At 28.2% G+C, this 72,089-nt stretch overlaps 1 protein-coding gene, 1 long non-coding RNA gene, 1 other non-coding gene and 1 pseudogene across 3 annotated transcripts; 2 read left to right on the forward strand and 2 right to left on the reverse strand.

Moving 5' to 3' along the window:
- Window positions 1-21,047: 21,047 nt before the first annotated feature.
- LOC129317950 (serpin-Z1-like) lies at window positions 21,048-21,698 on the reverse strand. Its single transcript, XM_054962430.1, has 2 exons — window positions 21,419-21,698; window positions 21,048-21,319 (listed from the first exon to the last, which is right to left on the reverse strand). Exons 1-2 carry the CDS (start codon window positions 21,696-21,698, stop codon window positions 21,048-21,050), a joined length of 552 nt encoding a protein of 183 aa, XP_054818405.1.
- Window positions 21,699-30,700: 9,002 nt separating this feature from the next.
- Window positions 30,701-34,028, forward strand: LOC129293253 (uncharacterized). Its single transcript, XR_008589126.1, has 4 exons — window positions 30,701-30,920; window positions 31,121-31,329; window positions 33,294-33,455; window positions 33,602-34,028. It is a non-coding gene; the product is annotated as an uncharacterized LOC129293253 (long non-coding RNA).
- A 33,003-nt stretch (window positions 34,029-67,031) lies between these two features.
- On the forward strand, window positions 67,032-67,738 carry LOC129318016 (uncharacterized; annotated as a pseudogene).
- Window positions 67,739-68,628: 890 nt separating this feature from the next.
- LOC129296455 (U1 spliceosomal RNA) lies at window positions 68,629-68,788 on the reverse strand. Its single transcript, XR_008589799.1, has one exon. It is a non-coding gene; the product is annotated as a U1 spliceosomal RNA (small nuclear RNA).
- Window positions 68,789-72,089: the final 3,301 nt, after the last annotated feature.

The following is a 72,089-nucleotide window of genomic DNA, read 5'->3' on the forward strand; positions in this document are numbered from 1 at the left end:
AATTAGAAACCAAAGAGAAATGATGACTAAGAAAAATTTTTAGAACACTTACCTAGTCTTAGAATACTTAAAATCTCATATGAAATATCCTAATATGGAGCTTAACCTTCTAAATCAGCTATGTCGCAGGTGTCGCGCTCGCCGTCTCTGTTTTCGCTCTCTGTGTTGCGCAAGAAAGAATGAAGAAGAGAGGAGAGAAATGAAAAACGTAGGTTGGTTTTAAAATAAAGAGTGGATCCCACAATTTTTTTTTTTAAATTTTCCTCTTTCCTCTCTCCTTTTTTTTTATTATTATATGTATAGGTAATCATTTCCCGCCGAAAGCTTCTCTTCCTCTTCTTTCTTTTGTTTGTTTGTTTTCTTTATACCTTTTTCCTTTTTTAATAATAATAATAATAATAATTTAATAGTTTTTTTAATTAATTAATTAATTTTAATTTTTTTAAATTTTAATTTAGAATTATATCTTAAGTTAGATTTAATAATCATCTCCTACTAATTTGTTTACCTCTAAATATTTTTTTAAAATTTCTATTAATCATCTTTATGCCATGAACAAAAATCAACAAGCATTAATAAAAAATTCTTTGAATTTACATCATGAACTAATTTGGTTGAGTGTTGTACTAGTATCATGTTACAAAAGTATAAGGAAATATGAATAGTATAATAGAAGCAAGAGAGAAATGTAAAGAAAGGAAATGAGGAGCATTCACATTCATGTAGATTTTAATGCGCTTACAATGTTTTATACTAAGCCCTTATTTATAGACCTCCAACTGTCTACCCAAGAGTTACAATTTCATATATAGAAGTATTCTACATTATGCAATGACATGAAATCATTAGGGATTATAGGAATAAATATTAAAAAAATCATCTATTTAAGAGCTATATGATATGATGACATGAACCAAGAGATGGAATTTTAAAAAGCTATGGAATTATGGACATCCACTTATCATGTTATTTCTTACACTATGCTCATTAATATTTTTTCAAGCTGTTTGCTTACCCTTTTTCTTGCTGACACTCGAGTATTAATATATAAAGTAAAATTTTTAAAAAATATCACACTATCCCTTAAGTTATAAACATAATATTTCCTCAATCTCAAATTATAAGACATTTTAGGAGAGATTTGGTATTTCAAAATATAAGATACTTTAATAAAAATAAGATTTCATTAATGATACTTTTTAATCTTACCTTTTTAATATATTCTCTCTCTTTATTATTTTTTCATAAATAAAATATTAAATGAAAGGTATTTTTAAAAGTTTCTATTTTTATTTTGAGAAAATAATATTATAAAGTATATTTAATAAGATTTATTTATATATGTGATTTTGTTTAAAAGTGTATTATAAATTTGAATGAAGGGAATATATGTATATACATATCTATCTTCACTATAGATCCTAATTTAAACACATGACTATCTAGTCCTTAGCTATTAAAAAAAAATTAAAATTCATTATATCTTTTAAAAATGGGAAAATGGTAAAAAAAATCTCTTGAAATGTATAAATGACATTAAGGTCATATAACATGTCATAATTCCTCTTAAGTCTTTATAAACCTTTTTGACATTAATAATTTTTGGTGAAATGACTATAGTAATCCCAATTTTAAATAAAAAGTAACAGCTTTAGCCTTAAAAAAAATTTATATCAATGACTACTTTAATTTACTTTAAGTAATAACTATTTCCTTTTAGAAATGACTATAACTGAACAAACAATTACAACTTCTTCAATGCAAAATGTTTAAATGTTGTAAATATCCATAACTAGTTTAATATAAATAATACTACTTTTTTTAATAATGATTAAAATAAAATAAGCAATTAATACTTTAATTTAAATTAGAAAAATTTTAGTTATTTCACTAAAAATTATTATTGTCAAAAAAGTCTTTAAAAATATGAAAAAAATTATAATATTTTAAGAAATCTCAATCTCATTGGGTATATTTCAGGATAAATTTTCTATCATTTTCCCTTTAAAAATCAAACCACAAAAATCCGAATGATGGGTCCTATTGAGCTTGCTCCCCGACCTACATAAAGTGAAAGCTCCAACTTTTAGGTGGACCATATATATCAAATAAAAGGGATAAAATAATTCATATATCTACATGGAGGACTTTAATTTGATTGAGTGTTCTTTCTAAATAAATAACGCCCCATGTTTTTTTTAATGTACAATATTTACTATTTATAGAAAAATAATTATACAAATGGATTGTTCCACTTTGTCTAACAAACAATATTTTTTAGTATATATTTAATTTTTTTATGAATACTTTTTTGCTAATAATATATTGTAATTAAATTAAAATATTTTTATGGCTGAAAATATCAATTAACAAATAAGTAAAGCACACCATATGTTTTCCTTTTTGAAAGAAAACACTTTAGATATAATTGAGATCCGATCCGACAAAACGACAGCCCTTTTGTACCTCTCAAGTCTTCCATTTCGACAAGCAACTATCCACTATTCCAAGTCCAACCCAATCAAACATGTTTCTCTCCGAATCTTGCTGCCTGGATTCCTAGGCCCCTCGCCTACCAAAATATTTCGTTTATTTTCAATTGTATCGTCGCTTTGTATATTAAAAAAAAATGCTAAACCTTAATTTTCACATTGGCCTAAAATAATTATTATCTAATGTATCATCATCTATATTTTTTATTCATTCTTAAATATTTTTTATATATTATGATTATAAATATGAATATTAAAATGAATAATACAATAATCTCAAGAAGTACAAAAAAATTAAAATAAATATTATGATTCAAAATTTTAATAAATTGAAAAAGTACTTTGAAGTATTTAATGATAGTAATAATATTTTATAATATTTAATATCTAAGATATATGTGTGTAATTGAATTACATATATAACAAATGTTGTCTATTTATGTGAGTGTGTGTTTGTTTAGCTTAATAATATATATATATATATAATTATGTAATAATAGACTGTAAGTTTATTCCATCTCAATGACAATATGATGGGACACAAATAAAAGAAGTCATGGCTTTGAACCATGGAGGAGCAAATTTATGAAATAGAAATATAATGTGACATGATAACATATGGCAAATTCATTGTATTACTCTTTGGCAACGGCAAATGCCATCGCTAATGTTCAACTTTTGAGGATGACAAAATAATCACTACTAATTGATAGTTTTTTTGGCAACATTTACTACCGTTAATTCTTAATTTTTAATAATGAATATTTTTTGGTGATGAAAATTATTCCTTTCTGCTTTGGCATTTGTTACTACCATTGTATAATTATATATAGTAGTGACTTAGCTTTTATATAAAATCAATGATAGCAACTTTTGTGGTGATCATGACTTTTCAACTTTTAGTGAAAATAAAAGTCATTATTGAAAGTAAATTTTTTTAGTGGATATGAGAGTCGCATTCTATCAAGCAAAAATTTCTCTTAACATGCACACCAAAATAATGTCCATAGACAAATAAAAAAGAGAAAAAAAAAGCAATTTCTTTTTTTTAATATTTGAAAATAAGTGAATTTCTATTTAAACCTGTGCACTGTACGGAACATTTTTTACTTAATAGTAAAGCCTAACGCTAACATTCTATAGCTTTGACCAAAAACAAAAACAAAAGAAAAGTTTGGCTATGCAATAATAAGTACGCTGAGCTTCCATCTTAAAAAGCAGCAACATCAACTTAGTGATTAACAATAGGTATTAACAATACAGTTGCTCATAACTTTTGTTTATTTATACAATAACGATTGTGTCCATCATCAAGTATGGTGGAGGACCCATCCAAATGTAATAATCTCCATCCACTTATCTCTGACTCTGACCAATCACACTTGTTCAACACACAGGCCAAGAAAAGAGAAAATATGTGTGTGTGGATTCGATTGAAGAATCTTTGAAATGATATAGCATGGGAAGCCCCCACATGGGAAGCCCGAAGAACAACGTCCTCCCCTGAGACAAAGAAACATGAGGAGACGATGAAGACGTCTACCGACAAAAATTTAAAATGATGATGAAGTCTCTGCAAGTTAGTCGAAGGAGGATGAGGAGGTTCATGCCAAGCACCACCACCATCTCTTTAACTAAACATATTACATACACGCGTGTGCATGCATATATGTGTGTGTTTATGTATTTCTTCTGTTAAAAAATATAAAGCAATTTTTGAGAATTTGGATGTTAAAAAATGTAAGGTATTTTTAATCTTTTGATGTGTAATCATTATCCTTTTTTTAAAAAGTATCTATATTAATAATGACTTTATATTTGTTATAAGGTATTTAATAAAAGTAAATATAGAAAGATAAGGTTAGTTTAAAAATAGGTAAATACTTTATGGGAGGGTGAGATTCAGTTAAAAATATCTTATATTTTTGAATGGAGGGAGTATGTATGTAAGAGCACATAAATGAGGCATCACCATTGTCTATGTGCTTTTTATGATTTGCCTTGTGTATTTCTAAGTTGTGTTTCTTTTGCGGTTTTATGATTTGCCTTGTGAATTTTGTGTTGTGTTTCGTTTGTGGTTTCAGCAAATAATAACTTCTGAGTGATGAGTTTGGAGACTTTTCTTTTTAGGTGTTGTTTCTCATATCTCTTGTGCACTATTGGGTTCAATTAATTATAAAAGCTAAAAAATATATTGTTAAAGCATATATACTTAATAAGGGCAAAGTTGAAAAATTATTAAATTTTTAAATAAAATGAATAAGTTGTAAGGTTTTTCTTAGAGTTGATGAAATATATTAAAAGTTTCTTATAAAGAGGATAAGATGAGTAATTTTTTTAACAACAAAGTGTTTGATGTATCATTTTTAAATATTAAAAGAAAAAATTATATTATATAAAAATTTAAAATATTAGATATTTTAGAGTGAATAGATGAAGGGCAAAATGTGCTTTAATCCACTTATATAATTATATTGATCATCTTTAATTATTACAGGGAACTGACCGACGACTAACATCCATGCGAGGAATTCTTTTTCAGGCAGTTTGCATGTCCTTTTTCCTGTTGACACTTGAGCATTAATATATAAAACAAAATCTTTAAAAAAAATATCATACTATCCCTTAACTTATACACATAAATACATAATACTCCCTTCATTTTAAATTATAAGACATGTTTAGAGAGAAAGATTTAGTTTTTCAAAATATAAAACATTTTGACAAAATAAAGTTTTATCAATGATCAATTTTCAATGTTGTCTTTTTTATATATTCTCTCTTTAATATTTTTTTCACAAATTAAGTATTAAATTAAGGACATTTTTAAAAGTTTATAATTTTTTTAAAAAATTATGTTGTAAAGTGTATTTAGTAAATTTTATTTATATGTATAATTTCATCTAAAAATTTCTTATAAATTAAGACAAAATGAGTATATATATATATATATAATATACTCACTTTAAATATTAATTATAAACACACCGTTGTTTAGTTGAGAGTTATTAATAAAAAAACTTGAAATTCATCATTTCTTTTAAAAATCAAAACACAAAAATCCAAATGATGGGTTCAAATTTTGCCCATAATTAAATTATTCGTAAAGGAACAACGTGCACCTTAAACTAATTAAATTCAAGCACTATTGCCCGCAGTTCAAAAATCATAAACATCTGTTAACTAGAGAGAGATAAGGAAAAGTTTTTTTTTTTTTTTGTTAATGCCATTCCATTCACATCCTTTTTAACATTCAATATTCATGTGAAAAGCATTTATCTGTGTCATGATATTCTCTGTCAACATTCCGAGTCATGAACTATATATTGAGAATAAGCTCAATTTTTGCACTAATTTTATTTAGTGACAAATATGACAATAGTTGAAGTATAAATTCACACTAACAACACTATAAGAGAAGCTTTTGATCCAACAAAAAGCATAAAAACAACATTTTCAAGTGAAAAAGGTCGCTTCTAATTGTCTTGAGTGGATTAATCTACAAAATTGACTATCATAAATAAATATATTCTCTCATATGCATTATAAACAAAAAAAGGCCTATATATAGACTATCATAAAGTGGTTACTCAAAAATCAATTCAACAACTAGAATACCATAGTCTAGTTGAAATGATGATCTGATTCAATGTTAGCTAGAAAGATATATAAAAAGTGGGTCATACTAGATACAGTCAACAAATATTTATAACTTTTAAATAGTGATGGAAACACTGCTCATCTAAAAATAGTTGACGGACAAAATTATATTTTAACCCTATATAAAATAATTCGTGTGTGTGCGTGTGCGTGTGCGTGTGTTGGGGGGGACTTTGATTTAGTGTTTTTTTCCTAAATAAATAATACATCATGCTTTTTTAAGAGGGAATGGCACTAAGGGCTTTAAAAATAGATTTTATTACAATTTAGGCCTAAATGAATTTGATATTGCTCTGCAAGCCTTGAGGCCTTTATTGCCAATTTTCTTGAGACCAAAAGTACAATTTTATCCTTTATTTGATTTAAATTCAAAAAACCTGCGTGAAAAACTTAAAGTAATGGATTCTATCTCTTCTTTCTCATTTCTTCAATTATCGATCTACCATTGTTGACCATCGTCAGCATAGACGAGTGTAAAAGTCTTGGCTATTAATACTTCAACCACAAATCATGATTTTTCATCTCTTTCCTTGCATTGAGTTGCTGTTGATTGCTGTTGATCACTATGACCCCTAGAACTCAGCCCCTTGCTACCATTGGAGGAGGACTGTGCTAGTCGAGATCTTCCTCTCCATTCATTCTTCTTCCTTGTTCCTCCCCTATTGTGCATTCTCGTCAGTTCTCTCCCTCATTTTTCCTCACTTCGTATATCACCAGAAAAGAATGCTAACATTTAATTTTCCCTCTTTCAACTTATGCTTTGTGCTAATAGACAATAAATCTTTGCTTTGTATTAGCTTGTAGTAGTTTGTATCATTCTAGTTTTTGGAAGTTGACATGCTTTATCGATGAGATTGTATTCTTTACTTTTAGTCAAACAGCATATTCAGATGTGTTTTATCTATGCACAATGAACATGAAACCACACAACTCAGCATGCTTTAATTCAGAGGTAGTTTTGGCAAAGGAAAGATATTTTGGATGCTCTTGTTTAAAAATCTTGCAAGCCTTGTTTATTATCCATATCATTTTTTTCATGCCTGCTGCACCAATTTAGCTAAACATAATATTATTGTAGGTTTTGTGCATTTGTCATGAAAAAAATAGGACTATTTAGCACCTAATCATGAAGCTATAATGTACTCCTTATTTTGAACTTGAAACCCAAAACCTGTGATAGTTCAAAACAATATGACTTTCAATTAAGAATATATGAACCTTTTGTTGTACATAGTGGATATTGTGTTGTATATTATTCGTTTAAGTTGAGCTTTTTGTTAAAGCCTAGCCTAATGATAAACTGAAATCACATGGATTTTCAGTTGAGAATATATAAACCTTATGTTCTGTATAGTAGATATTGTATTGTATATTGTTTGGCTAAATTGAGCATTTTGTTAAACCTAGCCTACTGATAAACTAAAATCGCATGGACTTTCAGCTGAGAGTATATAAACCTTGTGTTGTACACAGTAAATTTTGTGTTGTACATTGTTTGCCTAACTTGAGCACTTTGTTAATTCTAGCCTACTGATAAACTAGAATCTTATAAGATTATAGTTGAGAATATATGAACCTTGTGTTGTGCATAGTAGATATTGTATTATAGATTGTTTGCCTACTTGTGCATTTTGTTCAGCCTAACCTACTACTGATAAAGTAGAACTATATGAACTTTAGTTAAGAATATATAAACCTTATGCTGTGCATTGTTTGTTTACTTGTGCATTTTGTTAAGCCTAACTTACTGATAAAGTAAAATCATATAGACTTTTAGTTGAGAATATATGAACCTTATGTTGTGCATAGTGAATATTGTGTTGTGCATTGTTTGCTTACTTGTGCATTTTGTTAAGCCTAGCCTACTGATAAAGTAGAATCATATAGACTTTTAGTTGAAAATAAATGAATCTTATATTGTGCATATTGGATATTGTTATGCATTATTTGCCTATTTGTACATTTTGTTAAGCCTAGCCTACTAATAAAATAGAATTGTATGGACTTTTAATTGAGAATATATGAACCTTATGTTGTGTATAGTAAATATTGTGTTGTGCATTATTTGCTTAATTGTGCATTTTTTTAAGCTTAGCCTACTGATAAAGTAAAATCGTATGGATTTTTAATTGAAAATAAATGAACTTTATATTGTGCATAGTGAATATTATGCTATGCATTATTTTCCTAATTTTATTATTTTATTAAGCCTAGCATAATGATAAATTGAAATTATATGGACTTTCAGGTGAGAATATATCACAAATTTTCTTTTCTTGTGACCATCTTCAACTAACTGTCCTCCTAAAAAGCTATGAACAAGGAGGATAGAGTCTTTCAAGATAAGAAGATTTATCATTATTCAAAATGTAGAGAGGCTGGATATAGTTGCAAGACATACAAGAATCCTAACCTAGCATGAAAAGTAGTTACAGTGTGCTTCTTTAGTGTACATATGCAACTATAATTATGTATATGAAAGCATTTTCAAGTAATATTTTTTGGATAATTGAGAATTATAGATATTTTTTATTTGTATATAGAGAAGCAACTGTTAGATACTTTAAATATAGTAGCTAACTTTTTGTAAATATCATACTTGAAATATTATGTTAAATTTCATATGAGTACTTGTTTTAGTACCCAGGCTAATACCAACATGAAATTATTCATATCTGATATAATTATCCTTCTTAATATTGGAAATACATGGACTTTCTATTAAGCATGCGTGGACATTGTCTTGTGCATAGTGGATGTTGTGTTGTGCATGGTCTGCCTAACGTCATTTTGTTACAGCGTAGGCTAGTGAAATACTAGAAATGCATAGATTTTTTGTTGAGCACGCATGGACATCATCTTGTGTATAGTAGATGTTGTGTCGTACATGGTCTACCTAGTCATTTTTGTTAAAGGCAAGGCTAGTAAAATACTTGAAATGCATGAACTTTTTGTTGAGCATGCGTGGACATAGTCTAGTATATAGTGGATGTTGTGTCGTGCATGGTCTATTTTGTTGTTTCGAGGGTTCACGCAAGTTCACCCAAGGCCTGCAGAGCAATATCAGATTCATTTAGGCCTAAATTGCAATAAAATCTGTTTTTAAGACCCTTAATGCCATTCTCCTTTTTTTTAATTTATAATATTTACTATTTATAGAAAAATAATTATACAAATGGATTATTCCACTTTTTCTAAAAAAAACTATTTTTTAGTATATATTTAAATTTTTAAACTGATATAAATTTTTTATTATGAATACTTTTTTGCCAATAATTTATTGTAATTAAAGTAAAAAAATTAAGGCTGAAAATATTAATTTCTTTATTCCATCATTATGTATCTTAAAAAACTTAAAATATTATCACCTCTCACTGAAATTAATATGAATCTCTATTGTGTGAAATTATTATTTTTAACAACAGCCTCACGGCTACTTTAGAGATATCATTAATATATTTACTGCTTATTTCATAATTTAAACTCAAAATTTTAAAATAAACTGATTTAGTTTTTTTGATCGATTAAACCAAACACTGAAGTGGAAAATGTCAATTCACAAACAGGTAAAGCAAGCCATATATTTTCCTTTTTGAAAGAAACCACTTGGATATAAATAATTGAGACCCGACTAGATGACAACTGTTCTGTACCTCACAAACCATCCCATTTCCACATGCAACTATCCCCTTCGAATCTTGCAGCCTCGATTCCTAGACCTTACCATTTCCATAGGAGATACCTATAAATAATAAAAAAAGTAACTTTAATTGAAATAATTTGTCAAAAGTAATACCTTTTAAAGATGGCCCTAGCAATAGCATGACAAAAGCGGTCTCTCTCTCTCTCTCTCTCTCTCATTTATCTTTTGGGTCAAAAATAATGGTCAAAGCTCAATGTGTGAAGTGATGTGGGATACACGAGCTGTAAGCCCAACTTTCCAATAGCCATGGGCCCATTACTAGCCATTTAGCTCAATTCACTACAAATTTTGGCAGACTTGACTTTCACCTAAAATGTGAAAGTAATGTCACAAGTAATGGTTAATTTAATTGATAAAAATTTAATTTATAAATTATAAAACAATGAGATCAAATTCCATTACTTATGTAAAAATTTTATTAGTAAATAATCTATGAATACATTTATAAATATTATTTAAATTTAAGAACTTACATAGCTCCTAATGTGCTCTCAAAACCCAACTCACTTAAACTTTTTTAATTAAAAGAAAATATGATGGTGATATTAAGGATTTTTAAAGAAGTTTATGGGAGCCACATTAGGGCAATCATGACTTAATTTCATTTCCAAGTTTTTTTTATTTCTTTTCCTATAATAAAAAAAGTTGATTTTTTTTTTATTTTGAGGCAAGAAAATGTTTAAATTTAGATATATGTGTTATGAAAATAAGAAGAATATACAAGATTGAGATAAAGGAGATGAAGAACATAATTAAAAAAATGGTGAATAAAGGAAGAGTGATTCCTATTCATTTTAGGTTATCGAAATTGTGTGTACATCACCTTCATTAACAGAATTCCAATATTGAAAGCTAACCCCAAGCGTTACACGTGCATGAAAAAGAGAATTAAACAATATAAGTGTACAATTGAAGGTTATATCAAATTAGGAATCGAAGCCCAAAACAAATAAATATCAGAAACCTTTCAATTAGAAGGTTATGAGGAATAATGTCATTCAATATGGATGGAATGTGAAATGTTGGATGTTATGGATATCCATACTAATTATAACATTCATAACAATATTGATGTGCACATCACGCATCTTATGCGTTTCATTTCAACTTTGTAAGATAACACTTCTTACATATCTTGAAAACAAATGCTCTGTTCTCAAATACAAATGAAATGGATAGACATCCTTTAATTAAATGGTTACATATACAAGGGTAAGAGTTTAGATGTCTAACCACTTTCTTAAGTGATGAAAGCCTTTATTATTTACACTAGCTTTAGTTGGTATTCTAAAGTCTAAATTTCATCCAAAAACAAAACTATATATTAAGCCAATTAAAGAAAAAAAAATATGACCAATGGGGGTAGAGTTTAGTGAAAGGCAATAGTCTCTTAAAAAAAAAAAATGAATCAATGCTTAAATCTCACTAGAAGATATGCCTACATTTACTGACCGTACCTTACTTTCTCCTACAATACTAGTGGATAAAAAAGAAAACAAATATGAGCTTATGTAAGTATCTCAAGTTTGAGCCCATTTTTGGACTTGCATGAACTAAGCCTAAAAACACTTTTATATTAAAAATCCATAATTTTTAAAACCAAAATCCAAAAAAGGGTTTAAGCAGGTAATCTGATGATCTTGGTCCATATTCCCGATTTTAAATCAATTAATTGTATAAAAGTATAAGTTTCCATGAGATTTGTTTTATATACCAAATAAAAGGATAAAAGAATTCATATATATGCACGGAGGACTTTAATTTGATTAAGTGTTCTTTCTAAATAAATAATACTTTATATTTTTCTTAATTTACAATATTTTACTATTTATAGAAAAGTAACTGTATAAATGCATTGTTCCACTTTGTCTAACAAACAATATTTTTTAGTGTACATTTAAATTTTTATACAGATATAAATATTTTATTATGAATGCTTTTTGGCTAATAATATAATGTAATTAAATTAAAATATTTTATTCCAAAAACATCAATTAACAAATAAGTAAAGCACATCATATGTTTTCCTTTTGAAAGAAAGTACTTGAGATATAATTGAGATCCGACTAAACAACTTTAATAATCCTTCCGTACCTCTCAAGCCTTCCATTTCCACAAGCAACTATATCTAAAATAATTTTAATTGAAATAATTTGTAAAAAGTAATGTTTTTTAAAGATGATCTCACCAACAAAAGTTGGTTTAATTTGTAAGGATATAGCCATCTCCTATAAAGTCAGGGAATCAAATTTTATTGTTAATATGATCACTTTATTGATAGATAATCTTAAAATATCTCTATAAGTGCTATAAGTTTAGAAGCATTTTCTAACCTTGGTGAATTTTTGAGTTCTAACTCACCTAAAATTTTGATTTTAAAAATACAAAAGATGATCTCGCATGACAATATGCTTCCCCCCCCTTCTTATCTTTTGGGTCAAAAATAACAGTCAAAGCTAAACAAATGAAACGATGTGGGCTGTACAAGGCAGGTCTAGCTGTAAACTCAACTATGATTCAGGGATTGGGCCCCTTACAAACCATAAAGCTCAATTCACTGCAAAGTTGGTAAAATTGGCTTTCAACCAAAATATGACAGTGATATTATGAATAAATGTTGGTCCATTGGTAAAAATTTATCTCATAATTTATAATGTAGTGAGATCAAATTTCATGATCTATGTGATGACTTTATTGGTCGATAATTTATAAGTACTTCTATAAACATTCTTTCCATTTAAAAGCATACTTTAATTCTAACGAACTTCTAAAATTCAACTCACTTAAACTTGTTTTTTACACATACAAAAAAGTGATTGTGATATTGTAGATACATCCAAAGGAGTTTATGGGTGTCATGTTGGGCCAATCCCATGACTTAATTTCATTTACGAGTTTTCACTCATTTATTTTCTTTTCCTATAATGAAAAAAGATTATTATCATTTTTTTTTTTGTGATTCAGAGGCAGGAAATAATTAAATTTAGATATTGATGTGCATATATTATACTTCTCATTTCAATGTTATAAGATAACATTTCTTAGATATCTCAAACACAAATGCTTTGTTGTCATATACAAATGCAATGGGTAGATATCTCCTAAATAAATTACAACACAAATGCTTTGTTCTCATATACAAATGCAATGGGTAGATATCTCCTAAATAAATTACTACATGTAAATGGGCCAAGGTTTGAATACGTAATAACTACTTCTTTAAACAATGAAAGCTTTTTATTACTCACGCTAGCTTCAATTGGTATTCCAAAGTCTAAATTTAACCTAAAGATATATATATATATATATATATGTATATATATATATATATATTAAAGAAAACAAAAACGAGCCTAAGTAGCTCTAGTCTGAGCCCTTTTTAGGGGTTATAAAAACATTTTTTTAATTAAAATCATATATTTTTATTTAAAAAATAATTTTAGAGTCTCAGGCGATTACGTACCTATAGTTTAGCGCCTTGTAGAAATATATTTTCCTAGTTTTGCTTATGATAAAGTTATAGAAAATTTTGTTTTTAATGGGTTAATTTTCTTAGAAATATGGTAAGGATGAAACTTTTATGGCTCTAATTTTTCCATATCTCATTTTGTCAAGCTTTTCAAATCTCAAAGTTTCTTCCTTGTCTCCCCCTCAAAAAAAAAAAAAAAAAAACTTCCAAGTTTAATTTTGTTTTCTTCGAAGTTTCTTGGAGCCTCATGTTGATTTGTTTTCTTCGAAGTTTCTTTGAATGTTTAAAAAAATCTGCTGTCTTGTGCTTCTATCATTTTAAAAACTTCATAGTTTGTAAATTCTTCAAAATTTTTAGCTGTAATATTTTTTTTAGTCTCCCTTCAAATCTTCGAAGTTCTCTAAAACTTCTAAGTTTTTCTTTCTCATTTTGATTTTCTAGTCTTCAATGTTAGATATTTGAAGTTTCTCAAAACTTCAAAGTTTTGGTGTTCAATTCTTTCCAAGATTTTAAATCTCTTTGAAGTTTTTCCCTGTGCTTTCTTGCTTCATTTCTAGTCCTCAATATCTTTGCAGTTCTTCGAAACTTCAAAATTCTTGCTCTATATTTGTGGCATAAACTTCAAATCTTTGAAGCATTTTTTAGATCTTTTAAAACTTTATTTATCTTTAAGACTCCTTGATCATGTAGGATATATTTAATTAATGAATTCAATACTTCTTTCCTCCTCTTAGCTTTGGATTTAGTCATTAGTCCTCCAATGTCTTGTAATAGATCAAAAATACTAAATGTTAGATTCTGACTCGTCCTTTGATTCCCGTCAGCATTCTTTTATCCAATTAAAACAAGGCAAGTGAATTTTAAATTTTTATTATGAATTTTTTCACTAATAATATAATGTAATTAAATTAAAATATTTTTAAGAGGCTGAAAATATCAATTAACAAATAAGTAAAGCATGCCATATGTTTTCCTTTTAAAAGAAAGCAGCCATTATGGACAAATTACCTTGTCAAATAAATTGGCTTATTTATTTATTTATATGAAAACTCATCAAGTATGGTGGCGGACCCATCCAAATACAATAATCTCCATCCACTTATCTCTGGCTGTGACCAGTCACGCTTGTCCAAGACACAGGCCAATTATAAATAGACCTCCCAATCTATCGTCCATATACACATATAGACATATACACACAAGTTTCTTCATCTTCAATGTCCAAGGCTTTTATTCAAGTAGGCCTAAATGGGCTAAATAGGTTCAAAAACATTGTACACCAGAAGCAGTATGTCCGAAGCTGGTGCTAATTATGCTCTCGTATATATGCTTCATTTTAATTTCTTAATTTTTGTTTCTTCTAATTATTCCCCACCAGTCTTTTGATCTTGTTTTATATTAGGATATGGTTCACCATGTGTGTTTCCTATTCAAAGTAATTGTTGTTTCCTTTTAAAATTTAACTAGTTTGTGAGTCAAAACTACATCATTGTTTTGTGAATTGGATTGTTGGACTAGTTGAATTATCCATTGGAGTTGTTAATGGCTCAATTTGAATAAAAAAAATTCATTTTTATGGTTATTTCAAGTTGGATTTGGGTTGAGCTGCCATAAAGTCAAAAACAGAAATGGTTTTCAAAAAATTAAAAGGGTCTAAGATTAAAAAAAATAAAAATAAAAAAATTCAAAAATTAGTACCTATGGACAAATTGTGTGTTTGGAATTCAAATTAATTCTTTTTTCTTGTTTAATTTAATTAAATTGTGCATCCCATATTTTATATGGAATCTAAAGTTGCTATATAATTTATAATTTAATTATAATAAATAGCATCACCCTTTATTGACTATCTATATATATTGATTCTGCTTTCTTTCCTCTTATTCTGTTTCTTTGGATCTTGTCACTGGGATGTGGTTGATCCCTTGCATTTTGACTTTGAATCAATTTATTTACTAATTAATTCTATGTGATTTAATTTAATTTGGTTTCTTTTCCCTACTGTTTGATCTGTTTGCTGAATCTTGTTTAATATTAGGAAGTGTTTATGATCGTTGGTGCGTGTTGACTTGATGGAAGAAATTTATTATTATTTACTTTTAGTTTAGGGTTAAATATCAATTCGGATCCTGAATTATAAGTTCAAGGGCAATTTAAACCTTACATTTTAAAATGATATATTCTGAACTCTAAATAATTAAAGTTGAAACAATTTGACCCATTAAATTTCAACAAATGTCTACCAAATTCATTTTAAAAAATTACATTTTAGGCCCCAACTTGGTAGAAGTTTGTTGAAAGTTAACGGTAGGGGTCAAATTGCCCCAACTTTAATTATTTACGGTTCAGAATATACTTTTTTAAAAGTTTAAGATTTAAATTACCTTTGGACCTATAGTTCAAGGTTCAAAATTGTATATTAACCTTTTTGTATTTTAAAAAATATACTTTGATCAATAATAATTCAACAGTAACTAAAAAAAGTGTATTTTGCATACTATATTAATTTTTAAAAAGATTTTAAAGGAACGTATAAGTTTATTGGTTTGAATTCATCAATGAAGGTAAAAATTTATAAAACAAAACTAAATGCCTTTATGATAAATAAAGAGATAGAGAAAAAACTGTATGAAAAGAAATTTATTTTATGAAAAAAAACTAAATTCCTAGCGAAGAATGATAATATTTTTTTTACCAATATTATTATGCGATTTCATTACGTTAAAGAACAAATAGAAAAAAATATGAAAATGTGCGTGCTTATAGTGAAAGATTATGTTACGCTCTTATTATTGTTATTAATTGCTTATCAAAACCCCACCTAACAAGAATAAAAATAATCAACTCGACACTGTCTCATTCATACACACCATAATCTCCACCAAAAATTTATTTACTCATTATTACAATTTACAACCTTCTCTTATATAGTTTCATCATCATCATTTACTTTGTTTTAATTCTTTCTTCTCATATCTTGAGAAATTTGTAACATTACCAAGAATTAATATTCAATTTAGACCTTAAAGTATAGGTTTAAAGACGATTTGAATCTAAACTTTTAAAAATGTATATTTTGAATCTTAAACGTCTGTCAAATTGGAGTCTAAAGTGTAATTTTTTTAAAATAAATTTGACAGATGTTTATTGAAAGTTAACAGTAGAGGTCAAATTGTTCCAATTCTAATTGTTTAAGGTTCAGAATGCACTTTTTTAAAATTTAAGTTTTAAATTGCTCATGAACCTATAGTTTAGGGTCTAAATTAATATTTAACCCTTTAGTTTATAAATAGCATAATTCATTATAAATTTTATGTCATATATGTGTGGATTGATGGAAGAATGTTTGGGATAATACACATAGGATAAGAAGAAGGCAGAGGAGACCCCAACAAAATTACGCGGGCATGTGAAACCAGTGGAGGTATAATAAATTTAATTATTATTTACATTTAGTTCATAGCCAGTATAATTCATTATAAATTTTATGTTATATATGTTTGGAATTTTATGTTATCTTGTTCAATATCAGGAAGTGTTTATTTACGTTACTGTATATAGTTGATCGTTTGTTTGTGTTGAGACCAATTCTTTCTCTCTGTTTTTTTTTTTTTAAATGTCAGAGATTACTTCACTTGTAGTGTGTTATAAAGGTTGATCGCCTTGTGTTGACTAAAAATTTATTCTTTTTGTGAAGGCTAAAGTATATTTTTCATTTATTAATTTTATATAAAATTTTAGTTTAGTCTTTTAATTTTATAAAATATCTTTTTAATCCTTTAACATTATCATTATTAGTTTCAAATGATTATTTTTTGTATTAATAGTTATTATTTTGAAAAAATTAAACTTAATATGTTAATATTTGATAATATTTTGTTAATATTTGAAAGTTTAATGTAAAAATTTGTTAGGATAAAACTAACAATGTTAGGGTTAAAGGATTAAAAAGATATTTTATAAAGTTAAGGAATTAAAATAAAATATTATGTAAAGTTAAAAGATTAATGTATATTTTAGCCTTTTGTGAATTAAGAGTAATTTAGATTTGAATTCGATGAATGGTTTAAATCCACTTACAATTATGTCCAAAAAAGTTATACGGGAAAAAGGAAAGAAGAGGAGGTATAATAAATTTAATAATTATTTATAGTTAGTTTATAGCTAGTATAATTCATTATAAATTTTATGTTATATATGTTTGTAATTTTATGAAGTGTTTATTTATGTTATTATACATAGTTGATCGTTTGTTTGTGTTGAGATCAATTCATTTTTTTTTATATCAGAGATCAATAAAGGTTGATCGCCCTGTGTTGACTTAAAATTTATTCTTTTTGTAAATTAAGAATAATTTGGATATGAATCCAATGAATATCTTAAATCCACTCATTGAATGAATGTTTTAATTATAACTATCATTGAATTTTATTCACATTTAAAAATTATTAAAATACATTTTCTTTCAAAAATAATACTTCCCACATATACTGCCTCATCCAAAAAATTTTCATTTGTAATTGTCTGAATATCATATAATAAAATCTCTTACAATTATTTAATTAATTAATTAATTATTATCATATCATGATTGAATGAGTATATTTATGCCATGGTTCCAAATCCAATCTCAGCTATTTGTTTTACTATCACTTTTCATGTTCACTTTCCTTCCCCCGGGGCTTATTCTACTTCAAACATCCACAGTAATTAAATATGAAGATATCAATAAAAACTAAAGTATACTTTTTATTATTTAAATTTTTATAAGATTTTGTTTTAGTCTCTTACTTTTATAAAATATATTTTTAATCATTTAATCCTAACACTATTAGTTTTAAATAATTATTTTTTATGTCAATCATTTTTATTTTAAAAAAATTAAACTTAATATATCAACAATTGAAAATGTTTTGTGATTAATATTTAAAAATTTAATGTAAAAATTTTTTTTGATAAAACTAACAATATTAGTTTGGAGAATTGAAAAAGATACTTTATAAAATTAAAAAATTAAAATAAAATATTATGTAAAGTTAAATGATTAAATATATATCTCGCCCTATCAATAAATTGTTGACTGTCAATACCGTACATCAAGCTTTTTTTTAGTTGATGGGTCAAAATATCAAATTAATTTTCAAATAAGAAACAAAATTTATATGATTTTCTCCGGATCAATCTTCTATGGGCACAACAAATTCAAGACAATTAGGTGGGTTTCTGGAGAAATAATAAATTTCATTATTATTTACATTTAGTTTATAGAAAGTATAATTCATTATAAATTTTGTGTTTTATATGCGCATTGATATTGATGGACTGAATGTTTGAAATAGTATGGTACAAGAAGCCCAAGACAGATGAAAAAAAAAAAAAGCATGAACAATCTCCTTCCAATAAGACAAAGAAAAATGATGAGACGAAGGCGTCCGCAAATAATAATAATAATCATAATCATAATAAAAGGAGATGAGACGTCTCCTGAAAACTATTCCCATTTTTAATTAAAATTTATCCCAAATAAAATGGTGAATTATTTTTAAACTAACATTATTTTTTTACTTACTCTTATTTAATATAATATTTTATTTTAAAATAAACATAAATTAATTTATTTATTTTAAATATTTTTAAAAAATATATTAATTATAATTTTAAAAATATTTATATTTTTTAATATTAAATCTCTTAAAAAAATAATTATATTTTCACACAAAAAAGTTAAAGAAAAGCCAAGTAAGCCGATAAGGAGGCTCATGGCCCACCATCTCTTTGGCTAAACATATTACATGCGCGCACCATGGATTTAGTTTTGGTGCTCATCTTAAAATGAGCTGTGTAATGCTCAGTATCAAAATACTATTGTTTGGCAGTGTTAATTTTTTTTTTCTTTTGTCAAACCACAAACTTATTATAATAATAAAAAATAAATATTATAAAATTATTATTTTAATATTTAATAAGCAAATAAATACTAAGATGTTAAAATTAAACCCGGGTAGTTCAAATAAAAATTTTAGTTTGAATAGTTTAGAACTGTACTAAAAAATAAAAAAAATGATCTAAAGAGTTTAAAATGAAAATTGAGTCTAACAAAATGAGCTAGTTTCTTACACTGTAACAAATTAATATTTAAATTTCTCTTGAGAGAAGTATTTATATTTAATTTCCAACTATACTTTTAATGATATATTTCTCATAGATAGACAACTATGCAAAATCAATACATAAATATTTTTTATTACAATTCTAATTTTTTCAGTATAATTTTAAACTGTTTATATCAAATTTTATATATGAACTATTCAAGTTAAATTTTAATGAATCAAACTATTCAAGTTCAATCTCAGTTAATATTTATTTGTTTATTAAATATTTAAATAATAATTTTATAATATTTATTTATTATTATTATTATGATGAATTTGTGATTTAAAAAAAGTAAAACAATAACAACAACAACAACACTGCCAAACGGCAATGTTTTGGTGCTGACCACGACGGTGCTGAAATCGAGTCCACCATGGAGGCCGCGCACCATTGTCTATCTGCTTTTTATGATTTACCTGGTGCATATTTGTGTCGTGTTTCTTTTGTGGTTTCCGTGAATAATAATTTCTGAGTGAGTTTGGACATCGGTTATTTTTAATTTCTCTCCAGGTGATGTTTCACATATCTCTTATGCTACCAGGTTTAATTATATCTATGATAATGATAATGTTATTGTAAATTAATTTTAGCCTCAGACGGGCCCACATAAGCCAAACCCGCCCGAATAACAAAATCCCAATGAGAAAAAGAAACCTGACGAGAACAAGTAAGGCTCCTCGAAATTGGTCGAAGGAGGATGAGGAGGTTCATGGCAAGAAGCTTCACCATCTCTTTGCCTAAATATGTTACATAACGCATGTGCATGCATATATGTGTGTGCATTTATGTATGTATGTAAAAGCACATCACTGAGGCATCACTAAGTGCTTTTTATGATTTGCCTTGTGTATTTATGTGTTTTGTTTTGATTTTCCTTATGTATTCTGTGTTGTGTTTTGTTTGTGGTTTCAGCAAATAATAACTTCTGAGTGAGTTTAGAGAATGTTTTATCTCAAGGTGTTGTTTCACATATCTCTTGTGCGCTACTAGTTTTATATATATATATATATATATATATATTATAATGATGATAATATTGTAAACTATTTTAGATGACTTTATTTAAAGGTTAAAGGATATTTTTGCATTTTATCTATTCGTTCAGGAGTATTTACTATCTTAAATTTTTATATGGTACAATTTTACCCTTCAGCATTTGAAATGGTGCACTGGGCATCTTGTCGTTAAAAAAATTAACTTTAACAGCTCATAGTTAGCCAAAAAAATTACAAAAAATGGCTAGAAACCTTACAAAAAAAGGACCCATAAAATTGTAAATAGATATCCTATAAAAATATTAATTTTGATTAAGTCTTTAAAATAATAGTTGGCCAAAATTGTATTTTGACCTTTTATGTAGGTAAGAAATAATATTTGTATCCTATTATTTATATATAATTTAAGATACCTAATTGATATTAATTTTCATATAGGATATTTATATGTAATTTTATGAGTGCTTTTATGTAACTTTATAAATTTTTGTATACCCAAAAAATAAAGAGCTTGCAAAATAGCATGGATGCAAAGAGTAAGAACCTAAGGAATATAGCTCATTAAACTAATGTTATTAGTCTGCAAGAGGATTGAGCACGTGGCCAACAAACAACAAGGCTCTAGTTCTTTGTTCCCTGACTAGAAAGAGAAAAGGGTGATCAGCCACAAAGTGTAATTTAGGAGGAGGCTTGAAATTTGCTGCACAACTCGCACACGCCATGGCAGTGGCTGCTCCAGCTTTTGTTGCGCCTTCATTTACTTCAATGAATGCCTTTTGAAACATGCTTGAAACATATAGATTTTCACCATCAATAATAGAATCTGCCACTTCTGTTGCTTCTCTTCCTGTCAATGTTAACCCTAGCTAGTTCCCCCAATAGTTCAGAAGCTGTCACCTCACAAGAAATCTTAAAATTTTGGGATCTTGAGCTCACCTACTTCAACTAGGGTTTGAGGAAGTTGGTTCCAAGAAGCCAGATTGTGAACCAATCTTCTCATCCAATGAAAGCAGGTCATCAATGTACATAATCTGGAAGAAACACATACATGGTGAACCTACGCTTATAATTTCACTTCTCCTATAAGAGAGACCTAGGACTTTGAAACCATCACAAACTTTTATATCCTGATCCTTCTTGCTCGTCATGAAAGGAGCTTTCACTATGTTCCCACATCCAAGATGGAAATCATAGTCTTTGAATTTTTGATGAATTAAATTTGTCATTCCATGTCCCTTTGAAGTATAGTGCATTTACAAAGACAAGCCTGTCGTCTAAGCTGCTAAGAGAGACCAGCCCCTCCTCTGTTGCTGCCTCTCAATATCTCTTTCTTTCTCTATTTCCAGCAAGAGAGCACGTTGTTGATATTCAAAATTTTTGACCATCTATATTGGTGTATGGCGCCTCCATCGCGACGGATGGCATAGAAAAACTCAGTAGTTCTATACATTTTAGCCCACTAATTTGAGTTTAGGTAGCCCAAAATACTTCTGGACCTAATCCAAAGGTTGTAAATAAATTTAATAGGTCTATTAGCTATTCCTAACAATACTCACATAAATCAAAGCTCAATTTTTATTTAATTAACCTTGATTAGTCCCCTTAATCCAAAGACTAAAAATTTAGGATATTACAGCTCCTTTATGTGGTGACATTTATCATTGCTGATTGTATACTTTTAGCACGGCTTTTATTGTCATTGCAAATAAAATTAATGATAGCAATTTTCATGACAACCACGGGTCTTTAACTTTTAAATCTTTTTTAGTGGATATGAGAGTCACATTTTATTAAGCCAAAATTTCGCATAAAGATGCACACCAAAATAATGTCCATAGACAAGCAAAAAAGTGGGAAAAAAAATGAAATAGACAAATTTTTTTTTTTTTAATTGAAAGACCACCACCAGAGAATACCTCCTCACATGACAGTTATTTTTTGCTACACTAAATAGTTAATAATCATCAAGTAAAAGGACTTCATGTAAAGGCCCATTACTTGATGGTTAATAATGATTGCCTTACTTGATGGTTTTTAGGTAATACCCCTCAACTATTGAGAAGCTTAAAAATTTTAATTCTAAAAATTCTAAATTTTTGACAATATAAGAGCATAAAAATGTATATTTCCTGGGTTTTATGTCCTCACTTCATTCTAAATTTTAATCTTAAAAATTCTATTCTACTCAACACAACAATAAACAACCAATTTTCAACAATACTCAGCAATAACAACATAAATTTAATCTATTTAACAGTAAAAAACACCAAGAAAGTAATGGAATGAATGAAAAAATAATGGAGATATCCAATTTAACTTTCAAATTAATAGTAAGATTAACTAACTAAAAAAAAATTTCAGAGCACTCAAAATCACCTCACAATCAACACTAACAACACCTAGTAACAAGAATAGACCCACGGAGTCAAAAAATTCAGGTTTGAAATCAAAATCCATAATTAACATTCTCAAACAATGATTCAAGGTGGAGAAAGTAAGAACCAATCTCAATGTGCAAAGAAAACATCAAGAGGGGGGGGGGGGAGACAAGAACCCACGGATGAAGACCCACAAAGATGAAAACAAATGCCCAAGCTTGATTATTTGTGAACCGACCAAAACCCACCAAATCTTTGTTGTTTTGGGTGCGAAATGATGATTCAAAGGTAGAAATGGGTTTTTGAAGACTATTACAGAGAGAAAACCGAGAAGGAATTGTCCTAAATCGTGCAAAAATGACTATTTAATTAGCAGATTTAAATTATAATACTTGATAGTTATTTTAAAATAATCTTCAAATATTATATATTTTTTTATGCTTGTTTTGTGGTAAATGTCGATATATAAAGCCTACGTTTGATGGTTATATCAAAACAATTGTCAAATATTAATATTTTTTAAATAATTTTATTATTATTGATTATTTGATGCTTGTTTCATGATAACCGTCAAATATAGACTTTATATGTTTGACAGTTTTTCCTATACAAGCGTCAAATATATATATATATATATATATTCAACAAAAATTAAGATAAAATATATATTGGATGGTTCCTTCCTAATGACCATCAAGTATATTTTTAAATACTTAATGGTTGTTTCGTAACAACTATCACGTATTCTCTATCTTTTTTATTCGTAATTTTTCTCTAACAACCGTCAAATGTAGGGTGTCTTATTTGACCTTTTCTATGGTAGTGTAGGTTAATTTTTATTTCTAGTTAGTATATAAAAAAAAATCTTTAGCAAAATACCCCACTATCCCATAAAATAGGTAAATATCAAAAAAGTATCACAGAATGTGATAATTATTTTGAAATTTTCAAGAACTTATCTAACATAAATTTTTTATTAAATTACATTTATGGCCCTCTACAAAATAATAGAAAATATAGTTGTTAAAACTTAAATTAAAGTTGTTAACAAAGAAAGTAACATTGTTAATATAGGATATTGTATAAATAAACTAAAGTTATGAACACCTATATTGTTAATACCTATTGTTAATTATTGAGTTAAAGTTATTACTTTTTTAAGATGTGTACTTACTATTGCATAGATAAACTGACAACAACGATGTATATATTAATAATTTTATCTTTGTTATTAATAACTTCAGTTTATATATTAACATTAACTATGCTTTCTATTTTTTACTAAAAGTTAGATATGTAATTTAAAAAAAAGTATGTCAAATTAGTCCTTAAAGATTTATTTGTCATTCTTCATTATATATATATACACACACACACCCATATATGTGTATATGTGTGTGTGTGTATATATATATATAGATCTCATCACTTTACTTTAGATCTCATTAACATACATTGCTGTCTTTTGGGAGTTATTAAAGAAAAAAAGTGAAATGCATCATATCTTTTAAATATCCAACCATATAAATCCAAATAATAGGTCCTATGGCTTGCTCCCAAAGGTATAAAGTAAAAGCTCCAACTTCTAGATAGAATTGATAATTTGTATCAAGCCTAACAACCATTCCAAAAAAATTTAGAGTCAGGCATAATAAAATGACATATTTTCAATGTTTGGCCTATTCAAGTTGGCTAGTAGGCCCCAAAAAATTGGGTCAAGACCGGTCCGTTGGGCTTGCCTTATTACCCAAACAAAACTTTGATTTTTTTAAATATAGAAAAATTATATTTTATATTTTTATAGTAATAAAAATAATTAATTCTAAATTACATTTTTTTAAATGAAAAATAATTTGATAATTCAAGTATACAGGTCAGCCCAAAACTAGAGAGTGTTAGGATTAGGCTTAACTATATACTTAGCATACTAGGAAAAGACTTGGGTACTAATTAGATTTATATACTTGGCATATTTTTTGTAAGATCAGACAATAACACCCAAAAAAAGAGTGTAATTATGTGTTTGGGAGTTTTTCAATTAGATCAAACTTTTTGCAAAGTTATGTAAAGTTCAAATTGCAAGTAGAAGTTTTAGCAAGATAAATCAGTGAAACACTAAAATACTTTTGCTGCAAACATTATCAAAACACTTCAATAGAGATGTAAAAAAAGATTTCAAGTACAAATGTAAATTTGAATCAAATCAAAGAATTTATCAAAATTGTTTTGAACAAATAATTAGTATAAATAAGTTTACAAAATACTTTTCAAAATAGAGAACAAACCAGTTCAGGTGTAAAAATAAGTACTTGGAGGATTTAAATACTTTAGTACACAAATACCAAGAGAGAGTGTATAAAGTAAATGAGCTAAATGTAAAAGTGTAAGGATAGAAATATTGCATATAGATTTATCCTGATTCAGCCTAATCACTTGGTTTGCATCCAGTTCCCAGCTCTCACTTGAGATTTTCTACTATATTTACAAGCTTCAATAGGTGCTTGCCACCATATTACAAACCACAAGCTTTTAAGGGTACTTATGAGCTGTTTATAAGGTATCTTAATGCACCAGTAAGTCTCTTAATTTTTCATTTCAAGATAGTGAACACTCTTTAAATCTTACAAAGAAAATTCTCTTTGCAACCAAGGGAAAGACCACCCTTGAATCTCTTTTACAATAGAGATTGATTTCTTCCTGATGTATTCTTTATCACAGAGATGATGGGAAACAATTTAGGAACTCAATAAAACTCTCTTTAAGAGTAGATATTACTATTTTCACCTAAGAACATGCTAATAGCTCTTTTTCACATGAACACAGAATAATAGGTAAGAATTGAATGCATGACTCTTAAATCTCTCTTAATATGTACCAACTCACTAAAGTGAGATCCTGTATATGGATAAATGATTTTTAAACTGTTAGAACCCTTTCAAGGCATATTATAGCCATTGGAGACATGCTGAAGTGATCTATGACATAGAAAATACTTTTTTCCATGAAGTGCATTAAATGTTGTCAGAACACTCATTCAAGTGTGGACAAGCATGATTCACGTGTGGATGAGCTTTCTTCTCTTTTACTCACTAATCATTTCAATGATTCAAGCATGGGTAAGCGTGAATGATGTGTTATGAAGCAACAAGCTTCTATGTGAGTTCAATCATGTATGGGTAATTTGAGTACTAAGTGTCGATGAGTGTACGAAGGCACTTTGCCTCTCTGTGATGAAAATCACGCTTAGGCAATCTTTGAACCAAGCTTGGATAGCTTTTTTAGTTCTAAGGTTCATTCTAAGTTAGGCTTGAAGGTTATAAGGGAATCATCCATTTAAGCATGGATTTTGCAAAATTCAAGCGTGGATTGCTTCTTAGGCATAACTTAAGTTAACACTTAGGATCAATCAAACATAGGGAAAATAACATTCAAGCTTGAATTAGATCACAAAAGCTTAATCAAGACATTTTTCCACACTTCCTTGCTATTCAAGCGTGGACACAGAGATATTCAAGCATAAATCAGTACACAGTGCTATATCTTCACTTCTAACTCTTTAATTCAAGTAATGTCCATTTATGGTCTAAGCTTGAATGCGATCCTTTAAGTCCTACATGTACAAAAGATGATCAATCACTCGTGGGACACACTTACAATCAAAGTGTGAATGAAATAATGTGAATCAAAGTGCATGCCAACAACCATCAAACAAGCTTGGGCCACTTCTTATCCAAGTTTGGATGAGACAGTTAAGCTTAAAGGACTTATGAGTATGTAACTTTCTAGATCATGCATTCATATCATATTCAAACCTATATTTTTAGCTCGCAATAGTTGTTACAAAGATATCTAAGAGAAGAATAAATAAAGTAAACCTATTATACCAAATCTTATCTTGATCTTCATTCTTGAGTGTAGCATGCATATGATGACTCTCATAATAGCTTCTTCATGCTCACTTTTCATTCTTGAGGTTTTGTTCACTTGATTCATGATATTGTATTTCTGCACAAGTAACCAACTCATTCCTCTTAATTTTGTTATCATCAAAACAAATGGTTCAACACTTTTATCTAATTAAAACAAGACAAGTGGATTTTAAATTTTTTATCATGAACTTTTTGGCTAGTAATATAGTGTAGTTAAATTAAAATATTTTAAGAGGCTGAAAATATCAATTAACGAATAATTAAAGCATGCCATATGTTTTCCTTTTGAAAAAAAGCACCCATTGTGGACAAATTGGTTGTCAAATAAATAGGCTTATTTATTTATTTTTTATATAGAAAATCAAAATCATCAACCATGGTGGAGGACCCATCCAAATGTAATAATCTCCATCCCCTTTTCTCTGACTGTGACCAATCACACTTGCCCAACACAAAGGCCAATTATAAATAGACCTTACAATCTATCGTCCACATATACACAGACACAAACAAGTCTCTTCATCTTCATCTTCATCTTTTTCTTATTATTTACACGTACGCTGATGAAGCAGCAAGAGAGTCCCACATCATGCAGGCCGGGACGAGAAAAAAGAGGAGGTATAATTAATTTCATTATTATTTACATTTAGTTTGTAAATAATATAACTCATTATAAATTTTAAAAAAAATTAATCTTTTAATCCTCCAACTTTTAATTCACTTGTAACTCAGTCTCTCAACTATAACTCTCTGTGACTCAGTCCCTCAATTATGACTCGCTCACAACTTAGTCCCTCAACTTTTGAATCACTTACAAATTAATCCCTAAACTTTTGTTAATTTTTTTTTCATGTTAGCTTATATCTCACATCAATGAGCAAAAGGAGGGTATTTTAGAATAATATATGATAAGAAATTATAAGTGAATCAAAAGTTAAGGGTATTTTATCCCTCTTATTTGATAAGAAATTTTTTTAAAAAAATTAAAAAAATAACCATCAAATTATAAGTGAATCAAAAGTTAAGGGCATCGAATTTTAAGTGAATCAAAAGTTGAGGGATTGAGTCGCAAGGATTTATAGTTGAAAGATTGAGTCGCAGTAAGTCATAATTGATGGACTGAGTTATAAGTGAGTTAAAAGTTAAAGGATTAAAAAATTAATTTTTCTTTAAATTTTATGTTGTGTGTGTGTGTGGATTGATATTGATTGAAGAATCTTTGAAAAAATGTAGCATTAGAAGCCCACAGACGAGAAAAAGCAAGAATAGCAACCTCCCCATAAGACAAAGAAACATGAGGAGACGACGGAGACATCTACCCACAAAAATTAAAAATGATGATGAAGTCTCTGGAAATTAGTCGAAGGAGGATGAGGAGGTTCATGCCAAGCACCACCACCACCTCTTTAGCTAAACATATTACATAGACGCATGTGTGTGTGTGTGTGTGTGTAAAAGCACATAACTGAGGCATCACCATTGTCTATGTGCTTTTTATGATTTGCGTTGTGTATTTCGGTGTTGTGTTTCTTTTGTGGTTTTATGATCTGCCTTATTTATTTTGCGTTGTGTTTCGTTTGTGGTTTTATGATCTGCCTTATTTATTTTGCGTTGTGTTTCGTTTGTGGTTTCAGCAAATAATAACTTCTGAGTGAGTTTGGAGACTGCTTTGTCCTCAGGTGTTGTTTCAAATATTTCTTGTGCGCTACTAGGTTTAATTATATATATAATAATGATGATAGTACTGTAAATTATTTTAGATGACTTTTATTTAAGAGTTAAAGAGCATTTTTACCTTCAATTATTCACTCAAAAGTATCTACTTTCCTAATTTTTATATGGTGCAATTTTGCCTTTTAATATTTGAAATGGTGCATTGAGCACTTTATTGATAAAAAAATTAACTTTGATAATTAAAAAAATAAAAAAAAATACCTAAAAATTAAAAAAAAAGCACCCATAAAATTGAAAAAAGTACCCTATAAAAAATTAATATCGATTAAATCCTTAAAATAATAGTTTATCAAAAATGTATTTTTACATTTTTACATTTGTAAGAAATAACATTTGTATTATATCATTTTTCATGTAATTTAGGATACATATTGATATTAATTTCCATATAAGGTACTTCTATTGTAATTTTATGAGTGCTTTTATGTAATTTTTTTTAATTTACAATGTTTACTATTTAATCAACTTATGTATAAATTATTTTAGATGACTTTATTTAGAGATTAAAGGACATTTTTGTACTTTAACTATTCATTCATGAGTATGTATTATTTTAAACTTTCATGTGGTGCAATTTTGCCTTTCAATATTTAAAATGATGCAGTAGGCAGATCACCATAAAAAAAGTTAATTTTAACAATCAGGTGACAAAAAAATTATAAAAAATTATAAAAAAGGACCCATAAAAGTGCAAATAAATATTGCATAAAAATTAATATAAATCAAATCTTTAAAATAATAATTAGTTAAAATTATATTTTAACTTTTTACATGAATTAAAAATAACATTCGCATCATATTATTTATATCATAGAAACAGTTGAAGGGAAAAATTATCCTTTAATCTTTTTATTTAATTATATTAATCATCTTTAATTATTGCTGGCAATTGACCTGGTAATATCTAAGTGAGGAATTCTTTTTCAAGCAGTCTGCATATCCTTTTTCGTGCTGACACGCGAGCATTAACATATATATATATATATATATACAAAATAAAATATTTAAAAAATATCATACCCTCCCCAAAGTTATAAACATATAATCATGTATACATAATAGTTTTTCTATCTTAAATTATAAAATAATTTTTTTAAAAAATTTAATTTCTTAATATATAAAACATTTTGATAAAAATAATATTAATTATATTTTTAAAATTTTATTCTTTTCATATATTATCTCTTTTTAATATATAAAATAATTTTAAATGTTTATATTTTTTAAAAAGTGATATTATAAAATATATTTAATAAATTTTATTTTTATATGTAATTTTTTCTAAAATTTTTTTTATAAATTAGCACGAAATAAGTGTGTGTGTGTACGTTCACTTTATATCTTGATTATAAACACACAGCTTGTCTAGTTGTAAGTTATTAAAAAAAAATTGAAATTCATCATATCTTTTAAAAATCAAACCACAAAAATTCAAATGATAGGTCCTATAGTTTGTTCCCTAAGGTATAAAGTACAAACTTTTATATACATACACTCACATATATCAAATAAAAGGATAAAATAATTCACATATATACATAGGACTTTGATTCAATGTTTCTCTAAATAAATAATACCTCATGTTTTCTTAATTTACAATATTTACTATTTATAGAAAATAATTATACAAATGGATTGTTCCACTTTCTCTAATAAACAACATTTTTTAATATACATTTAAATTTTTATGCTAATATAAAATTTTTATTATGAATATTTTTTTTGCCAATAATATATTGTAATTGAATTAAAAAATTTAAAGTTGAAAATATTTTTTTTATTTTATTGCTTGGTATCTTGAAAAACTTGAAATATTACTATCTCTGATTTAATTGCCTCACTTTTTTTAATTTTTAAACTGAAATTTTTACTTTTTATTTATTTTTTATAATTTTTAAAAATAAATACCTAAAAAAATGACCTGACTAACCAGCAACTTGATCAAGTTATCCCAAGCTGACCTCAAGTCAGTCGGATCACATTGAGTCAGCTACAGATTGAGTCAACTAAAAAATCAGACCAATGAAGAAGCCAGTTCATCAGTCAAACTAATCGGTCACGTCCTACTTTATATTTCATTGTAAAAAGAACATCCACTCTTAATAGTAGGTCCTTTGCTTATAAACTTACATGAAACAGGATAAAAGCAAGAAAAACTAGAAGACAGAGAAGTAAAGGTGCTTGCAAGAGTTCTAATATCGGACAACACCATTTCTTTGACCCAACTCGTCTTCTCCGTCAAGCCAATAATTGAGCGAGGAATTTTCTTGAAGAAGATGACTTCCACTGGGAGTGGTTCCAAATTGTGAGCTGAAAACAAAGAGCTCTACGGACCCACATGAGATCCTGAGAATTTGGGAATTTGGCTTGTTGCTTGGTGATCGAGTAAGTGGTCTCATTTCCAAAGGTAAAGATGAAATCCCACTCTTTCAATCTTTCCCCTTATCCACTTTCTAATCTAGACTTTCCGTTCGTGCAATGCAACATTCGGATCGTGCTCACATCTGCGCCTGTGAACCTCTGAACTTGGAAGTGGTCTCTTGTTCAATCTGAAAATAGAATCCAGCTAAAGATTCAAGCTTCTAACTTCCCTAATTGTTTGTTCAGGGTTAAAGTCCTTTCCTTGATGCATAGAAGTGATGTTTCGTACCGCCTCTGTATTATCAGCTTCCATGAAATCATATAGATTAGTACGAAGCCATTCTCTGAAACTTCCCTGATTAATGTTTTCAGTCCTCAATCCAAAGGCTCCAAACCAAATCAGGCGTGTTTGATTGCAGAGAAAGAATACTTGAGATGTAATTGACATAATTGAGGTAAGTTTTTCTTTTTGAAAGAAAGCACTTGGATATAATTGAGATCCGACTAAACGATGGCTGGTTCTGTTCTTGTCGAGCCTTCCTTTACCAGAAGCAACTATCCACTCCAAATCTTGCAGCCTCGAATCCTAAACCTGTAAGTAATTAAAAGAAAAGAGAAATTTTAATTGGAATAATTTGTAAAAAGGAATGCTTTTTAAAGATGGTCTTGGCATGATAATAATCTCCCTCCCTCCCTCGCCCCCCTTTGGGTACAAAATTAACCTAACAGTCAGAGCTCAACATATGAATTGATGTGATTGGGCCCATTGCCAAGCATGACATAGAAGCTCTATCTCTCATTAAACCTAATCAATAAGAAAGCTATCTCCTCTTGAAATACATTAAGAAGATTAGAAACCTAACTATAATAGACTGGGAGATCACCTTCAAGCACATCTATAAAGAAGTGAATGGATGTGTCGAATTGCTTGCTCATCAGACATCCTATGATAATTTTGATGTTATGATCTTAAATAATCTGTCGCCTAATTGTATTAACTATTGACCTTATGATTCTAGATGTAATTTGACTTGAGTCTCTTTGCACGATTTTTCCATACCCTTGTATTAAAAAAAAAAAAAGTATGAAGCTTAGTTCACTGAAAATTTGGTAAATTAGGCTTTCACTTAAAATGTGATGCTGATTTTGTTAATAAGGGTTAGTCCATTGATCAAAATTTAGTTTATAAATTATAGTTGTGGAATCAAATTTCATTATCAATATGAAAACTTTATTGGTGGATAATCTGTAAGTGCCTCTATAAGCACTCTTTGGAAGCATGCCCCAATTCTAGTGAGCTCTCAAGACTCATCTTACCTAAACTTTTTTCCTTTTCTATTGAAAAAAGTGATTAAAGAATTCTAAAGGAGTTTATGGGAGAGACGTTGGGAAAATCACATGACCTAATTTCATTTACAAGTTTTTTTTATTTTCTTTTCTTGTAACCAAAAAAAGATTCTTAGTTTTTCTGATTTTGGGGTAAGAAAATGCTTAAATTTAGATATTTGTTATGGAAATAACAAGAATATAAAAGAGATGAAGAACACAAAAAAAAAAATTGGAGCATAAATGAGGAGTGAATCTTATTCATTTTGGGTTATCATGAATGTGTGTACATTTATTTTAGGAGGAATGACTTGTTAATTACATAATTTTATTTATTAATATCTTAATGGGACTTGTTAATTACTTAACTTTTTTTGTTAACATTATAACTCCCACAATATAACTACATTATTTGTTAATTGCATAGCTATACTTGTTAATATCTTAATAGAATTTGTTAATTACTTAACTTTTCTTATTAAGTTCGTAACTCCTACAATAGAATTACATTACTTGTTAATCGTATAATTGTACTTGTTAATACCTTAACAAGATTTGTTAATTACTTGAATTTACTCGTCAAATTCATGACTCCTTTAACTAAACTATATTACTTGTTAATTATATAATTTTACTTATTAATTACACAACTTTACTTGTTTATGCTCCAATTTTTAGGTGGAACATATAGTTCAAATAGAATTCATATATGTACGCATAACATGTGCGGGCGTGAAGGTCTTTGATTCAGTGTTCTTTCTAGCCAGGAAAGACTTAGTACTGATAAGATTTATATACTCAGCATATTTTTATCCAATTAAAAAAAAAACAGGTGGATTTTAATTTTTTTTATAATCAATTTTTTCCTAATAATATAATATAATTAAATTAAAATATTTTTTAAGAGGCTGAAAATATCAATTAACAAACAAGTAAAGCATACCATTGAGGATGAATTACCTTGTCAAATAAATAGGCTTATTTATTTATTTATTATATGAAAAATAATCAGGTATGGTGGCGGACCCATCCAAATATAATAATCTTCATCCACTTATCTCTGTCTGTGACCAATCACATGTCCAACACACAGGCCAATTATAAATAGACCTCCCAATCTGCCGTCCACATACACACGTAGACACATAAGTTTCTTCATCTTCATCTTCATCATCTTCTTATTACTTGCAAGCACGCCATGAAGCAGCCAGAGACAGGCCCAAATCCTGCAGACCAGCACAAGAAAAAAGAGGAGGTATAATTAATTTCATTATTATTTACATTTAGTTTGTAAATAGTATAATTCATTATAAATTTTGTGTTATATATATGTGTGTGTGCGCGTGCGTGCGTGCATGAATGTGGATTGATATTGATTGAAGAATCTTTGAAATGATATAGCATAAGACGCCCACACATGAGAAAAAGCAAGAACAACAACATCCTTCTCATAAGACAAAGGAACATGAGGAGACGACGAAGGCGTCTACCCACAAAAATTAAAAATAATGATGAAGGCTCTGGAAATTAGTCGAAGGAGGATGAGGAGGCTCATGCGAAGCACCACCATCATCTCTTTGGCTAAACATATTACATACACCACGTGCGCGTGCATATTTATATGTGTGTATTTATGTATGAATGTAAAAGCACGTACTTGAGGCATCACCATTGTCCAAGTGCTTTTTATGATTTGCCTTGTGTACTTCTGTGTTGTGTTTCTTTTGTGGTTTTATGATTTGCCTTATGTATTTTGAGTTGTGTTTCGTTTGTGGTTTCAGCAAATAATAACTTCTGAGTGATGAGTTTGGAGACTGTTCTCTCTCTAGGTGTTGTTTCACATATCCCTTGCGCACTACTAGGTTTAATTATATATATATATATATATATATATTTGAGAAAATAATAACCTTCATTGAAGGTTGAAGATCCAAAATATGTTGTTAAATTATATATATTTAATAGGGATATAGTTGAGAAATAATTAAATCTTTAGATAGAATTAATAAGTTGTAAGTTTTTTTAAAAAAAAATTTGATGAAACATATTAGAAGTTTTTTTATAAAGATGATTAGAAGAGTAACTTTTTTAATGACAAGTGCTTGATATATCATTTTTAAATGTTAAAGGAAGAAATTGTATCACATAAAATTTTAGAATACTAGATATTCTAGAGTAAATAGTTAAGGGGCAAAATGTACTTTAATCCACTTATATAATTATATTGATCATCTTTAATTATTCCTGGGAACTGACTGACTAATATCCATGCGAGGAATTCTATTTCAAGCAGTTTGCATATCCCTTTTCCTGTTGACACTCGAGTAAAATATATAAAAAAAATATCACACTATCCCTTAACTTATAAACATAAATACATAATACTCCCTTCATCTTAAATTATAAAATATTTAAAAAAATTTAATTTTTTTCAAATATAAAATATTTTGGCAAAATAAAGTTTTATTAGTAATTCATTTTCAATATTACCTTTTTTATATATTCTCTTTTTTAATATTTTTTTATAAATTAATTATTAAATGAAGGGTATTTTAAAAAGTTTATATTTTTTAAAAAACATAATGTAAAGTATATGTCAAGAGTTTTATTTATATGTGTAATTTTATCTAAAATTTTTTTATAAATTAAGGCAGAGTGGGTATACATATATTCACTTTAAATCTTAATTATAACACATCGTTGTTATTAAAAAAATTGAAATTCATCATTTCTTTTAAAAATCAAACCACAAAATTCCAAACGATGGGTCTTGCTCCTTAAGGTATAAAATAAAAGTTCAGACTTTTATGTGGAACATATATATATATATATATATATATATATATAAGAATTAAAGTGTAATTTTATTCTTAAACTATATTTAGAAAAGCAATGTTACCAACCATTTAAACGTTCGTTAACTGTAATTAGTGAGATTCACTTTTTATGAGTTAAAATACAATTTTGCCTCTAATTAAACTACTCTTAAAGAGAAATATTCCCTCTAAATTATTAAATCTAAGCACTATTGTTCTCACTTTTTAAAAATCATAAAAATTTATTAACTAAAGAGAGATAATGAAAAGTATTTTTTATATTAGTGTCATTCCATTTACATCCTTTCTAACATCCAATATTCAAGTGAAAGCATTTATTTGTATCATGATAGTTTTCACCAACATTTCAATCAATCATGAATTATATATTGAGAAAAAAAACTTAATTTTTTCACTAATTTTCTTTAGTGACAAATATGACAATAATTAAAGTATAGATTCACATTGATAACATTACAAGAAAAACTTTTGATTCAATAAAAAGCATATAAACAACATTTTCGGGATAAAAAGGTTGCTTCTTATCGTCTTGAATGAATCAATTTACAAAATTGACTATCATAAAAAAATATATTATCTCATATGCATTATAAACAAAAAAGTCTATACATAAACCATCATAAAGTGATTACCCAAAAACCAATTTAATAACTGAAATGTCATAGTCTAGTTAAAATTCTGACTTGATTCACTATGACCTAGAGAGATATAATGGAAAGTGAGTCGTATTAGTTACAGTTAATAAATATTTATGGTTTTTAAACGGTAAGAATAATATTATTTCTCTGAGAATAGTTTAGGAATAAAATTTCACTTTTACTCATGAAAAGTGTGTCCCATTAATTGTAACAATGGATGTTTAAAGTTTAAACAGTAAAGACAATATTGTTCTGATTTAATTAGTTTAGGAATAAGATTATACCTTAATCTTCTATAAAATAATTCATATATATACATGGAGGACTTTGATTCAGTGTTCTTTCTTAAATAAATAATACGTCATGTTTTTCTCAATTTACAATCTTTACTATTTATGGAAAAATAATTATACAAAAGGATTATTCCACTTTCTGTAAAAAAATATTTTTTAGTATATATTTAAATTTTTGTACTGATAAATTTTTTATTATGAATACTTTTTTGCCAATAATATATTGTAATTAAATTAAAATAATTTTAAGGCTAAAAATATTAATTTTTTTATTTTATCATTTAGCATCTTAAAAAACTTAAGGTATTAGCACCCTCCATCTAAATTAATCTGAATTTCTACTACGTAAGACTGTTATTATTAAGACAGTCTCACGTCTCACGATGACTTCAGAGATAGTATTAACATATTTATTTAATATAATTATTCATCACATGAGTTAAATTTTAAATTTTAAGATAAATTAATTTAATTTTTTAATCAGTTGAACCAAACTCCCTAGTTGAAAAATGTCAACTCGGATTTTTGTTGCTGGCTCTCCCTCGGCTCTCGCAGATGGGAAAGAGTGAAAAATGTCAATTGACAAATGAGTGAAGTACACAATATGTTTTCCTTTTTTGAAAGAAGGCACTTAGATATAATTGAGACCCGACTCAACGACAACTGTCCTGTACCCCACAAGCTTTCCCATTTCCACAAGCAACGATCCACTCCGAATCTTGCTGCCTCGAATCCTAGGCCTCAACATTTTAATAGGGAATACCTATAAAAAAAAAAGTAATTGTAATTGAAATAATTTGTAAAAAGTAAAGCTTTTTCAAGATGGTCCTAGGGCCCATTACAAATCATGAAGCTCAATTCACTACAACTTTGATAAACTTGACTTTCACCTAAAATGTGAAAGTGATGTGACCAATAAAAATTAATTTAATTGATAAAAATTTGATTTATAATTTATAAAGTAATGAGATTAAATTTAATTATTGATATAAACATTTTATTTGTGAGTAAATTGTAAGTGTATCGATAAATGTTATTTGAATTTAAAGGCATATCTTGCTTTCAGTGAGTCCTTAGAACTCAATTCACTTAAATTTTTTTAATTAAAAAAAGTGATCGCGATATTAAAGATTTCTAATGGAGCTTATGGAAGCCACGTTGGGGCAATCACATGACCTAATTTTATTTATAAGTTTCTTTTATTTTTTGAAAAAATTAATTTTTTAGTCCTCTAATTTTTAAGTCACTTATAACTCAGTCCCTCAACTATGAATCACTGTGATTCAGTCCCTCAACTATGACTCACCTATGACTCAGTTTCTCAACTTTTGAATCACTTACAAATTAGTCCCTTAACTTTTGTTAATTTTTTTTCATGTTAGCTTATATCTCACATCAATGAGCAAGAAGAGGGTATTTTAAAATAATATATGAGCTTTTTTTCCCTCTTATTTGATAAGAAATTTTTTAAAAAAAATTAAAAATAAGGACTGAGTTATAGGTGAATCAAAAGTTGAGGGATTGAATTACATGTAATTTAAAAGTTGAATGATTAAAATATTAATTTTTCCTTTTTTTTTCTTGTAACCAAAAAAGTTGATTATTTTTTCTGATTTGAGGCAAGAAAATGCTTAAATTTAGATATCTATCATGAAAATAAAAAGAATATAAAAGATTCAGATAAAAGAGATGAAGAACATAATAAAAAATTGGAGAATAAAGGAAGAGTGATTCTTATTCATTTTAAGTTATCCAAATTGTGTGTACATCACCTCAATTTATAGAACTCCAATATTGAAAGCTACCCCCAACAGTTACACGTACGTGAAAAAGATAATTAAACAATATAATTGTACAATTAGAGGTTATATCAAATTAGGAATCAAAGCCCAATACAAATAAATAGTAGAAACCTTTCAGTTAGGAGATTATGGGGAATAATGTCATTCAATATGGATGGAATGTGAAATGTTGGATGTTATGGATATCCACAATAATTATAACATTCATAACAATATGAGGTGCACATCCTGCATCTTATACTTTTCATTTCAACATTATAACATAACATTTCTTACACATCTCAAATATAAATGCTCTATTCTCAAATACAAATTTAATGAATAGACATCTTTCAACTAAATGATTATATATACAAGGATAAGGGTCTAAATCTCTAACCACTTTTTTAAGTGATGAAAGCCTTTATTACTTATGCTAGCTATAGTTGGTATTCTAAAGTCTAAATTTCATCCAAAGACATAAATATATATTAAGCCTATTAAAGAAAACAAATACAACCATTCGGGGTAGAGTCTAGCAAAAGATGCTAGTCTCTTAAAAGATAATGAATCAATATTTAAATCCTACCAAAAGAGATGCGTACGTTTACTGTCTGACCATACCTTGCGTCCTCCTAAAATATTCGTGGATAAAAAATAAAATAAAATAAAACAAATATAAGCTTATTAAGTAGTTCAAGTTTGAGCCCATTTTTGGACTTGTATGAACTAGGCCTAAAAACACTTTTATATTAAAAATTCCTAATTTTTAAAACCAAAATCCAAAAAAAAGGTTTAAGCAGCCAATCAATTAATTGCATAAAAGTATAAGTTTACATGAGATTTATTTTATATATCAAATAAAAGGATAAAAGAATTCATATATATGCACGGAGGACTTTAATTTGATTCAATGTTCTTTCTAAATAAATGATGCCTCATGTTTTTCTTAATTTACAATATTTACTATTTATAGACAAATAACTATGCAAATGGATTGTTCCACTTTGTCTAACAAACAATATTTTTTTAGACAGAATGATAATTAGTTTTCAAAGAACTGAAGTAATGACAGTTAGACCCTCAATAAAATTTTTTACAAAATAAATTATAAGTATCAATTTAAATATTTACAAATAGAAATTTCTGCTACAATCTAAAAATTACATTTAATATTTAAATACTTATTTAAAAATTAAAAATCCTATATTTGTAATAATTTGGATCAATATTTTTAACTTATTTTTTTTAAAAAAATTGGCGGGAACTTAACTAGTGTTAATTTAGTGTTTTGGGATCTAATTGTCATTTTTCCTATTTTTTAGTGTATGTTTAGATTTTTACTGATATATATTTTTTATTATGAATACTTTTTTGCTAGAAATATAATGTAATTAAATTTAAATATTTTATTCTGAAAATATCAATTTACAAATAAGTAAAGCACACCATATGTTTTCCTTTTGAAAGCAAGCACTTGAGATAAAATGGATATCCGACTAAACAACTTTAGTAATCCTTCTAGTACCTCTGAAGTCTTCCATTTCCACAAGCAACTATACCCAAAGTAATTTTAAAGATGATCTCACCAACAAAAGTTAGTTTAATTTGTAAGAATTTGGTAGTTTATGGAATCAAATTCTACCATCGATGTAATCACTTTGTTAATGGACAATCCGTAAATATCTCTAGAAGTGCTCTTTGAATCTGAAAGCATGTTCTAACTTTTGCGAGTTCTCGAGATTCAACACACCTAAACTTTTGATTAAACAAAAAATGATCTTGCATGATAATAAGCTATTTTTACTCTCCCTCTTATCTTTTGAGTCAAGAAAAAGAAACAGAAACAGAAACAATTGAAGCTAAACAAATGAAATGACGTGGACTACACAAGGCAAGTCTAGATGTAAGCCCAACTTTGCAACAGGGATGGGGCTGATTACGAACCATAAAGCCCAATTCACTGCAAACTTGGTAACTTAAGATTTCACCTAGAATGTGATGGTGATGTTACCAATAGAGGTTGATCAATTGTTAAGAATTTAGCTCATAATTCATAATGTTGTAAAATCAAATTACATTAGAAATATGAAAATTTTGTTGGTGGATGATATGTAAGTATCTTTGTAAGTGCTCTTTGAGTTTAAAAGCATGTCTTGATCTTAGTGAAATCTTGAGATCTAAGTCACTTAAACGTGCTTTTTACCTAAAAAAATAATTATGATATTAAAGATATATTTAAAGGAGTTTATGGGAGCCATGTTGGGGCATTACCAAGACCTAACTTCATTTACGAGTTTCATTCATTCATTTTCTTTCCTATAACGACAAAGGATGATTAGGCAGGAAAATAATTAAATTTAGATATTGATGTAAACATCTTACACTTTTCGTTTCAATGTTATAAGATAACATTTTTTATATATCTCAAATACAAATGCTCTATTCTCAAATACCAATGCAATGGGTAGACATAACTAAATTGTTACATATAAAAGAGTTAGGATTTGAATATCTAACAATCATATGCTTAAGTGATGAAAAATATTACTCACGTCAGCTTTCTTGCTTCATCTCTGTCTTCAGTATCTTCAAAGTTCTTGCTCTGTGTTCATGGCATAAACTTCAAATATCCAAAGTGCTTATTTTTGAATACATCATTTTTCATCTGAACTCTCAAATCTTTGAAGCTTTATAAAAGCTTCAAAGTTTTTCTTTTGCCAAAATTCGAGAATTATCTTACAAATCTGATTAGTCGAATCTTTAATTTAATTTGAAATTCCTCATCATCATTTCTACTTTCAATTGTCTTATGGTGATATTATTCACTCTCTTATCTCCTTAACCAATTTTTTATTTGCTGAAAAATTTGTTCGTCCAATTCACCCCTCCTTACTATTTTATCTTTAATATAATGTAATTAAATTAAAATATTTTGTGGCTGAAAATATATTAATTAACAAATAAGTAAATCACAGCATACCATATATGTTTTCTTTTTCAAAGAAAGCATTTAATCGTAGTCCCATTATGGACAAAATGTCAAATCACACCCACCAAAGTTGAAATATTCAAATTACATAGTAAAAAATGAAAACTAACCTCTAAATCTTAAGATTGCATATTTGACCCAACATATAAATTATTTGTGTTGGTGTGTGGGAGTGAATATATTATAACTTCAAAATAAATATAATAGGAAAAGAAACCACAAATGGGCGTTATGAAAGTTAAGAAGGGATAACATCAATGAAAAGGACTGTTGATTTATGGAAAGTTAGGTCTGATAATTAAAGTGATACTTCTTCTATGCTTTTAAGGCTTGAGATTTCAAGTTATACCAGCTCTTATTTTTTAAAAGGTATATAAGAAATTTGAGTTAGATTTCAAAAACTCATAAGAATTTTGATATACTTTAAGACCAAAAAAGTAGGATTATAAAAGAGTTAAATGGCAAATTAGTCCTAAATTATAGGTCTAAAAGCGTCTAGAACCCTAAACTCATTTTTATTATAGTATTTCCCTTCAACTTTGAAGAATTGTAATATAAGCTTTATTATTAATAAAAATTAATTTTAACTTTTAATTAATTAAAAAATTATAAAAAGGACATCAAAAGTACATAAATGGACCACAAACTTACAATAAAGGATCAAAAGTTATTGCTTTTTTTTTGGTAATTTTTGAGGTTCTTTTCCATTATTTTTTTGGTCAATTGATGATTAAAATTAATTTTTTTCAACTGTAAGAGCAATATTATATTACACCGTTTTCAAGAATTTAGGAGGATTACATTGCACTAAAAACAAATTTAAGGTTTTAAATACTCCTGGATTTATAATTTAGAGGCTAAATTTCCCATCAACCATAGATAGAAATGAAAATTTAAACCTGAATCAATTGAATGTGTTTTATTAAAACTCAACATGAGTGATCAGATCTAATTGTCTTGACCTTTTTATCTATTTGTCTTTTTCTGTGTTTTCCAGCCCTATCACAATTTATACTTTTTGATTTTTGATGAATTAGCAATGATTTAACATGTTTCTATCTACATACTACTGTTCTTAGGGTGAGATATATTGCTGGCTATTTATCATCCATGAATTAAAAGATATATAAGTAGCAGTCTAAAGATAAGAGAGATCACTGAAAAAAAGGAGATTAAACAAGAAAGTAAGGGCATGTTAGGTAGAAAGAAAAAGAAAATCAAAAAAAGGAGATTTAGGGGGAAAAAAATCCCCTTTACAATGTGTTTGGTAGGCCATATCGATCTTTCACTCATTGGAGAGCTCACTCATCAAACATGGGAAGGAGCCTTTCATTAAGATAGCTAAGAAAATGGTACTTTCCTTAAAAACCATGATGTCAATGGTGGTTCTAAGAAGCATCAACATGATTACAGTGTATTAGATACAATACCACACGGTACGTTAAATACAACAATTTCCAAAATTTAAGGATAGAGGTATGTAAACACACACACTCATTACATTAAAAAATATAATATATTCTTAACCAAATTACACCCCTAATAAATTAATTAATTAATTTTAAATTTATACTATCTTTTTCATTTTTTCCCTAATTATTTAATAAAATGTTTCATTTAAAAGTGAATGGTTGATTAGTTTATTTGTTAAGGGCACTTCTAATAAAATTCATTAATTATATATTTAAAAATTAAAACGTCTTATATTTTTGAACATTTAATTTTAAAAAAATATCTTATATTTTTTTAATCAAAGGGAGTATATATACAGATATACTATATTTCAATATTTTAGGAGATGTGTACTGATATCTTGAGTTATATGTGAAGATATTTATAATAATAAAAAAATGTTACTCTTTTTGTTTAATTTTTTAAGTCACATATATTTTGATGAAAAAAATATAATAATACAAAGGTAAAATATGTTATATGCATTATAAAATACCATATGCGTATCGTATTTGTATACCAATATGTTTATTTATTTATTTATTTGAAATATTGGTGCTTCTTATCGATGGAAACAACTCCATAATTTTTTTTTTTGTTGATAACAAAGTTACTAATTACATCTTCAGAGGATCGCACTTTGGGCCCTCATAAGCAAAACAATCACACTGTAGGTCCTTTCAATTTTGAAATAATTGCCTAGCCCAAGGATATTCTTTGTAAATAAGATTTTTGCTTAAAAAAAATGAAAATGCCCCTGTTACAAGTATTTGTTTGCATATTTACTATCAGATGTTTACTAATTCACAAGCATACAGGCTCATATATTTGCTAATTGTGAAGTTAGACTTGTGTGTGAGCATACAGTTGTGAATATGTGAAGCAGTAATTGTAAACATGCAAACCTGTAATTGTAAATATATGAACCTATGCTAGCAAATATACTAACATGTTGTTGTGAATATATAAACATCTACTCGTGACTAAATGAATGTCTGGTAATAAATATGCAAACATATACTTGAAAACTAAGGATATTTCTATCTTTTCAGAGAAAGCCTGGACAATTATTTCATAATTAAAAGGACTTGCAATATAATGATTTCACTTTAAAGGGTCCTAAGTGAAATTCTCCTTATATCTTTTCCTTATAAAGAATATTTTTGTTGTTGAACTATGTTTTTTAAAAATAAATTATGTTCAAATATTTTTTTTCTTTTTATACCAAACACGTAAATTAATTAGTTCATGAAAGCCTCATTCGTCTTTCGCATTCCAATTACCATTTCTTTAATCATTTCCTTTAAGTGTTTGAAAAAGAATTTGCAATCATCTTTTGCATTTAATCCAACATTAAGTGCTTGAATAAGAAGTTGAAAGCATTCCCATATCCGTTGTTAATTAGAAGCCACCAAAAGTGCATTTGGTCCTGAACATGACCTTGAAGAGGACCCTTCCTTGTGAATCACTTGCTCTAAACCAACCTCCTTCGCTGCCCACTCTCTATGTTTGGCCAAATAAGAAAACCTACGCTCTATGCCTCGCCGGCCCACTCGAAACATATTGGGAGCATTTCATTTAAGGACTAGAGATGAGACTTATTCACCAGTTAAACCCAACAAAATCTAAAACTATATTGCAGCACCAAAAGGCTAAATTAAAATTATTTTTTTTATAAGAAATGATCAAAACGTTCTTCATTTATTAAAAAAAAGACTTTATTTGTAGCATTTATATTTTCAAAGGTATCGTTTCCTTCTGGAAACACTTGCCTCTTCTTTAATTATAAATATATATCAACTGTTCAATTTTTCCAAACAATAAATTTTAATAACACATATAGGTAATATAAACTTTGACCAAAAAAAAAACATAGTAGTATGCATAGCTTATCAAGTTAAACCAATTCATATAATTGACAATAAATATTGTCAACATGAAATTATTTAGTTCTTCAAGTCAACACATGTGCAATTCAATTACAACAAATTCCAGCAATTTCACCAACAATAACAAGAAGATGTATAATAACTAACCTTGCAAAACAAGTCCACGATTATAATTCAATTTTTTCTCTAACCTTACAACTACGTTTACTAAAGACTCCTCTTCTATACAGCTAACCTGATCAACATTCACCCAACTAATGGCATTCTTGCAAAAAATAGGATGACCACTTTTTAATTAGAAAATCAATGTATGCTCATTTGTGCATTCGTAGTAGTGTGACTACAAAAGAATTGATACTACACATCAAAATAAACTAAAAAATATATATTGAAACACAATAAAATTAATACACACACACATAATGAAAATAAAGTTCCATACATCTTCCAACATAAAAGTTAGGTTGGCTACCTCCATCAGTTTCATTGTATAATAAAAAATATTGGGCAAAGGAGCAAAAATACCTACGAAGTCATCAATCAGGAACATCCAATAGCCTAAAGTGAGAAAAAAAGGCTAAAATACTCATAACATTACCTGAGTTAGTACAAAAATGATTAATCCGTTAAATTCCTTAAACATTGACCATTTAGTTAACACCAAAGAAAATGCTGACCATTTTTGACTGGCATAGATTAAAAAAGGGGCAAAAATACTCATGAAATTGTTGGCTAAAGACATCTAATAGACTAAAGTAAGAAAAAAGGAAAAGAATACCCATAACATTACTTTGGTAGGTGTAATAGTGATCAATCCATCAAAATCCATGCCACGTGGTTTTTTTTTCCATTAGGCTATACCCTTAACAGAGGTTTCAAACCTTTCTCAAGTGAAGGCTTCTCAGAGAAATTTCTGACGATTAAGAATAATCTTTTAGAACCCTCTCAACTAGGCATTGAACTTTATAAGGTTTCCCTTACTTAACCACAATATACTCCACAATCAAGATAAATAAGGGATTACCCCTCAAATGATTTCCCAAGTTATAAAATTTCATACAAGAAAATTTCTCAACTCCTTAACAAAGATATCCCAAACTCAACATTTCAAATCTCAAATAATATTATTAAACTCAAATTAGAGTTTAAAAACTGTGTAGAGACTTGGAAAATAAAAGGGATCTAAAACTATGAGTTTTAGAACTTAAAAATAGATTTTGTACAGAAAATGATATGTGTGTTGCAACTTGTGACTTGAGCGCCATGGCTCACCTTCTCTATGCCACACGCCGTAATGCATTGTACAAAAATGACAGTATCAGTGCTGTCATTTAATAGCATAGGGAGCAAACTTTTAATACATCCTAAATTTCCGTCTAACATCCAATTGAGGTGGTTTTAGTATCTACATGGAGCTTTCTCCTAGTTCTAGCTAATGGCACTTTTCACATTCAAATTCTTTTTCTATAAAAAAGTTGGACACCAAAACCCGTGTTTTACCACTTTTTCATAAAATTTCACAAGTAGGGTGTCCCAACTCAACCTCACATGCTAATAGCCTACACCTATTATTCGACCACACTCAATGGACTCTAACAGACTCGTGCAATGCATCACATACGATCAAAAGCTCATATTTTACAAAATCACCACTCAACCCCAAATTTCACAAAACACTAGGGGGAGGAAATGTTGCACAAAATCACCATTTTCATTCTAAATCTTTCAAAATACACATATTCTTACTTGCACAAGTATCACACAAGTTTCCAACCAAAACTCACTAACCTAAGACACAAAATACCTAAATTGTATACTATGGTAATGCAAGTAGTACAAAAACAATAACATATCATCCTAGTTGGCAATTACATTAATATATACACATAAAAATAATAAGAGAGGCATACAGAAAGGATTACTCTATAATCCTAAGCCTTTATATGTTTTTTTGACTCGGATTCGATGAGCTAGGTCCTGAAATATTAAGAATTGAGGGGTGAGTACAACTATTTAGTAACTAAGTTTTACCCAATCTATATAGTTGCATATCAATTGTAAATAAATAGATGCAAATAAGCAAACACACATATAACACATATGGAACTTGGCCACGATTCACAAAACTGACAATTATGTGAATGGCTTGATCACATATATATCCATTTTTAAATCACAATGCATAATATAGGGTCGCAATACTGCTAACCACACGTCTCTAATATATGCTGAACCATAATACTAACAAACATATGGTCGGATTTATATGTATGATCATATGTCATCCTTATACCTTCTTGTTACCTCCGACATAAAACCGGTAGCTATCACATAGCTACGTCCTTTATGGACTAACCCAGCCTTTCATTTATGAGAAGCTACTGGGCTAGGGTTAACTGACTCACTTATGTAATCCGGTTTCCCCTAATACTAATAATCATGGGGTGTCATACCCTAAATCTAGCTTCCTCATGAACCGGTAAAGACTAGTTAGGTTTGAGTCCCTCATAGAATAAGTGGAATAGTTTCGAATCAACCATAAGACACGGGCTATCTCTCAATTCCAATGGTCGATGCTAAGGCTAACTCGCAATTCCAATAGTCCCTGTTAATACAAAGTGAATTTAAATCAATCTACTCCTCTCTCTAAGTAAAGTTTTGCCAATAATCATGCTATGCATATTTCATATAATATGCATTTCAAACAATTAATTCATGACCCAAAAACTCACATATACTCAATTACTCCACAACTCAATACATTCCATATCTCGATTCTCTATCTACAATAACAAAACATAATTAAGTTCACAAAATCATAAAGGGTGGCAAAATTGAGGTTTTCCTTTCCAAAACCATTTTGCAAGTCAAACATATTGCCAAAATACATATTTCACAATACAATTGACATTTAATTATAAATATTAGGTTTTCTCTGGTTACCTCAAATCTTTGAGAGGTTAAAGGTTTACTCCTTACACAAAACACTTCCAAAGCTCCTCTCAAGCTTGAATGGTGCCAAAATTGAACCTCACTACATCCATACCACAAGGATATTATCAGTATCCCATTTTGAGAGTTTTACCAATATAATCTCTACACATACTATTCTATCAATCCACAAATTTCTACCCATTCCTACCCAAGAGCTCTTTAGGTTCCATTAATTCACTTTATCATTAATAACTTTTCAAACCACAATTAATGGACATAAACCTCTCCTAACCATCACATTTATGTTGATTTTCGAGTATTAAATGATCCCATGAACCAACCATTTCTACAATCATTAATATGTTTCAATACCTTAAATAAGTCCCATTATACTCATTTTTATTAATGAAATTGGACCCATAATCCTATAGACCACAAATCAATCTCCTAACTCAAACCTATCATAAATCTCCATAAATAAGGAAGAGAAAGGAAGAAGAAGACATGATAAACTTATCTTGAGTGTTTGGGAGCTTCAATCTATCCTTAATGTGATCTCACAACGTGCCCTAACGGAGTTAAAATCAAGCTCTTTAGTTTTCTCCTTCCTCTCTCCTATTTTTTCTCATAGAATGTGAACTGACTTACTAAAAATTTTAGCCACACGTCATGTGGCGCACGCTACCCTCGACTATAGTATATGGCATAAAGAGGCCCACTACATTCAAAACTACCCTTGTATACCGCAACAGATTGACCACACACCGCGGCATGTGGCACAGAGGGAAAATCTTCATGTTTTCTTTCTCTTTCCTTACTTGGATGGGCCGCCATCAATTGAGACCTACTTCTAGGGCTGAAATCACAACAATTACACCAAATTAGGCCCCTTTAGCCATATACCTCATTAACTCACTAATCAAAATTATTGGGTTAACTAATCACGACTAATTTTTGGGGATATTACAAACTTGAGCCAATGAGTTGATCAGAAAGAGATTTGATGTTGTGAATAAAGTTGGAAAGGAAATTGAGCTACAAGGAACTCCCTCCATTAATTCGGATTAGTAAGAAGAAGTTTCAATGGTACAAAAATTTTAAAGAAGTAAGAAATTCAACTTATTGCTTGGTCAACCCACCGTCAAAGCCAGAGCCTCAAGTGAAGACTCATCATCATATGATGACTGATTAGCCTCCGTAAAATTCCACTTGGGAATCTTTCTTAGTCTACCTCAGTGAAAAGATGGTTAAAATCTATTTAAATGTAAGCTAAATGGTCAACGTTTGAGAGATTTTGATGGATTGATCAATATTCTACTCATTAATATAATCACGGATCTAAAAAAATTAATCAACAAGGGCATAATTTACACTTAAAATAAATATTAATATTTTTATAAAATAAATAATTTTAAATATCTATTAAATTTTATTAATGGTATAAGTTAATAAAATTAAATATTAAAAAATGCATAAAACATAACATTATAATAACATAAAATACTCTCTTTATATATATATATATATATATATATATCTATTAGAATCATGCTTTTAGTTTTCATTAAATAAAATTGATATACCTCTTTTGTATGGTAGATAATTTTTCCCCCTAAATTTTTTCTTTTCCATTTTAAGATTGTTTCTATCTAAGTTTATAAAATACACACACACATATAATTTTAGATAATGAGAAAAGTAAACTTTTATAAAGGCATGAGTGAATTTTTTGAAGTGAGGGAGGCAATTGAAATTTTTTAAGGGGGCAACTAAAATTATTTAGGGTTATCTTAAATAATATCTTCTTAGGCTAGTGGAGGCAATTGTCCCCTCTATGGTAAATGTAGATACGTCCCTAGTTATAGGTATTTCTGCCCTTTTTTCACTTTAGACTATTGAATATCCTTGATATATGACTTTAGGGGTATTTTCTCCTTTTTTAATCCACATTAGCAAAATAAATGGCCAACATCTGCTTAGGTATTAGTTAAATAATTAAAGTTTGAGAGATTTAATGGATTGATCATTCTTGCATTAACTTAGGTAATATTATGAATATTTTTGCCCTTTTATCACTTTAGACTACTGGATGCTCCTGGCTAACGACTTTATGAGTATTTTTTGTTCTTTTGCCTAAAAATATTATATTTAAACATTAGATTTAACATGAGGATTTTAATTATTTAATAATTAGTTTAAAAAATAATTTAAAAAAAAGATTTTTAAAACCATCCAAGTTAAACACGAGAGTTTTTAAGAAAATTTAAAAATGCCCTCAATTTTTTAAGGTAAAAGACTTGAGAGTTTTTAAATAATTTTATTTAGTGTATTTAATTTGGGATTTTTTTATAATTTTTATATATTTTCTTTACAAAACGTTACCTAAGGTTTTGGTCCATCAAAGCGGTAGTATTTTCTTTCCAAAACACTCCCTAATGTAAAATGGGAAGGGGGAAAGGAAAGAGAGAGAAAGAGAAAGAGAAAGAAGGAGAGAGAGATGGCAGGAAAAATAAAAATTCTTATTATTCAATACTCAAAAAATGAATACAAATGAAAACCTTAGCTATATTTATAGAGTACTAATTTAATAAAATATTAATAAATTAAAATCAAATCAAATCATAATCTATCTAAAACATGACGATAAGGTGTCTTATTTTATTTAAAATAATATTTGAAGAAAATAAATCCTAGATATTAAATTAAATACTATTAAACCCTAAATATTAAATCAAATCTTATAAACCCTAAATCAAATCATATATGATAGTAATCATTTCTCCCTAACAATATTAATGGCTTCAGTTAGTGGTGCAATAATTAGCCACAATAGAACTACAGCATGATATGTTTGGATATATACCTATAAAATCATCAAAAAGTACAAAGGGTGGCTTAAAAGTACCCTGGTAAAGAACAAGATCCTTAACATTAGATACCGAAGCGACAGACATATTTGGAGGTAAATTTAATCGACAAACAGTGGGCCCAAATTTCTTAGCAATGAAAAGGGCTAGAAACATAAGCATGCAACTCCTTGACAGAATTCTTGGGAAAGTATTCCGGGCATCAACGTAGGCAAGCCTTAATGTAGTCTCCAATAGCAAAATCTTGAGAATGGTAAATTAGCATCTAATTTATACTCATTACTACTCAGTGCTAACTTACACCTAATCTCAACAAGATGTTTAGGAATGAGATGGGTAAGAGTCGTAACAACGTCAAGAGGAATGAGCTATTAAGTAGAGAGATAAAGAACTAGCAGGTTGTTTTGGATAAAACCTAAGAGCACTAACAAGAAGGTTTTTGCAAGTGGGTTGATTAATATATGGGTTCATTTATCTGCTTGTTAGGAGGTTAAGGCTTTGTGGCTTTGCACCTTGATTTATAGGTTCAAGTTTATGAAAGATGCCATTTCTTATCCAAGAGTCCTCTACTAATAGGATAGGTATAATACTTCTTACAATATTTAAGCTTCTTGAGTGAGGGTTAAGACCCTCTACTATAATATCCTTATCAATATCAGGATGGCAATTAATAAGGTCAGCCAATATATTAGCTTCAACTACCTTATTCATATCATTTACTTAGTGTTTAAGGATTAAGGTATGTTGTGGGCACTTAGAGGCAATATGGTCTGTTGTATGACAACAAAAATACTTAATAGATGGTCTATTAGGTTAGGAACTAAAACATATAGATTTGCTAACTTGCTTGGTGTTATTCTTAAATTAGAGGTTTCACTTGGTAGAGGCTGTGAACTTTACTTAGGTGAAAATCCTAGGGATTGACTTGTAGGTATAAGGTAGTAAGTAATCAATTGGTACTTTTTGCCTTGCATGGGAAAAATCTTAATTAAGGGATACCTAGGTAGTGATATCCCTATAGATTTATTATATACTTCTTCTAGGCTATCCCAGTAGTTTGTTCTAAATTGTCATTAACTGTTTGGCTAAGTTCATTAACAAACCTTTTGATAGTTATCCAAGAATGCTTGACCACATTATTCCTAATGAGGAGATCATGGTATTGGGACACATATTCATATGCTGTAGAAGTTTGCCTAAGCTTACGTAGCAGAGTGTAAGTCTGCACTTATAGCTAGTTGGCACATTACTTTTTAGTTTCAATTTCATCTCATCCCAAGTATTTATAAGAGGTTGACCTAGGCATTTTAGTTTCTCTTAGACATTCTACCAGTACTCCTAGTAGATCCTATAAGCCTTATTTTTGTGAAGCAAACATGCTACATGTCACTCATGTTATACTAATCAAAATAGCAATCCATGATAGCTAACTATAGGCACTAGGCTTTAGTCTACCATCAAAATCGAGTGCTTCTACCTTAACCTTTCTTATGGCATTGTCATGATATTCACATTGAAAAGTTTCACGATTATGTATAGAGGGTGATCCTATTCCTTGATGGTGAATCACAGCACTCATCCCTATATTTTTCATCCTAAGGGACCTCTACTTACTCAAAGGATTAGGAGTTAGGTTTAAGGGTAGGTGGTATGGTGTTGTGGGTACTAGGACTTGTGGAGTATTAGTGAGCCCTGTATAAAGGGTTCTAGTACAGTCATTCCTAGGTTGTTTTGGAATCCTATCAATAGGGTTTCCCAATAGTCCTACTTTATTTTTTTTCCTTTAGTCCACTTATTTAGTTCTCAAAATGAATTCTAGAGTTTTTTATGTTGGTGTTCAGAGTTTTTCTTAATAGTTGTAATATTATAGTCAATGCCATCTAGCTTATTAGTGAAGACCTCAAAGCCTAAGTAAGCTTATTAATGGAATTTTGATTGGTGTGGTTACTATAGATCATTTTGTTGGATAGCCTAACACTCAAGAAAAGGTTGAATTGGGTGACACTAAAATTTTCTAGAGAATTTAGGAGTAAGGAAGATAGATGCAAGGAAAGAAGATATTTGACATAATAGATTTATCTTAGTTCAATCTAAATCTTGACCTACGTACAGTCCTCAAGATCACCTTTGAAATTTTCAACTAAACTCACAAATTTCATTAGGTGCTTGCAACCACAGTATAACTCTCAAGACTTGACTAATCTTGATTCAACAACAAATCTTGCAACAGCCAGCAAATTAATACCATACACTTGAAAAACTCTTTTTTAAGATTTTAACTTGTTTATTGAGAAAATAATTATTTAAAATGAACTCTCTTGAAAGAGTAAATTGATTATACTTGAAAGCTTATAAATTTGTGAAAGTTTTTTCACAAACTTTATCAAAAATGATAAATGAATGAATGCAAGACTTTGATGCATAACTTTGAAAGCTTTTTAAAAATGTTCAAATAATGAATAGTTTACTCAAAGATCAAATTTTTTATTCTAGACTTGAATTGTATCACATATATAGTTTTGACAGTTAACATATCATTGGAATAGTGTATCTAACCATTGGTGATATTTCTTGCGTTTAACCAGATGATTCACACGTGAAATAGAGCTAGCTAAGTTCCAGTCAATCATATGTGACAATTCAAGTATGAACACTAAGGTGACTCATGCGAGTTTTAGAAGATAAGAATATACAAACCATTCTATGAGACGAAACAGGCGTGTGACCCTCAAGCTCTCATGCATGGATTGGCTAGCAGAATGCCAAAGCCAATTTGTGTGATAAATCATGCATGGGATCAACTTATTATCACTCATGGAATGACTAGTTATGAAACCAAAACCATTTTGGAAAATAGATCACGCGTGGAACATTTTACTACTCACGTGTGAAATGGTTAATTGCAAAATTAAGTCATTTTTGAAGACATATCACATATGGAATCAATGTGCATTCAAGTAAGGATTGCATAATAGAAAAGATTCAAAACAATAGATAAAAAGTCACACAAGTGTACGAGATGAAATAGGCTTGAAATGACTTAAGACTCACTTAGCTAAAATGTGTTCAAAAGATTTAATGACAAAACACACGTGAATACATTCCTATTTAAGCATGAAATTACACTTCACAATATGTAAAAGATTACAAGGTGACAATTCAAGTGTGTGTACACAAGTGTAACTTGTGTGAATTAGAGCACAGAAGTTTCATTAAGGCATCACACAAACACAGGTGATAAATCACACATGAATCACTGCTAATTCAAGCATAAAACATTAGTTACTATGCCTAAAATGACAAACCACACGTGGGACCATACTAAATTACACATGAAACATTATGTAGTGAAAAGCTCAACTTCTATGATCCAATTTAAATTAGAATGACATTATTTACAAGCTTGAATTGACTAATACAAGTCCTAAGATGCACAAATAAGACCTATGAACTAAAGATGATGCATTCATTTTAAAGTTGACGACATGTGATTAAGCTTTCAAAGTTTTCACATTGAATTTAAGAGAATTAAATAAATTATCCTATAAATCTTCTCCTTGTCTTGATTTTTTATGCTATTGAGGTTTTGTTTTCATTCATGATTCTTTATGTATCTGCACAATAACACGTATGCATCTTCTCTTAGTTTTGTAATCATCAAAACATGTGATTCAATACATTTAGGGATTTCATAAAATCAAGTTAGGATCATGAATGGTCATGCAAGATTAAGGTTGACTAGCATGTAAGCTTAGGATCGTTCTATTCTAAAGGATAAAGGTTCCCAATGTTCCCTTACAAAAAAGGTAAAGACCCTATTTAACAAGACTAATTCTTCAAGAACTTCCAAACTCCTCAAGAATCACACTCATTACATAAGTAACAACCTAGGTGAAATCTTTACAATGATCTCAGAGGATTTAGAAACCCTTCAAAACAATCATTACAAACTTCAACTAACGTAAGTTAAGAATTGGCCTGGGTACGAGGCCAAGCGTATTTGAGGAACACATGTGAACCTAGGATGCTGAGCAGGTGCAAAGCAACAAAGAGTAAAGATAAAATAAATAAATTAGAAGAAAAAATGAAAAACAATTGTGATGTACACAATTTTCTCTGTTTTTTTCCTTTCTTTATTTTCTTTTTCCTTTTTTTATTTGTGCTAAATTGAGATAGCAAAATAATCAAATACACTATATACATACTTAAAACATTAAATAAAGTATTCAAATTAAAGTTCAAAATATACCAAGAAGTCATAGTAACTAAAAAGAAGGTCAATTGGGCTTTACTAGCACAACTTAAAAAAGCCAAAAAAATCAAGAAATTTGCCCAATGACTTCACAAGATGATTTGCAGCTTTGGAAAAGTCTAGATATTTCATTGATCTCATGTAGGGAAGGAAGGTGGAACTTAAATCTAGTACTAATTGAATTTAGAAAATCTATAAAGTACAGGTCATCAAGTGAATTCATATCTCAATAATCTTACACACCACCATCAAAGCTTAAGTATATAACTTCCATCTATAGGGATCCTTTGTTAACTCTTGCAATAGTTCCATCACCAATTAAGATAATATAGTTAACAAAATCTTGAAGATTACTGATAGATGCTCCATTTTTTATAACTCTAGTAGCAATCCCATTACTAATTAAGATAATCTAGTCAGCAAAATCCTAAAGAGTATTGATAGATGCTCATTATTTATTGTCGGAAGTCTTGTGTTTCTTGTTAGGATAAGAAGTTGACAATTGTTATAGATGTAAGAAGAGTTAATAGTAATGAAAACAATGTCTTCTCTTGACCACCTGGAATAACAAGAAGGATTTTCCTAAAGTTTTCACCAAATACAACAACTTTTCCTCCAAATTTAGGGAAGATCACTAGCTAATAGGCTACTTAACTTTAGAATATTCTTTCAGCATTGTCAAGAGCTTTAGAATAGAACTTATGTGCCATTAGAGCCTTATTCTCTATAATTAATAATGTGTGAATCAATAATTCAACCAGTTTGCTTTCATGTTGTGAGTGATCTAGCCATCCTCCTAGGAGCAATAAAAAAAATCCCTACTTGATGCTATATTAAGAACTATTTTACCTCTATATCTTAATAAAGTAGAGGGTGTCTTCCAAACATACATCTTCCCAATACTACCATATTCATATAAGGGGAAAAAAACAACTCTTTTATCAAATTTAATGACATAAATGATTTTATCATAAATCATCTTTTGCTAGGAAGTTAGGCTTTAAAGCAACCTTGTCAACTTAGCATACAATGCAACACAATCAAATTTAGTTCATTTCTTATTAATCTATCAACTTGACATATTATGTAAAAGCACAGGGCTCATAATCTCTGAGACTTTTCTTGTTAGATTGTAATATTTTTTTATCTCAATTAAAGCTGGTAATATGGGTTTGGCCCTAAAGAATTGTGGGTTGGATTGCATAATTTAGAGCTTGGTTGGCCCGCAGGTTAGCTCGCCAACCATCAGGGTTACTCGATTATAAATTTTTTGATTGTTTAATTATTCATTCTTTTCTCTTCCATTCCTCCTAATTTTGTTTCGGCGTCTTCATCCTTCTAGCACACCACTATTGATAAAGGGATGAGTTCTAGATATCACAAGGCTATTGATTTTTTACTGTTATAGACGCATTTCTTATTTTCCATAATGAAAATGTAGAGCTCCAAAAAAAGAAAACATTTTTAGGGTGTTATGATTGAGTTTAAAATTTTATTACTAAATTATTTTCAACCCGCTCCCTATCTATCCCATGCATCCGTTCACACACACGACTTTCATCTTCATTATATTAATCAATCACAGCAGAACCATGTGGATGGATTCGAGAAGAGAATTTTTTTAATGATTCTTTTGCTTCATCATCTTATTTTTGTCTCTTTAATTTTTTTTATTATATTTCTTACTTGAATATAATAAAATTTAATTATTCTTTATTATTGATGTTAAGATAATAAAGAATTTCAAAAAGATTTTAAAAATAATATTTTTAAGAAAATATAAGCATAAGAATTTTTTAAAAAATATTTGGTGGGTTGGTGAGCTAGGTTGAGGAAATCACAACCTACCAAAGAGTATGCCTTTTCAACCCACCACAAGTCAACCCATAATCCACAGGTTGGCTTATTTACCTAGCTCTATTCTTAATTAATGTGAAGTTGAATAGATCAGACTCATCTAATTGTAGTCATGTGAAAAAAAAAAAATCTAAATTAATTGATAAAAATATGAATGAAATAGTTAAACCTTATAAAAATTTACTTTTTGAATAAGTATATTTTTTTAGGTCAAACGAGTAAAAATACTTATGAAATCATTGGCCAGAAGCATCTAGTAGTTTAAAGTAAAAAAAAAAGGCAAAAGTACCCATATTACCTAAGTTGATATAAGAGTGACCAATTCATTAAATATCTCAAATGCTAACTGTTTAGCTAATACCTAAGCAGACATTGACCTTTTTTTTTATTGATGTAGACTAAAAAAGGGACAAAAACACTTGTGAAATTGCTAGCTAGGTACATGAGTATCCTGAAGTTAGAAAAAGAGCATAAATATCCATAACATTATTTTAGTAGGTGCAATAGTGATTTATTGAAGGAAAACATTAAGGTACGTAAAACACAATGATGAACTAAAAGATAATTTTAATAACACTATCTATAAAAAAGACTTATGATCACATATGTTACATGACTTAATTGAAGCCAGAAGTGTGGAATGAACACTAAAGCTTACTCTACTTTATATTAAAAAATACTAACTCAATATCACTTGATTCATTTGATATATTTCGACCCATTTTTCAAAGATGAATCACTTGAACCATGATATGTCACTCTTGATTTGCAATGTTGATAACATGGACAATGTGAAACCTAGCTATCGATGACATGTTAGAGTGAAACATTAAGGTAGACTTGTTACAGGTAAATGCATGACAAATTAATTAAGCATTAACTATGTAAATGCACTATGATAAATTTAAAGATAATTTTAATATCCCTATCCACAAAATAGACTCATGGTCACAAATGATGCACGAGTTGATTGAAGTTGGAAGTGTGTAATGAAATTATAGCCAAACACATTTATTTATAGTTGGGTATAGTGTCTATGCTGGAGGGAAATTTGAATTTAAATTTCTAATCCAATACTCTTTCTGTCCCAAATTATCAGATAATTTGAGATCAGATTACACATATTAATAAAGTTCAATAGTGACACTTTACGCACTTACTTTTTCAAAACAAAACTATAAATTTTTAAAAATATCTCTATAAATTTAATTATTATACTATAATATAATTTCAGTTCTCTTTCCACTTGAAGGGTAATAGTAGAAAAGTATTATTAATGAAATATTAATTTTCTCAAATTTTTACATATTTTAGGACAACAAAATACCTTCAAAGTTATCTTATAATTTAGGATTGAAAGAGTATAATCTAATCACTAGATATCATAAATAATTATCATGAGTAATTTTAAATTCAAAACTCAAAAAAAAATTAAGCTTTGAAATACAAGTCAGTATATATTTGAAAAAATTTGAATCATATTTAGTATAAATAATTATTATTAAATTCATGATTTAAAATTTCATGAATTTTAACTATTATATATTGAGAACTATGTATTTCTAAATTTATTTACCTTCTAACTAATTAATTTTTACTATTAATACTTTTAATTATTTGAAATTAAAAAATTCGTCCGCTCTAATTTGATTAGAACCAACTAGTTTAATTATATAAGATTTCAAGCACATATATTTTCTCCGTAATTATAACTAATAGGCACTACTCATTTTCAATATCAATCTGACTAAAAATAAATTAAAAATATTTTATTATTGTAAATTTATTCGCCAAGAGTTAAATCTCCAATATTTTTTTACATATTTGCAATTGAAATAAATAGAGCCAGTTAAAGGAAAATAAATTTCAAATAAATTTTGGAGAAAGTTTCAAAGATAATATGAATATTTGAAATATTTATATAGTATATGTGTATGTGTTACATGTTTGCAATTTGTACACATTTTATACATGTTTTATTAATTTATTTTCCAATCCATTTAAGAGAAATGCCCTTTTAAATGGGTTGATTTAATAAATTATATTTTTGCCAACATTAAATTTTAGAGATTGAATAATGTTAATTATTGGAGTAATTTTAATTTAAATATCCAATATTCATTTGCAATATTAAGTTCAAATTAGAGGGATGAGTATAATAAAAATAATAATATAAAAATATTTAAATAGATAGATATTAATTTGAATTCAAATAAATAGATATACACACACTTTATTTTATATAATTGAAATTTTTGGGAATCATAAGGATGGATTGAAATTTTTAAACCTAAAATATTTTTTTTCTAACCAACTCATTTAGGATTTCTTATAGGTTATGCATTGACTTTTTTTTTAAATAGAGTATTAATTATTTGACTAAAAAAAGGAGACGGGTCACAATTTGAAGTTTGTAAAAAGAGACACATGGAATTTATATTTAACTTGCTATTCTACCTTTATATATATAACTAGTATGTGGCTCATGTGATGCATGGGATATGTAAAAAAATAAAAAAATATTTTAAGAAAATAATAATATATATATATATATAATTATTTTTAATATAAAGTTTTATTAAGTGAAAATAAGTTTTAAACTAAATTTCTTAATGTTAGTTTTTGACATTTCCAAAGTACAATTTGATTTGATAATTCAAAATTATAAATTATTAATATTTGAATAATGTTTCCTATTAACTATTAAATAAAATAATTTGTGATGGACATGATATTTTTTGTACTTATAATTATGGCACAATTAAGAGAAATTAAAGTTAAAGCAATCTTCAAAATAAATTTGAAAAAGATAAGCCAAAAATTAGTCTTGTATTAATTTGGAATAAAATTGAAAATGATTCCAATTAATTTAACCCAAAAATTAATTTTACATCAATTTGTTTGGCATTGAGTTTAATGAATGATTATTTAGCTTAGTCATTAAAAAAATTTCTCTTGGAAAAACTAATAGATACCAAGTCCAAGAGATCATAGCACCAAAAAAATAATAATTAAGAAATCTTGAATCTTTACCAATTTAAAAACATGTAATTATTGTTATATGTTCTATATTAAGTTATTACTTTACTTTTGACATTGGCTTTATTTGTCTTGATAAATTGGACAATTTCTAAAATACTTAGAACAAAGGCAATTCATTAAGAAAAAAATTTAACATAATGAAGAACATTTGGATCTAATGATATCTAAAATCTTTACATTGTGAAGTCATAAAACACATCACCTACAAATAAGTAGGAAAAAATTACATGAAAGAGAATGATGAAATTAAACCCTTTTGTATTTTATTTGGAATAAATCCATACTCAAAATTATATAACCCACATTCATAGGAAAAAAAGTTAAAAAAAGATAGTAAAAGGTTCACAATATATCCAATGTGATATCAAGATTATGAAAACTTTCATTATCAATTTTAAGTACTTTCTCACCAACTGGATCTATGGCAGTAACCATCAGAGCTTTCTAAATATAACAAATCAACATAAGGTTTTGTATATTAATGGACACATTAAAGAGTAGATATATCCATTTAATGAAATTAATCTTTCAATTATGAGGATTAGAATCAATTAATTAATATATATATAAAATCACATATCACAATGGAAGATGCCAACCGTTATTCAAACTTAAATTAATTGATGGATAGATATGTGGGAGGAAGCTAGTTTTATTTATATTTTAAAATATAAATAATGAAACATAAAAATATAAAGGACAACAAATTAAAGATAACGCTTAATTGAGAGATATGTAGGAGGAAGGTAGTTTTATTTATATTTTAAAATATTAATGGAACATAAAAACATGGAGGATACATGATATAACTAGACTAAAACTTGCAACTAATGGAGAAATATGTGGCAGGAAGATAGTTATATGTGTGTGTGTAAAATAAATAATGAAACATGTAAACACAATGCAGGTGACGCCACCAAACTAAAGATTGGGGGTAATTGAGAGATATGTGAAAGGGAGATAGTTATACATACACACACACACATATATTAAAATAATAAATAATGAAATATAAAAATATGAAAGACATCACCGTGCTGTCGTACAATGCATGTGGTATTTTTGTAACTTAAAATAAAAAAAATATTTAAATATTAAGTAATATAGATGGAAAAAGTTTACATAAATAAATTGCAATATTAACTAATAAGATTATCAATAATTAAGATTTTTGAGGTTAATTTTGTAAATCATAATATAATTTATTATTTTTATCATCTGTAGGCCTATCTAATTTATATGCTTGAAAAATTAAGATTATGAGGTAAATATAAAATTTATATGGTGGCATCTTTTCTATTAAATCATGTGAGGGTATATTAATTTATGATACATTATAATTTTATTCATGATTTATGATTATATATGATATCAACAAATAAGCATAAGCATATATTAATATATCTTGAAAACTTGATTTTCAACTAAAATATAAATATTTTCAGATCTCATAGTTGAGATATTATAACATCAAATATGATCACGATCAAAATACAAATTTAATGATTGAGTCATCAACTCATTATCTTCAAATACAAATTACATATAAATTAAAATTTTAAAATTCAGTTAATTTGTTTCACACTTACAATTCAAATAAAAATTTAAAATTAAACAAAGATTATTAAAAAATTATTCAAAATTAAGAAATTTGGATCATACACCTTCTGTAATACAAGTACATGATTATGAGCAAGCATTTTAAAACAGAATTTTACAAAAGAGATGGCCAAGCCAATATGTATATGGAGTGGAAGAAAAAAAAATACTTTGCAGTGATTTGGAGAACAATAGCAATATATAACTTCTTTATCATCCAAATTTAATATACTTGCCAAGTTGCAAAATAATTAACATATCATTGTATGATAAATTGGAATAAATATTCCAAAAGCAATCAAATCTTTTGAAACCATACACTTAGCTTCACACATTGCAAAGGAAAAAAAATGAAAACAAAGAGACTTGACTAATAGATGAACTTTCAATCCAAGACAAATGAAATTGGGCAAAACGAATTTATAGTGTAAGAATAATAATTAAAAATATTACTTATGAAAGAGAAATTTTAAATGATGGAGACAAATTTAATATAAAGTTATAAAATGCATGATCATGTGCAATTACCATATATCCAACATGACGAAGGTGAGATTTATCAAAAATTATAAAATATATGATTACGTGCAACTACCTTGACAAACTTCAACGTACTCAAGGATGAAGAGTCTTCATGAAGGAATAAATAAATAGGAGGTGAGAGGAGATTGGTGAATGAGAGAGGAGCCGAAGAGAAAGAGGATTGTGTGATTCTTTTTTTCTTTTAAATGATGAGGAAACAGAACATTTAAATGATATTAGAAGAGAGAAAAAAAAAACCTTGTATGCTTTGTAAATTCTCAATTTGACCTTGTGTTTGTGCATTTAAAAATAAGAAAAAGATTATAGAATGTTATAATCTGATAGGAGAGTGGGAGAGATAATGAGAGAAAAATGAGGGAAAATAAAAATTGAATTAATTTATTTTAAATACAATAATATTTTATACTTGAATTTAAAAAATCCCAATTTTTAAATGATATTAGAAGGGAAAGAAAACCTTGTGTACTTTGTAAATTCTCAATTTGACCTTGTGTTTGTGCATTTAAAAATAAGAAAAAGATTATGGGAAGTTATGATCTGATAAGAGAGTGGGAGAGATAATAGGAGAAAAATGAGGAAAAATAGGAATTGAGATAATTTATTTTAAACACAATAATATTTTATACTTAATTTTTTTAAAAAAAATATAACATGGTGCTTGAAATTCTATATTTTCAAAGGTGGGAAAGTTGGGAAGTTATGATAATGGATGAGATTGTAGTAGAGAATTTTATGGATAAGAAAGTGGTTTATGAGAGTTTTAAATATAATACTTTTATTATTAATTAAAAATATTAACAAAAATTATTTACATATAATACTATTATTTTAAGGATAAAGTGGTTTGCGGTTCTACTTTTATATATATATATATATATATATATGAATAGGTATTTTTTAGATAGATATGTTTAAGATTTTTAAAATTAAAATTTTAAATTATGAGTTAACTGAAAAATTATATTTGAGATTTTGATATTATGAGACAAAAGTTATATTTTCAAAATACAATCTTATAAATTTAAAAAATAAATTTACTCATAAAATTCTTCTTCTGGTTATGTTGTGGATTGGTATAATTTTTAGAAATTTATAGATAGAAGATATATTGATTGAATTAAATTAAATTTAAAAAAATAAATTATAATTTGGGAAGTTATTTGTGAGATTGTGAGAGAAAATATTAAGGATAAAGGAAAGTAGTTTTTGTCCATTTTTAAAATAATAATTTTGTATAGGAATGGGTATCATTTATATAGATATATTTAAGATTTCAAAAATTAAAATTTTAAATTGTAAATTAATTGAGTAATTATATTTGAGATTTTGAGATTGGGAAGTTATATGTTCAAATTACAATCTTATAAATTAGGAAAAAAAATAAATTTTCTTTTTTTCCAACTTAAAAAAATTAAATTTACTCATAAAATTCTTTTTCTAGTCATGATGTGGATTGGTATAATTTATATAGATTTATAGATAGAAGATATATTGATTGAATTAAATTAAGTTTTTAAAAACTAAATTATAATTTGGAAATAATTATATTTGAGATCATGGGAGAGAATATTAAGGATAAAGAAAAGTAGATTTTGTCGATTTTCAAAATAATAATTTTATATAGGAATAGGGGTATCATTTATATAGATACATTTAAGATTTTTAAAATTAAAATTTTAAATTGTGAATGAATTGAGAAATTATATTTGAGATTTTGACAACATGGAATAGAAGTTATATGGGAAAATGATAATTAAGGAATCCCTAAGGACATTAATCTTAATTAAAGACTATAAAATTTTGAAATCCCAATTAAGTATTATGGTCCTTAATTAGAATTTTAAAATTTTATGTTCTGTTCTTAGGGTTTGTACTTAATTGAAATTTTAAAAAATATAGTTTGTCTTAAATACTTTTGAAAAAAAAAATATGAAAATACCCACAAACATAGCCCTAGCCTTTCTTTCTCTATTTCACAACATCTCCTTTTTTTTCTTCTTTCTCATTCTTTGTCATTCCGTGGCGTCTCCTTGGTAGCTCCAGTGTTGCGTCAATCGCTGGCAACAAGTCTACTCCAATATTAGTTCCCATATATATGTCACACTCTCTACTGTTGTTTTCTCGCACTCTTTGCCATACCTTCAACTGCCATTGGTCGCACTTGATGTCTTTTGTACTTTGCATAACTGCAAAGGTGAGGACTTTCATCTATAAAGTCTAAAACTTGTAGTATTTTGTGGTTTTCAATTTTATATCCCCATAAATTGTATAGTTGACATCACTTAAAATCGCACTTGAAGTTCCCCTTGTGTATGCTGAACATTAACTTCCATTTGCCTGGGTTTTGCCATCAAACCCACTTTTCCTTGATTGATGAATTACGTGGCCATAATATTTCAATTAGTCATCTTTCACGATGTCATTCTATATTAGGCAAATCAAAGTTTCTTTCCTGAAATCCTTCATCCCCTCAATAGTAGTGATCCATTCTTTTACATAGACACTATCCAAATTGTGCCATTATTTCCCCAATTTGTGCCTCTTTTTTGTGAGAAAAAGCACCATATTGCTTGTACAACCAATGTCTCTAAGCATTTGAACTACCCCCTTCTGAGAGGAAAACATCCTCAAGAACATATTTTTGCAATTGATACGCTCAGTGAAAGGATTCACAATTAGGACTCCTCACTCTCCCACTAATGGTAAGGGCTCTTGCTGTGCTGCAGGTTTCAACAACCACTCTTTAGTTAGACTGCTCAATTGTCTTGTCTCATAGTCTGTTGCGTGCCTTAATGCTTCCTCATCATTCTTGTTGGTGTTGTTTTCTCCGTTGTCTTCTCACCTCTTACTACGCTAAGAACCCCTTAACCAACACATTTCATGGCTTCTAACATGTACTGTCTTGACAATTTTTTTAACTGAAAACACTGTAAATATGGAATGAAGAGATGGTAATAATAGGAGATAAGTTTGACAGCTAGCTCCAACATAGAAACAAAGAAATTTTGATAACAATTCAAACAAAAAGATCTTACCAAGCCAATCAAAAGCTATGGCATGATAGTCCTTGGCGAGAATAGGAAGAACTTTGCGATAAGAATATGCCTGTCAGTAGCATCAAATTGACGCTAAAACTATTTGTTATCAATGCAAATAATTAGGGACAAGTTAACTCCAGGTATTTAGGATAGCATTTGCATATCTAAGAAAGTTTGGGAAGTAAAATTGATGCCAGATTGCTTTATCTAGCAACTTAAGGATTTAGGTTGAAGGTTCTTTGCAAGATTTCAGGCTTCTTATATCATTTGGTCAGAAGTTTTAGGCTTATCATCCCATTCTTATATAAAATTAAGTTTGAGCATGAAGTAATGTTGGGTCTACATCTTTCCCTCCTCCAACCTCAGAGGGTGGTTTGAAGTGAAACATAACAACTAAGAATTGTAAATTAAACTCATTCCTTGTTAAAAACTTGAAAATAACATTATACAAAGGAAACTATAAAGGAATGAACAATGTAAAACTTCATCATACAAACTTGGCACCTAAATTTTATGAGTTAGATTTATGTGAGAAATAGCTGATAATTACAACTCAAACTGTGGATTGATATCACTGGAGGGTTATCAACATTTCTGCTTTCAACACGAAACCATTTATTGCAGCAAATCGCTTAGGACAAAATATGGTTCAATTAGTAACTTCTTAGTATCACAAACGAAAATATTTTCAATTCTTGCCTCAAGTCCTGAAAGTTAGAGTAAATATGTTTTATCTTTACATGTTTGTACATCTTTTACAAAATCGTGATGATTCTAACTCCAAAAACCAAATCAGCATCTACTTTCCCAATTCCATTCTTTTCATTCCCTTATTTTCTTTAGCATGAATAAACAAGATTACTGATCCATGACCATTATAGATACACAATGTCACTTCACTTGAAAAAATCACCAATGGCTTGAGAACTAGTCCCCATTGTTAGTCCAAAGATTGGATCTTTAGCCTTTTCGTCAGTGCCCAGAATTGAATGGCCTTTCACCTTAGAAAATCATAATTTTGTTTTTCAAGCCAAAAATAAAAAGCTTCACAATATGTCTCGGGAATTTGATATTTTAATAACTTCTTTTTGTCAATAGATCAGCAATATGAGTCATCTTGAACACTTTACAATGCCCACCATTCTCCCTTTCTTAAATTAAACCATTCATTACTTGGACTAATACTCAATGACTACACTTCTCCCAATCTCTCTATCATGTCCTATATTCCTCCCTCTCCCTCTCAGTGATTGTCAAGTGAGATAAGCATGCATATATTATCCCTCCCTCTCTCTCTTAGTGATTGTTTGAGTTTATCTTTGGGAGAATGACAAGTAAGAACCTTGTAACAAAGTTGATATTAAATTAGGAATTTTAGTACTGAAACATGGGAGAAGGAGTACTGAATTTGAGAACTTCAATATTAAAAAAAACCCTAATTTGACATCAACTTTCTTTTGGGGTCCTTACTTGTCATTCTCCCTTTATCTTTTTACTTTTATGTAGGCTTTTGAGATTAAGGTGTGCGTATATATAGCTCTTGTGATTTTACATGAACGTATCCATAAATATGCACGCTTAACATGAATTGGTTGGAGTCTGTGGAATTATGAATCAGGATTTTTATGCACAAGAGCACATGAGGGCAGATAATTTTTCATGCCCAAAAAGAAGAACAAAGAACACAAACATAAGCTATTACTCCTTTAATGTTTAATGAAGGGTAATTTTGTAAAGTTAGATATGTTTTGTATCCCATGGTCCTTAATTGAGATGAATGTCCTTAAGGGGTCTTAATTGTCATTTTCCCAAGTTATATCTTCAAATTACAATCTTACAAATTGAAAAAAAAATAAATTTACTTTTTTTGCCAACTTAAAAAAATTAAATTTACTCATAAAATTCTTCTTCTACTCATGATGTGGATTGGTATAATTTCTAGAGATTTATAGATAGAAGATATATTATTAAATTAAATTACATTTTTAAAAATTAAATTATAATTTGAAAAGTTATATTCAAAATCACAGGAGAAAATATTAAGTATTAATGGAAAGCAGTTTTTGTCAATTTTTGAAATTATAATTTTTTGCATTCAAAATAATATGTGGCTGCATAAAATTATAAAAAACTTAGTAAAAAAACTTGAAAATAAATATAAAAAATAAATCTTACATGGCTGCATAAAATTGCAAGAATTATAAATAAGTTAATAGGAAGTTGGGAGATAATACTTAATAGAGAGATGTAGGAGTGAGGTAGTTTTGTTTATATTTTAAATAATAAATAATAAAATATAAAAACATTAATGGCATGTGCCATCACGAAACTTAGGCGGTTCTACTCATATATGTACAGATATAGATGGTGTACCAATGCTACTCGTTCCCTTCACAATACTGTAGAAATTCCGACACCCGGGGGGAGGGGGGCGCGAATATAAAGAATTAATATCTAAAATTTTATTTTCTTATACTGTTTTTATTTTCGAGCACGTAATCAAATCATATATATTATGACACTTTGAAGAAGTCTGGAGAGAAGTAATCTAACGTTACAAGTTCCCTTGTCCCAAAAAGCATTATATATGTACGTTTTAGTAACACAAAAGTCGCAGACATGCAACATTAAAAAACGTGATATAGCATTATATAGTAACATAAATACTACATGGGAAGAAATAAATCTGTGCTTTATCCACTTCGCAATCCTTAATCCAACTATATATACAAACTGTAGCTGGAATAGGTACCAACTCTTGTGAAAATCCTCGTCTTTTTTATTGACATTCTATCACAGTATATATAATTCCATAAAATGGAATTATGGTTAGATCTGAAGATCACCAAAACCAGACATGATGACATGACCTTATTTGTTTCTGATGATTTTCAGTGTGCCAAAGACCGTACAACAAACAATAATATCTTCTTCTCTAAAGAAACTGATACGAAGTTCATCCTCAATGCCCGTCTCAAAGGTCTCCTGATCATTAATTTTATTTTTCTTCCTTTATAATTTCTTGTTTTTACTAATAAACTGTATGCATGTCTGTGAATGTAGGGTATAAGAGAAGGAGCATTGAGATTGAGATTAATGAAGATGGGAGTGAGCTGTAGGTAAGTGGAGAGAAGACAGTGCAGGAAATGACGATGATGCCCTTGAAGATGAAGGAGGAGGAGGAAGTGAAGATGGGAGGGTTCAGAAAGATGTTCAAAATCCCGGAAGGAGCGGACATGGATGGGATCAAAGCAAGCTATGAAGAAGATGAATCTATATTGAAGATTGTAATGCCTAAAATGACGAAGGGAACAACAGTTAATAGGGTTGGAATTCAAGAAAAGGAAGAAGAGTTTGATGAAAAACCAGAAGAAGAAGAAGAAGAAGAAACAAGTGGAGAGGTGAAGAAGTGGCGTCCAAGAAAACTGAGCAGGCCATGTTTTCCCTTGACGTTTGGAGGATCCGCTTTTCTTTGGTCTGTTATATTACTTGCTTTGCGCTTTGTTAGATTCAAAAACAAATGACTTGCTTCTCCTATCCAAACACATGCTAAGCCTTTTTAGAGAGAGAGAGAGAGTAATATAACAGATAATGAAATTATGAATCCAATATATTTTTCCTCTCTGACCTCATTCTTTTAGATTCGACATCTATCAAAATAAAAAACTGTTAAAAAAAATAGAATAACCTTTTATGAGAACAAATTTGGTCATGAGCATGCAAATTCAATCCATCAAGAGTTTGTTTTATAATTATACATTTTTTCAGAACCAAACAACCAATTCATATTAACTACGCTGTGTTTTATAATTTAAAAAAAAATAAATTATAACATCCAAAAAAATATTCGTCATTGTTTAGTATGATATATTAGGGTTATTAGAGGTTTAGGGACACTTGAAAATGAAGTAATATAATAGTGGTTATTGGGCTTTTGGGCCTAGACATTAGGAAATAAATGTGGGATTTTGTGAGAGAAAGAGACTTGATTGATTAACTTCAGTTTAAATGATCAATTTGAGGTTGTTTAGATGTTTTAATTGATTGACTAAGGTGTTTTGGCCAAAAAAAAAAATTGATTGGCTAAGGGTTCTTTGAGGTTTTTCAAAATTGGGCATTGACTTTTGACTAATCCTTAAGTGCAAATTTGGAGATTTTAATGAATTCGAATAGTAGGGACGCATGTTTTTTATGTTATTACATCGATATCTAAGTTATGATAGGACTAAATATGAGTAGTGTGTAAATGGGAATGGAAGTGAGATAAGCTTAAATGAGTTCTTAGATGAAATGAGCAAATAAATTAGGAATAAAGAAAAACTCTTTGTACAGACTAATTTCTTTTTTTCAGAGGGCACTAATCCTACTACTACTACAAATTAATACAAACCAATATTTTAAAAACAATAATTGGACAGGGACCGCGCGAACGCAGCCCCTACTTTCACAAATTATGACATAGGCTCTATCACTTGGATAGACCTTAGGCAGACACCTTTCCCAAGTGCAATGGAAAGTACCAGCCTAGGCCATGGGCCTTGGTGATCACCCATTGACCCTGTCCAGGTAAGTATGTTGTAATTGTAAGCCTCACCTCTTTTTTATATGCAGTGCTGCCCCATGTAATCTTTATTGTTGCCGGTGTGGGACTTTTGAAGCTTCATAATATTATATTATAGCACCTAACGTATTGAATATAAACACACTTCGTTAATCACTGAACTAATTCTTTGGTTTTGAATTCGTTATGAGATCTTATAGACTTTTAAATTTGTTAAACTCAAGAGACAGGTCTCACTTTTGTTCACAGAGAGAGAGAGAGAGAGAGAGAGAGAGAGAGAGAGAGAGAGAGGTGTCACAAATATTTCTTGAATTAGTCGTCATTGATTGTATTATTATACATCCTTATTTTTATATACTTAAACTGGGTTTATTATGATGGTTAATGTAGTAAAAATTTCATAACTGAAAAATATCGCTGAAAGAAACCCAACAGACATTGTTGGTTTGCCCCTGTTGGGCCTAAAGTTATAGAAGGCCTAGCCTAATTTTTATTTGAAGCCCAATTAAAAATAACCTTCGCACAATTATTATTTGGTAATATTCATTAATGGATGAAAAGAAAAACAAAAAAAGTCATTAAGGGAATGCAAACATCAATGGATATGAAGAAATGGAAGTGAAAGTGAAACTGAACTGTTTAGCACAAATGAATCTCATTTATCTACAGAATCTGATTCGAATATCAAAATTAGTGAAACTTAATTCTACCATTATACCAACATAACTCACTTCTTTCATAAAATTGATTTGCTTTTAAATGCATGTCAAGTATGTTTTAAAACTCTATTTTCACCTCAATTTCTTCTTCTTTTTCACTTTCACTTACGCTTCTGCTCAAGGTGGTGTAAGCTATGAGGTTACTAAGCCGTTGCTTTAAGCCTCAGAAAATGTTCACTTATACGCTATATAACCAAACATTATTTTTCTTGTTAAACATTAACCGGTCATTATTTTACCTGTTAAACATTACTATTAATTAGATATTTGCAATAAGAATTTATTGTTTGCTTATACCCTACATATAACCAATCATTATTCTTCTATTAAGCAATAATGTTAATTATATCTTCCCATTAAAAATTTATTACTATTGTTAAAAGAAATTTTTTGAAATTAGAATTACTTAAATATTATTCAAGAACAACCATGTTACAAAATTGATTAAATAGATTAGTTCTATTATCTATTGAAAATGAAATGTTAGAATTACTTGCTCACAAAATTTTAATATATGATTTTTTTTTGCTCAAAAACTAAAAAATATATATAAAGATAAATAAATGATAATACATAAGGCCTTTTGAATAATTTCGCTTTAAATTCCAAAACTTGAAGTATTGCGTAAAGCAGAAAACTATGCGTGCAAGAAATCAAGAATTGCGTTTGAAATTGACATGTATTGTATAACCATTATTATTAATTCAAAGGCTCTAATTAATTATTTAATTTGCACGCATGCTTCATTCGACAAAATCCTGACTTAATCCATCAAGCTAACGATCCCATTTTATTATGGCTTTCAAGTTGCAACATCCGTTTCCTCATCTGATTTCTTGGGATTTGTCCCACAAAATATGATTAGTTTTTCTTATTATTGAATCAAATTATATTTAAAAAAATATCAATCAATCACTGCTGAAGAAAATTTACATTAGCTGAGGTTTTCTTATTGTCAAAACTTGAATAGATACTTATCGATTTAAGTTAGTCTTTTATCAATAAATATCCATTTATATTTTAACAATAACTTATTTTAAATTAACAACAGTCAATTTAAATTTTTTTGTTTGAATTTTGATAACAACTAGTCCTTAATTGATATAAATTTCCTCCAACAATCCTTCATTACTATTTTTTCTATATTTAATACCATCTGAATATCATGTTTTTATTGAATAGATCATAAATGATATGATACATTTGGCTTATTTAAAAATTTGTCTATATTTTTGTCTAAGGTATAGTAGAGCATTAAATAAAAAACTAATTTTTAATAGGGATTTGAGTATTAATTTATGATATTATAAAAATTCATATTATTTCCCATCATATCAATGGGTCTATCTTCAACACACACTGGTTTATGTAAAAATTATTTAAAGATAAATTGACAATAACATAATTGTTTAATTTAAAGAAGAGTTATACATTTCAAAAATTTCAACAAAATTATAAGAATATTCATGTTAAGGAGGAGTAGTACTTCGGTTAGAAAAGGAATAATTTTGTTACTGTCTTTAAAAAAAAAACTTGATGACCACCCATTTATTATTAGCAATGTAGATGGAAATAAAATCTTAAAAGCATAAAAGTGATTAGTGTAGTATTACCTAAGTTTTAAGATATGTGTATGTAGATTTTCAAAATAGAATAATGTTTATTTATTATTTACAGAAAAACTGAGAAAATGTCAATATATTTTACTTTTAATTTAATAAATTAAAACTTAAAAGAGATCTTGAACTTTGAAAAATTATTTTTATCCTTAGTAATTACATATAAGTCTCATGGAGCTAATTTATTTACAAATAAATTCTATGAAGTGTAGAAACTACAACTCAATCTCTTAGGACCTAAGCGTAATTTTTAATTTAGGTAAAAAGATAATAATACTCCTATTAAACATATATACATTATATTAGTCAAACAATTTACAACTACTTCATCAGTAATTTATAGCCAAAACTTTAATTTTTTATAATTATAATTTTATATATCCAATAATTAAACAGATTAGTTTAATTATTCAACATGTGAAGTTAAACTTGTAAAAATTTATAGTTATAAACTACTAATAAAATAATTATAAACAATTAATATTAAAATTTATTAGTAATGCATGATTAGTTAACTATTAGATATATGAGGTTGTAGTTGTAAAAAGTTAAAATTATAGTTGTAAATTGTTGATAAATTAGTTATAAATTAATTATTTAATTTATATAATGTATGTTTAATAGGTATATTATTATCTTTATAGTCTAATTTTAAATTACACTTAAGTCTTAAGAGACCTAGTTGATGTAATTTTTCCTTTATTAGATTATGTTAATATATTTTACTTTTATTATCAGTATTTTAATCTAGTACATTATTCTGTAGGTGGTAAATCTTATTGCTACATTATCAGGGATGAAATGAGAGACGGAAAAATATATTAAGTTATTTATTATTTTCGTCTATTGATACTGTAAACTAGTTTTGTTAGATAGAAATTAGGTTAATTAACCGATAATACTTTTTATAAGATTTAACGTCAACTTTTTTATTTAATATTAATGTTAATATCATTGATGATATCCGTGCATCGCA

Source organism: Prosopis cineraria, unplaced genomic scaffold (genome assembly GCF_029017545.1).
Source record: "Prosopis cineraria cultivar Desert tree isolate PC_DT_omini unplaced genomic scaffold, ASM2901754v1 PC1, whole genome shotgun sequence".
Taxonomy (NCBI): domain Eukaryota; kingdom Viridiplantae; phylum Streptophyta; class Magnoliopsida; order Fabales; family Fabaceae; genus Prosopis; species Prosopis cineraria.

Coding starts and splice junctions, on each gene's coding strand:
- LOC129317950 (XM_054962430.1), bottom strand. CDS start 21,698: ATGACAAATTTAATTCATCAAAAATTCAAAGACTATGATTTCCATCTT. Junction 21,320..21,418: donor ACCAACTTCCTCAAACCCTA/GTTGAAGTAGGT, acceptor TAACATTGACAG/GAAGAGAAGCAACAGAAGTG.